Here is a 70097-nt window from a genome sequence, read left to right as displayed (position 1 = left end):
CCGATATACAAGGGATTTCTCCTTCCCTTTGTACTCATCACATTTATCTTGACGATAATGTGAAGCCATCGCGCCAACCACAACGACGGTTGAATCCTATTATGAAGGATGTAGTGCGTGCGGAGGTGTTGAAATTGTTGGATACGGGGATAATCTACCCAATTGCTGATTCTCAATGGGTGAGTCCTATCCAGGTGGTGCCTAAAAAGTCGGGGGTAACAGTTGTAAAGAATGACCAAGATGAGCTTGTTCCAACTCGGACCGTCACCGGGTGGCGTGTTTGCATTGATTACCGCAAGCTAAATGCGGTAACCCGTAAGGATCATTTCCCTCTCCCGTTCATTGATCAGATTTTGGAAAGGGTAGCTGGCCATGCCTTCTATTGCTTTCTAGACGGCTACTCAGGGTATAACCATATCGAGGTCGCCATGGCTGACCAAGAAAAGACTACGTTTACTTGCCCATTTGGGACCTTTGCTTATAGGCGCATGCCATTCGGCTTGTGCAATGCTCCCGGCACTTTTTCGAGGTGTATGATGGGTATTTTTAGTGACATGGTGGAGAAGATTGTTGAGGTCTTTATGGACGATTTCTCGGTATTCGGGGACTCTTTTGAGTCGTGTCTAGCCAATCTTGATAAGGTGTTGGAACGATGCGAGGAGAAGAACCTTGTTCTAAATTGGGAAAAATGCCATTTCATGGTAACGCAAGGCATCGTGTTGGGCCATATCGTGTCATCGAAGGGCATTGAGGTTGATAAGTCAAAAATTGATCTCATTGCCAACCTCCCTACTCCCAAGTGCATCAAGGATGTCCGTTCCTTCCTCGGGCATGCCGGTTTCTACCGGAGATTTATCAAGGATTTTAGTGCTATTTCTCGGCCATTATGCCATCTGCTTTCGAAAGACGTCCCTTTTGAGTGGACGAATGATTGTGAGGAAGCTTTTCGGAAGCTTAAGTCACGCCTTACTACTCCGCCTATTGTGCAAAGTCCCGATTGGAACCTCCCGTTCGAGCTTATGTGCGACGCGAGTGACTACGCTGTCGAGGCTGTTTTAGGCCAAAGGAGGGAGAAGCAGCCTTGCGTTATTTCCTACGCGAGCAAAACATTGAACGATGCTCAAATGAATTACTCCACCACTGAAAAGGAGCTGCTCGCGGTAGTTTTTGCCTTGGATAAATTCCGCTCCTACTTGATTGGTTCGCCTATTGTCGTCTACACGGATCATGCTGCCCTCAAGTACCTGCTCACCAAGCAGGACGCTAAGGCTCGGCTTATTCGATGGATTCTCTTGCTCCAAGAGTTTGATCTTACCATCAAGGACAAAAAGGGAGTGGAAAATGTGGTGGCCGACCACTTGTCACGATTGGAGTTTGAGGATCGTACATCTAAACTTCCAATCATCGATACTTTCCCGGATGAGCAACTTTTTGGTGTCTCAAGTACCCCGTGGTTCGCAGATATTGTCAACTATTTGGTAACGGGGTTACTTCCAGCACATTGGATTTCTCAAGAGCGGAAGCAGTTTCTTTCAAGGGTGAAAAGGTTTTCTTTTGATGATCCTTACTTGTTTAAGTACTGTCCAGATCAGATTATTCGGCGATGTGTTCCGGATTCTGAGCATCAGAGTATTATGAACTTTTGCCACAAGGAAGCTTGTGGTGGCCATTTCTCTTTCAAGAAAACCGCGGCTAAAATTTTGCAATGCGGTTTCTATTGGCCTTCTTTGTTCAAAGACACGTTCGAGTATACTAGGTCTTGTGACCGGTGTCAAGCTTTGGGCAAGATCACCCGACGCAACGAGATGCCCCAAAATCCCATCCTAATCATTGAAGTCTTTGACTGTTGGGGCATCGATTTTATGGGGCCTTTTCCTACATCATTCGGCTACCTCTACATTTTGCTTGCCGTCGACTATGTCAGCAAGTGGGTGGAGGCAATCCTTACTCGTACCAATGATGCTCAGGTTGTAGTCGAATTTCTCCGAGAGTACATTTTGGCACGGTTTGGGATGCCAAGAGCTATAATCAGTGACCAAGGCACGCATTTCTGTAATAGGTCGTTTGCGGCTTTGATGAGGAAATATGCCATTGTGCACAAGGTATCGACGGCTCATCATCCCCAAACTAATGGACAAGCTGAGCTAGCTAATCGGGAGATCAAGGGCATCCTTGAGAAAACGGTTAATCCAAACCGCAAAGATTGGTCACTTCGGCTGATCGACGCCTTGTGGGCTTATCGTACTGCTTACAAAACCGTGTTGGGAATGTCGCCGTATCGGCTCGTTTATGGAAAGCCTTGCCATCTTCCGGTGGAATTGGAGCACAAAGCTTATTGGGCGATCAAGAAAATGAATGCCTCCATGCCGCTTGCCGGTGCTAAGCGGAAGCTTCAACTCAATGAACTCGAGGAAATAAGGTCCGATGCTTATGATCGCTCTAGTTCTTATAAAACCAAAGTCAAAGCTATGCATGATAAAACAATTCTTAGAAAGGACTTTGAAATAGGCCAAAAAGTGCTTTTGTACAATTCTAAATTGCATCTGTTTCCGGGCAAGTTAAGGTCCCGTTGGGCTGGTCCTTATGTTGTTAAATCTGTCGCCCCTCACGGGGCCATAGAGATTGAGAATGAATCCAGTGGGAATGTTTTTAAGGTTAACGGCCAACGACTTAAGCCGTTTCTGGGTCATTTTGAAGTTGGCGAGCCTGATGAGGAATTGGGCGATCCCATTTATTCTGATGCTCTTGTTTCTTAGCTTGTTTTGAACTAACTTTGCACGGGGAGCGCAAGCGTAACCGCTGAACTTAACTGTTTGTCGGACCCGGCCCCCGGGTAGGGGGTACCCTCCATTGACTTGGGTATTTGTAGCTCCGCACGCCGCTACTAAAAAAAGGATCGTGTGCCCAGCTCCGGTTAGTAAGGGCAATGTTTCGTTTCTTGTACATATTTGCATGTTTGTTTAGTTTTGGGTTTTTCTCATTAAGAGATTTCATCAATGCATCATTGTATCGGGCTTTAATTAGTCCTTCTTTGCAGTAGTTTGCCGTTAACGATCCATGCTCACCAGATATGTCCCTATCGGGGGCAGTTTAGGTCTTTGGGTGAAACTTGATATTCCCGTGCTTTGGCGCTAGGCTCTGTCTTGTCTCACTTTGTTTCGATCATAGGGAACGCTGGGCTTAATTGCTTGGCGAGGTCAGGCGGTAAATTTTACTTCGGGCGTTGATGTAACAAATGTGACGGTCTAGTATAGCCACCCATGTCTTACCTCGCCGGTGAGACACGGGAAGAAAAGTATGACTCGTAAGATTGCGTGAAAATCGGGTGGTGTTTCTTAATTTTTCTTTTGTATATATGTTTGTTGGCGCCCGGATAACACGAGCCGGGCGGTTCTAATGTCAATTGTCTCTTAGTAGGTAGTTCGAGCTTAAGTCTTTTGCAGGGTGAACGTGCTACCATACCAGCCTTGGTGGATTGGGTCTAAAGTTGGAGTGAATGCGGCATTCAGGAGCCCTAAGCATGGGTGCGATTACGTGTCGCGGTTGTTAGTCCAATAAAGCTTTGACCATGACCCTGTGTGACTAGCTGTGGTTCCGTTGGAAGAGCCGAAAGAGTGAGCCTTGGAAGCTGTTCGTATGACAAAAGGAGACGATGACGCAAAAGCCTCCAACTTGGTCGAGGTATACGGGGGTTGACATTCCCTCGGAGGTATGATTTTTTTTGTTCTTTCTCTCTTAATACTGTTGTTCTCCATGCTATGAGGACATAGCTCATTTTAAGTTGGGGGGAGAGATATATTTATTCTATATATATGCTTTTATTATTTCGGTTAAAATTTTTCGTTTTTTTAGTGCAATCCTTCCGTGGTACATAATTTTTGGTATAACATAACTAGGCGCATGCTCATTGAGTTCTTAAATGGCAAGAGTTTGATGTGATCTTGAGTGTTTCTCTACATCTCAACTCGTTTGCATGATTAAAAGATGAGTGATCTAGGTGTTGAGTGTGTTTTTAAGTAAGTTTTACCCATATCCCATCATTTTTGGTCTTAAACTCTTAGTTAGGTTTATAATCTCATGTTCATGCCTAGTTGTGTTTGATATCTATGTTGAATCGGTTATGGAATCTCTGGCGTACTTTGGAAGTGATTCAAGGCATTCTTTGATTGATTAAACCACAAAAGTGTCCCCTCGTCCTATTTTGTATCCTAGTCCGTGTCCTACATTTTTCTCATTAACCTAGGGATCCGGATGTTCGGAGGGCGGTTCGGAAGGTGTGTTACTATGTTGCATATGGTTTGGAGGTGTTTCGGGTGAGTTACAAGGAGTCGGAGCATGAAATGGCCAAGGAAGTAGTTTCTGCAGAAAACCAGCAAAAGGTATTGGTACCTCAAAAACCTGGTATTGGTACCATTTCTATCCAGTGGAAGACAGTTGGTTAGGTATTGGTACCTTAATTTTGTGGTATTGGTACCAAAGGTTACTTGACAGTTCCAGGAGATCAAAAGGCCCGATCCTTCTTTTTCTTTTCTAAACCCACGGCTCCCTCTCTCTATACCTCCATAACCACCAAGAACTCCTAACCCTAACCTCAAAATACTTCCAAACACCACCAAATCTTCCATAAACACTCCCAGGTCTTGCATCTTCTCCATCAATTACCATGGTTCTTCAACAAATCACAAGGGTTTTCAAAGGTTCAAGCCCTAACCCATCAAAATCAAGGATAAGAAGGAGAGAATGCAGCTGGCTAGAGAGGTTGGGAAGCTTAGACACGAGCTAAATTGGCATACTCAACAATCAAATGATAAGGTGAATTACGAGGCACCACCGGATGAGGCGGTGGTTGATAGTAGTGTTGATGAGGAAGAAGAGAAGGATGAGACCGATGAGGATAGCGAAGAAGATGATGAGGAGGGAGATGGTGTTGACAGTGGTGAGGATGAGGACTAGTGTCGGTGGTTCTAGAGTTAGAAAATCCCTCTACTTGGTCGGGGTGTACGGTGGTTGACATCCCACCTCTTATCTTATTTTTTTTATTGTCTTTGTTTTAGTTGAACTTTATCTAGAAAGATATGCAAGTTTTTGTAAGGCCGGCGTGTAGCCTTTGACTTGGAAATTTTTGGTATCGGTGGCGGTTAAGGGTAGATAACCAAGCTAGATATGGCCGCCACCCATTTTGCTAACCGTTCTTTGTTAACCAAGGTCATTATATGCTAATGAAGTCCTCCGTTGATCCTTAGTACGCCTTGATTCCTTGTTGATTCAATATTTGATGTTTAGCATAGTTAGTTTGTGGCATGTTTCCTTTCATTAATATAGTTGTTAGTTGCTTATTTATCGCTTCTAATCAAAGTGCTCTCCACATATGAGGCATAGCATGTTTGTTCACTATCGCCTACTTTTCGAGCACTTTTTGTGGGATATGGCTGCTAGTGGGTGCGTGTGTTTGCAATATTGGCGTATCCTCTCTTTGGATGTAAATACAAGCCTTTTGTTACTTGCTTGGGACATGCTTTGTACTTAGTTATTCGTTTTGTATCTAGCTGCGAGTTGTGGTATAGATGAACTGTGATTTTTGAACTCTTGCTAGTTTGGATACGGTATGAGCATGTTCCTTAGTTGTGTTATCGGAAGGATTGTTAAGTTTTAAGTTTGTTAAGTTTTATATTATGTTTGCTAGGGACTAGCAAAGTTCAAGTTGGGGGGTGTGATTAGCACCCAAGATTGTATAATCTTGGGGCTTTAATCCTCTAATTTGTAGCTTTTATATGTTTAAGTAATCGTTTTTATGTGATAATGCACGTAAGGTATTTTTGTGTGTATTTCAGGAAAAACGTGCTAATAAGGCGATTTTGTACGCCAAGGGACGTTCCGGTATGTCACCAAGAGTTCAAGTGCCCGGCGGCATATGGTCATTGTCACCGGAGCCTAACGGTGCCACAAGAAACCTCGGAGATTGGCCGGAGGTCAAGGTTGGCGAGGAGTGAGCCAAAGTGTAACAAATGAGGCAAGCGCATCAATGATGGTTCCGAGGACATCCGTGGGACCAAGGCCACATTGCATACCTCCGCCAAGTCTCGTTGATCATGTAATGAAGCATTGGAAGGCCGTCGGGGCACGACAAGGCATGATGGCCCAAGCTGACCCTGTTCTGCTGTTTTCACACAGAGGTACCAATACCTCATTTTTTAGGTATTGGTACCATCATGCCGAATTAGAAGACAGTTGGATTGGTACCAATACCTCATTTTTTAGGTATTGGTACCAATGCCCTTCGGCCAGCAGCTTTTTGTGCTGAACATTTCAACCTTCTATTAATAGAAAGTTTCTACTTCTAGTATGTTTTTGGGATATTTTAGGGACCTTTTGGTCCATTGTATGGCTGATTTGTGTGGCCTTTAAATAGCTTTGTAAGCCATTATTGGCCATTATGTACTCTTTTACACTTTAAGTCTTTTATGTTCTAGAGCTCCTTAGTTATTGCCTTCAAGTTCTTGCATTCAATTCCTCAACAACTCAAGTAAGTAGTGGTTGGATGATTAATTCTCGTTTGTTAATGTTGTAGCCACTAGTGAGATCTCTATATAAATCAAGTTTGTTTTCAATTCTATCGGTTAATCATGTTTACCTTTCTTAGCATGCTTTCTAGTCTTTTTATTATGAGTGAGTAGTTAATCGGTTCAGTCATGGGGTGAGGTTCACCCTATGGATTAGTCCATTAAATGGTTTCTCTTAACTTTAGCTTAATCTCAAGGTTTTGAATGAATTAAACCCATGATTTCTAGCTTTGATCATGGGGTTGGTGGCTTCTTTGATCAATGAAGTTTATCGCCTTGTGCTACGAGCTTGATAATCCTACGCGTGCGAACGATCTTTTTTCGTCTCTCACTTGCGTTAAATGAGTTCAATTTGAATTAGAGCTTTGAATTAAGTTATAAGTAGTCTTCAGCTTTTAATTCTTCTAGTGGAATCCGGACGGTTTCGGTTCACTCATGAGTTAGATGAAGGAACCGTTTGATAGCTAAGTCGTGGGTAAATCAATCCCTTTGACTCGACCATTTCTAATCTAGTTTAATTTCAAGTTTAAATTTCGTTATTCAAATCAAACACCAAAGTTGGCCGCTTGAATGCCACAACTCTCTACGCAACATCTAATCCAAATTCGCTAAAGAAGATTTCTCTGTGGGAACGATTCCGGTCTTACCGGTTATTATGCTTTCAACGACCTAGCCCTACGCTTGGGGTGCAAACCTATTTCTGAGAGGTTAGGTTGCGACGAGAAGCACATATAGGCATAACATGTTACACTTCAGTCTCATTACACCCCTACACTATAGGGTCCTTAGGTCCCCATAAGTGGGCGAATATTATAGGGATATATAACATTGATTTTGCCAATTTGTTAACGCTTCTATCTACTTGTTTTTTAAATTTTAGCTTCAAATTTTGCTGCAAATTTCAAATTCCGAATTTTAATAGAGGTTGAGAAATCTGTTTTGTTACAACTACAAGATTATGAGAATTTCATTTTTTTTTTGAAAATTTGTTTTGCGAAATCCAAAAAGCTACTCAAACACAAATTTGAAATTTTGAGAAATTTCATTCTTTTTTTAGCTTTTTAGAATCTCTAGAATCTGCTTATCAGAGAATCCATAATCTAGAAATTTTGGTAAACATTCCAAAGTGATTTTGAAAAACTAAAATATAAAAATCTGAAGGAAAAAAATCTCGCAAACACGCACTCCAATAATCAATAACACGTGAGCTGCCGATAAATAAAATATAGTTAAATAACACGTGAGTCGTGACATAGCGCTCGTTGTCTTAAAATGATGTCTGCCCACTTCCAATTTATCAAAACAAAAAGGACATATTCTTGTTCTTGGTGAATAACCCCAACCTAAAGTCCAATACATAACATAACTGAAGAAGCAACCTCATACGAATTGTTGCTGTTTAAAAAGAAGAAAAAGAAAAACAATAACACGTGATTCTTGAGTGTGGTGAAACAGAGAGAGATGAGAGAGAAATTAAGGTCAAAGTTTAGGCGTGTAATTGAAGTTTTAACAAAATTTGGATGTCTATTAGAAATTAAGGTCAAAGTTTGTGGGGGTATTGTGAAAATTTTCCCTGTGATATCTATAAAGGTATTACATTTTGGTGGCTTGTTGAACATCACAGGTGCATGCATGGCACTTCTCAACTAAAGTGGTAAATTAAGGCATAGTACATAATACCAACTTTTTTCCTTTTCTTCTACGTTTCCTTGTTTCGTTTGGTGCTAGACATTACTAACTCTTCTGTTTCTCCAGTTCTATATTCCACTTTTTATGTCCGTAAATGTTTTGCCAGCAGTGCTACGCACACGACCACCGCTAAAAACTCCAACTCCAACTCTCTCACATATATGCGTGCCCCACACTGGCTGGGCCCTACACGCAAGTGAGTGGGTTGTGGTTGGTGGTTGTGTACCTATCGTTTCTCTGTATTTTGCGCCTGTATACGTCAATTTCATGGAGAAGCACAAAATTAGACTGCAGATCTGCCTGCACATAGCTTGTTTTGATTTCATACTTTTACAGGCCCTTAATTCTTTTTCAAGTAGTGCAAATAATTACTGATCTAAACAAACTGCCCATTTGAGTAGCTATTGGAGACTGGTTATGTTTTCTTGATTTTACATATCAGAAAATCAACTTGTATTAACCAAACAGATTTGTTAAATAAATAGCATTTATATGAATTCTAATACTCATCAACTCTATTTATTTCTTTTTCTTCTATGTCAATGTTCACGTGAAAAAAAGAAAACAAGACTCTTAAGCACTTACAATCACCTAAGCAGTTGTATGCATGGTAATGTTCATCAGCCAAAGCTTGATCAACCGAGCTCGAAGCCAACTGTTGATTCAGAAAAACAGAAGGGAGGCAATTACAAGGCAATCACGAGCCGATATCGCTCAACTCCTCATGTTTGGCCAACATGATGATGTTTTAGCCAGGGTAAAAGTTCTCACTTCAGCTACACATAGAAAAGTACTTCCATTTCATGCAATCTCTTGACATTCTAAAATCTTTTGTCTTAAAAATCTAGGTCGACCAACTGCATAATGACCAGTGTATTTTATCCGCATACAATCAAATCGATATCTACTATGAAACGTTCCATGCCAATCTCCGTAAAATTGGCAGCCGGAGGTATGCATTGTGGCATTCTGATTCATCGCGTTTTTTGAATTTGTGGTACTTAATGACTGTTCTTGTGTCTTGGTTGATGGCTGCAGTAAGTTGTCTCATGAAGTTGTTGAAGCAGTTTCGAGTTTGGTATTTGCTGCCTCAAGATGTGGCGAATTGCCAGAGTTGAACCGGATAAGATCTCTGTTCAGAAAACATTTCGGTAATGAGTTTGAGAGAGTCAATGTGGAATTACAACCTGGGAATTTTGTGAACTCCCAGATAAAATACAACCTAGGTTTTAATTCCGTATCTGATGATGTGAAGCTTCAAATGACCAGCGAAATAGCCAAAGAGTGCACTCTATGCCTGCAGCCTGATCAAATAAGTCAAGAGAACTTTGTGCCACAATATGAATCTTTGGATTCGAGAATCGGAGATGTTAGGGATAGCAACGGGAAGCATCAAAGGCAAGCTTCAAAAATCAAGGATATGGTGTGGAGAATTGGGTAGAAAATTTCCAAGTCGGGTTCCAGGAATTTGATTTCAAAACGGTGTGATCCTAATGATATTTCATCAGAAAGTTCACCTCCAATTCAAGACACGTCGACTGTCTACCTCGATGACCCTAAAGACGAGTCATCAAGGACTGAAGATGTCAATGGGAGGAATGTGGCTAAGGGTTTGGGTTCACAGAATAGGACTGTGAGCTCTAAGGGTAATAATAATGTGAAGAAGAATTTAGCCCAGAGACGCGGTGCTTCAATCAAAACAGACGCGGCGTATGGACAACACGATGGATCGCTTTACAAGAACCAAATGAGTGATCAAACCATGTTGATCAAAGAAGGCCTTTCAAGGAGCAAGACTTATAACGGAAGAAGACTCGAATGGAACGAAGACTCGAAGCCTCGGTTAAGCTACGTGCACCCGAAGCTTCCAGACTATGATGAGTTAGTGGCCACATTTACAGAATACAAGGAAGAGTACATGAAGAGCAATTCCAATGACAGAACTCTTTCTAAGTGGATGCGGTTGTTTTGACTGAAATGTATTGTGTTCTGTCAAGACTGTTTGATAACATTATAGATTAGCAAATGCCCGTGCCTAAAACACGCATCCACTCTGACTAACGAAGGATTCGGAGCTCCACCGAGACTTTTAATTTTATGACTGGACTTTTTTGCTGATAAAAACTGTTCGAATATAGTAATCATATAATATCATAATCATGTCCTGATAGGATTACGATATTATATGATTCCCTTGATTTTATTTTGATTGTAATTGATTACGATTTCATTATAATTAGAATGATTCTCTTACATAGTTAGACTCCCTCCCCTTGTATAAATAGAGGCTTGCATAGTTTTATCATGAAATTCAATAAAACATTTATTCTCTCATATTCAACATAATATCAGAGCTATAAGATCTAGGCACTGTGGATATTCGCTCCTGGCGGCCTAAGCCTCGTTGTCGTCCGCCGGGCACTTAGTTACTTTGTCAATCTTCTCCACGCTTTTCAGTTGCCTACACCCACCAACGCTCATGGCTTTTCGATTACTGGCTTATTTGTTTTTCGGTTTTTATTGATTTCTTATGGTTTTCTTCCTCGCTGTTCTCCTAGCTCTTGGCTTTCCTGATTGTTTCTCTCTCCTGGTTTCTCTTGGCTTGGCTTGGCTTGGTTGTTCTTGGTTTCTCTAGGGGGTTTTTTCAAACTCAAGTCGGTAAACCTACTTAAGTTTGAGGAGGATGTTAGGATAATGAAAATATTGTGATAGATTATAGTTGATAGAATCGATTGTAATTGATTAGAAGCAAGGGTTTGATTATTTTTCCATAGTATAGGATTTGATTTTGTTTCCATATTTTAGGATTCCACTCTTGTATAAATACAAGAGCCTATGTACATGTTAATATCGAATTCAATAAAATTTCTCTTCAAACAATTGTGAACTCCACTCAAATAGATTTTAAGTATTTTTGTTGGTCCATGAAAGGGACAATTCTTCTTAAACCCATATTAAGCAAGAATATTTGCTTTCTTGTTGTTTACATCCGTTTTTGACAAAGTCGTTGGGCTGTCATTTGGTAGTATGGCCCATTAGGTTAGCTTGTCAGAAGCAGACTCATTTGGGCCTCATTCTGGTTGGGCCAGGCGTGTTTTGGTTGATCGCGCAAGGCCGTTGATTGCAAGTTGATTGGGTCCCTGCCTAGTAGCATCATGTCCCTGGATTATCGGATACAGTTACACATGATTAGGGGCAGGTAGAGATGTCGAATGGGTCGTACCGTGCTGCCCAATCCATTTATTCCCGTACCGTGTGCTTTGTGTCGTGCTGTTGGTACGAGTTGGATCGTGGATCGCTATTACTAAAGCCTTATCTGCAGGCCAAAGCTCCGAGCCTCGATATTCAAATTTTAGTTAATTATCTTAGCTTCTCAGCTTTTACCACTTCAGTTTTTCACAACTTTGTTTTATTTCCTTTCATGAAAGGCTCTTAATTCCGATATAGAGAGCTCTAGTTTATTTTCTTTCTAGTTCATGTACTTTTGTCACTTTATCTACGGTAATACAAGTGGCATTAGATTTGTTTTTTGTTTAATTATTGTTATTCATTGAATTGTTAAGTCCTTCACGAGCAAAGCATCACTGAATCAAATTTTCACGACCTTTTCCAATGGATTGTGACGCAATTGTGTGCACGGAAGTCAAAAGTAGGGAACTACGGTCCTCTTTTTGTTTAGATTACGACACGGTCTTGGCACGCCCTTTCAACCATACTTGCTCAATGTTCCCTATCGTCAGGGTATACGTTGTTTGTTCCCTGAACGTTTTCGGTCGTAACACGTGTTAAGACAAATAAATCAAGGCAGAGAGACAGCGAGAAGATTTGGTCATGACAATTCCCTTTTTTTTAATATAAAAAAAAAACCTTGTAAAGAAAGCGTGTAAAAATGAGAGGAGATGAAGTCATAAAGATTTGTTATTTTGGACTCGTTTTCATTATTTTTATGATGATTTTTTTATCGTGCGGCTACAATCTCTATAGAAAATAGTAGTCGGACAAACGTAAAGGTGGTTCTCGTTTATATCGTTGAACATTTTAAAATTTCGATCTGTTCTAGTATTATGGAGATAATCGGTCTCTCAGGGAATTTTTACGCATGGACCAAATATGGTCGAGATTCAGCATATACCAAGACTTGTTCAACAAAAAAAACAGCATATACCTAGCTAGGAAAGATATGCGATACGTTGGATTGTTAATTTCAAGCCCTGTACAAATCAAATTGATACGTAGGAAAGATATGCGCGATACTTTGGAAGCTGATTTTCAGCTCTTTTTTATTGCAGCAAACAATTCTAGTTTTTACTACAGTTTAATCACAATCCTAGAGCTACCAAACTCCAATTCTTATATCCAAGTTAAATAAAGACATTTGGCCGGCAAGATTCGTTTTGATATTTTTTTTAAAAAAGAATCTACACAATCCCAAAAATCACGAGATACCAAACTCCAATTCCATGGTCTGATTGATAGACCATTTTGATTGCTACGAGTAGGGGTGTACACGGTCCGGATTGGTCCGGTTCTCTAGAAAATTAATAACCAGACCATTTCAAATGGCTTTAGAAATTTGGGAACCAAAACCTAACCAATATATGAGTGGAACCTAACCAGAACCAAACCGCAAAACCGGTCCAGTTTTGGTTCGGTTCCAGTTCCGATTCTATCCAATTAGCATCCAAATCTATCTTCGGTGTGTGAGAAAGAGAGACGTGAGATTGAAATTATAAAGACTAATCCATTAAATAAGGTTGCAAAGAATTGAAAGAATAGGAAGGTAATCTATTAGAATAAAAAAAAGAAGAAATAAAATAAAAACTTTCCTAACAAATGAGATTTCATCTCTAAATAAAGTAAGTTTAGAGAGAAAGAGATTAACCTACCAAATTATACACATATTTATTTTTATATAATTATATGTATGTGTGTGTATATATATATATTAGTTTTGAACAGTCCGGTCCGGTTCTAACCACAGTTCTTTAATTGAAAACCAGTAACTGAACCAAAATTAACAGTTCTTAATTTTTTGGAACCATAACCTGACCGTAGAACCATAGAACCAGACCTAATAGGACGATTCGGTCCGGATCGGACCGGTTTTACGGTTCGGATGGTTTTCTTGAACACCCCTAGCTACGAGGTAACCTGCACACTTTTCAAGTAAGGTTGGCTCCCAGTATCATACTTGTCTTTCTGTCATATCTTTTCTTATGTTATTGTTATTGTTATTGTGCCTAGACATCCGATAATGGATGTCTAGGCACAATCACGGGATACCAAACTCCAATTCCATGGTCTGATTGATCGACCATTTTGATTGCTACAAGAGAACCTGCACACTTTCTGGGTAAGGTCGGCTCCCAGTATTATACGTGTCTTTCTGTCATATCTACTCTTATAGTATTATGTTATTGTGCCTAGACATCCGATAATGGATGTTATCATATGTCCATTTTCAAGATTTCTTCCATGTTGGCCAAGTACTTTTAAGTTCACAACTTTTAAGTACTTTTAACTTTGACAATGATATGATGAGAAATCTTAAATTTATTAGGTTTTCTTTGCTCTGGAAAAGAGTTATTGATGATTTTTCTGATACTCCAATAGCACATAGAACCACGATGGACATTTAAAAAGTGACGGTAAGAGTATTTGACATTTAACCAGTATAATTCGTTTTGATTGTGGCATTTAAAATCCACACAATCCGAAAAATCGTTTGATATGTTGGCCAAAATAAACATTTTATATCACAAATTGATGATGACACATACAAGAAATCGTAATCGGTGTTGCCTTCGCTAATTGAATCATCTATATAATTTCGAAAAGGATAATTATGTTCTGGCAATTAAAACTGAATTTGAAGTATTAAATCTTGTTTCTAATCAGGGGACACGTACGGGTCACATGTTCTTAAGGCTCTTCTCACGCAAAGTAAGTGAGTGACCATGGGTTCATATTTAACTAGCATCTAAATTTCTAATAGTGTTGGGAAATTTCCGACCTCACCCGCAACGGAAGCATAACAAAAATATACACACGCAAAAGAGACACACAAGAATTACGTGGTTCGTCCCCATCGGCTAGTCCGAGAGAGAGAGAGAGTTTACTATTGAGCTCATGAGTCCTGATACCATGACTTTTCACAAGGATTTTTACTCACTCTCATACCTCCATTTTTCTCTCACATCTATTCAGGGGCAGATGCACGTTGAACCAGAAGGGTCAAGTGACCCCCTAAACTTTTCATTTTTTGTGATTTTACCCCAATTTTAGTATATAATATTATTTCATTGAACCCCTAAAAATTGTACTTGGTGCCCCATTAACATTTAGAAATTCTCAAAAATATGAAAATAATTCCTTAATCAATGTGTTTAACTTTCTCCATGAAAAATAACTCTTTGTCCCGATCATGCATCTACGGTCAATCATTCTATTGTCTGTGTTTATTTTTCAAAATCTATTAATTATATGTGTTTTGTGAGATTTACAACTTTGATTCCTATTTTAATTGCTAGGCATTTCATCTTATGTTTTAGATATCTTCAAATATATGTTGTTTGCATGTGAAGTGAATTTGTGATTTTGAATATAGTAAAAAAAAGGAAATGATATTGACACTTTAAAAATTGATGCAGGCACTCCAAAAAATAAAAGAAAGTGGCTTTGGAATTACACTAATTTTGGAGTGCCTGCATCAATTTTTGGAGTGCCAATATCATTTCCCTAAAAAAAAAAACACATCTCTACAACCCCTAAAACTTGGACTTAAAATAGTTTTGTGCTTGATTGGGAATTTTTTTTTTCAAACTTGTGATTCATATAGTGCCCCTCTTGTCTTCAATTCTTGGATCCGTCATTGCATCTATTCTCCTCTCACCTCACGACCAGTATACCCGGCAACTCTCGAAGGAGCTGCCCTCTCACACACACTATATATCTCTTCTTATTTGTGCTCTCGGTCTGCCAGAACCCATATGCAGAGATGAACAATATATAAAGCACAACGAGAAGGTTCTTGAAGGAGACCTTTGGAGCACCCAATGTAAAGTCACATACTGCCATTGACTAAACGCATCAAATGCTCTCCACTGTCCAAAGCTAATTAACTTTTTCTTTCCATTTTCCAAGTCCATTCAACGACGTGGGAAAACCCCAACACATAGCACGCCAACATTCATTATATTCTGTGTGCAAAAAAAAAAAAAAAATTTCCATTATTTTCACTATTAAATTATTTTCATATAAAAAGTTTCTAATCTAGCAAAATTAAGGGGAGGTGATGCACATTTTAAAATGCAAAAAGTACCCACATAAGCTAGAGCATGACTTTATCTCCTGGGTCAACCATTTTCCTCAAATTCCTTTATAATTGGCTTAATTGGCGCTCACATATTTTTCTTGAAAAAAAATATCATGTGTCGCAGATTTGGTGATGCATTCTCTATCTAGATTCATCACCTTTTAAATTAAATCTATACTAGCTAATTAAGTGGATACGTTGAAGGCTCGTGAAATGGGGTTGGGGTGAGTTCCTTGCCCTTGGAAGGGATTGAACCAACCAGAACCCACGACTTGGAGATCTGAAAAAGTGATAATGATAATGCCATGGGGCGCTTTCAGAAGTCTTCTCACAAATAGTCGTCCTCTAATACTATATAGTGATAGCGGATTTGGAGGGCCTGCTGTGAGGATCAGCTGTACCTTGAAATTAAGGGCACGGTCTCGAGGCCATATTCACTACCCCATCTTCCACCTCTAAGACCATGTTTGCTCGATTTAGGGGTTAGAAAAAAACCGTCAATCTGTAAATCTAGACCGAACTGGCGGTTTAATTGGTTCTGGTTTTTTTTTAGTAGCTTGGTTCGGGCACGATTTAGAAATATAGAAAACCGATTGAAGTTTTAACAAAATTTGGATGTCTATTAGACATTAAGGTCAAAGTTTGTGGGGGTATTGTGAAAATTTTCCCTGTGATATCTATAAAGGTATTACATTTTGGTGGCTTGTTGAACATCACATGTGCATCCATGGCACTTCTCAACTAAAGCGCCGAATCTTACAAACGATCAAGGAAAAGAAAAGATTGGAAACCAAAATGGAACTCAACAGAATGCATTCCCATCTCTGTTTTCTTCTCATTGTCTTTTCTTCTGTTCCTTTGCTCGTCGAGAGCTTCAACGAAGAAGCGGTGGTAGAAGACGTTAAAAGATCGAACTTCCCCGATGGTTTCTTCTTTGGAACATCCACATCTTCGTATCAAGTACGTCTTTTCTCCTTCCTTCATTTTCTCAGGATTTTCTGTCTTTCTTTTTGTGTTCGCCTTACAGTTTTTTCAAATCTCGGTCTCAGATTGAAGGAGCGTATCTTCAAGATGGTAAGAGTCTCAGCAACTGGGATGTTTTTACTCATACTCCAGGTAATGACGATTAATTTCAAATGCTAATACCAGTATCGCAGCAGTTTCACTTCATAAGTTAAAACTCAGAAACAAATAAACGAACGGGTCTAACGTTTATTAAAAATCCTCTAGGGGCTGAAATTGATGGAGCAAATGGAGATGTTGCCAACAATCATTACAATTACTACTTGGTATTACCTATACATATGATTTTCCCCGTTCTGTACTTTTAAATCACTTCTATTTTGAGCCAAAATTCGTATCATCATGTTCTGATTTTCTCAGGAAGACATTGAGACGATGAATTCTTTGGGGGTCAATGCGTACAGATTTTCAATCTCATGGGCCAGAGTTCTACCTAGTATGTTGCTAATACAATCCCCGTTGTTGTTAGCTAGTCACGATCTTCTTTGTTCATAACACTTGACTATCGATCTTGTTTGAGATGTATTAGGAGGAAGATTTGGTGAAGTAAACCCGAGAGGTGTCCTGTTCTATAACGATATCATGGACAATCTTTTGCTCAGAGGTACTCTTTTCGCAAACTTTTTTATCTATTCAGAACCTTAGAACTCACATCAGTGAATGCATACGGTCATTTGTCTCGACAAGGAGGTATCTGTCTCATACAGAATAAACTCAAATGCAGGAATTGAGCCATTTGTGACAATAAACCACAGCGACTTCCCACAAGAACTCGAGGAACGATATGGCTCTTGGCTCAGTCCTCTAATGCAGTATGCCAAATTCTTTTCTTTTTTACCGATTGATACAGGGTGGTCCTAGTTATTTATTTATTTTTTTATACCTCTTACTCGCAGATTCTTCCAGTAAGTGATTACCGTTGATATTCTTGTGATTTTGCAGGGAAGATTTTCTCCATTTTGCTGAAACTTGTTTTGAAAGTTTTGGGGATCGAGTGAAGTACTGGATCACAATCAACGAACCAAACTTATTTTTAGCAAGCGCTTACAAGGAAGGGACGTTTCCACCATGTCATTGTTCAGAGCCTTATGGCAACTGTTCCGTCGGCAATTCCATCAAAGAGCCACTTATTTCTATGCACAACATGTTATTGGCACATGCCAAGGCTGCCAAGCTCTATCGCGAGCATTTTCAGGTGATTAAACACTCATCAGAGATAGCAGCTTGCCGCTGGAGTTCTTTTGTACCCATGTTCCACCCGAATTTCTAGCAGTTAGATCATGATTTAAGATAACAATGGTTTGAGATTCCCTCATGATTAATTGATGTTGGTGCAGCCAAAACAGAGAGGATCCATTGGAATAACGGGAAGTGCATTCATGTATGAACCATTTACAGATGATGATCTTGATAGGGAAGCTGCAAGTAGGGCCTTGGCTTTTGATATAGCCTGGTAAGTGCTAGCATCCGGATCCTCTGCAGTCCATGTTTTGGACAGGAGAGGAGGAAACAGTCCTAATCATGACCGTTCATTTGCTGCAATCAATGGTTTGGATGTAACCGGCAAGCGTTTATGAGACAATCCGAACCATTGAATCTACCGAGGAACGGTCACGATCAAAATTGTCTTCTCCAGTCTAAAACATCTATGGACTGGAGAGGGAGCTGGATCCTAAGTGCTAAGGTTTAATTTCATATACAGAATTGTCACCAAAATTGATATATATAAAGATCGTAACAACTAAATCAAGCTCATTACAGAACTACCAAAATAAAAGCCTAGACGGGGTTAACTTATAAGTAATGAAGTCTTATTTTTAATAAGAAGATTTGACCTATCAACTTCTCAATAGAAAATGTAACTATGTAATTGGTATATTTATAAAGATTGATATACGAAAAATGACAATAAAAACCAAAAGGACCTTAGAAACTTAGGCCTTGTTTCCACTAAACTTTTTCTCTATAACACATTTTCTTTCCCTCCATTTTCCACTATATGATCTTCTACATATAGTTAAGCGGAAACAATTTGACAACAAATAGCAACAACAAGGTGTCCACAACTTGTAGCTTACCGAAAATGCCATAGGCCAAAAAAAAAAAAAAAGCCAATAGGCTTAAAAAATACAGCATTTGGTCGACAGTCCATTCTTATTTTTGTCCGGGCAAGCAATTTATTCTAGCTAATCTACTTCCTCCATTCTTTTTTTAACTATTGAAGTACTGGTAGTGATGATTGATGGTTGCTTAGATGGGCGACCTGACATTTTTGTTTTTTTCTTTGTGTCCTTTCTCAGTACAAAACCAAAAAAGAGAGTACGTGATAAGAAATTATAAAGTTCGGATCGTATGACGGCCGATAATGTTTTGGCCGGAGGATGAAGAAGAAGGGTGGATAGGTGGATGTGCTATAAGGAGGAATTGGTTACGGTTGAGGGATTCAATAAGAAAGAGGTTTGTTTGGAGAGGTTTGAGGGGCACCCGATAGTTTCGCATATTTTCATAACCAGACGCGTCACACTCCAACAATACACACGTCACACAACTACTCAAATGAAACAAGTTGGTTTTTATCCAACAACTTCTTCTCACTAATAATAGAACTCATTACCTATGCAACTTGCATCTAATTCCTCAAAACAAACAACCTCAGCCATTTTGCCATGAAGTTAGGGATAGTTCAACTTAGAGAGAATCAAATCACGAGTTTGTTCCTCAATTCTGCTAAATTAGTAGAGTAGTAACATATACCACTGCTGCACTGTTATTCAGGATTTTTGATCCCCTACTATTTGGAGATTACCCTCCAGAAATGCGGCGCTATCATGGGAACGAATTACCCAGCTTCTCTACGGAGGAAAGAAATTTCGTAAAAGGCAGCATCGACTTCATTGGCATTAACCATTACTCCACTCTATATGCCAAGGACTGCATCCGTTCCGTTTGCGATTTTCAAGGGAATGGTCATGTGATTGGATTTTCCTCAGTTATCGGTGAACGGAATGGCATTCCCATCGGAGAACCGGTATGGAAAAATTCGGAATACAAGTTCTCGCCTAGTCAGGAACGAACACAGGATTTCAATGCAACATAATTGGGTGGACAGGCTAGGCATTAAACTTTCATTTAATGCTCTATCTGAAAATTTACAATTGACTAATTAAATTCTATACGTATATTCTTTGACAGACTGCGATGGCAGGATTTTACGTAGTCCCAAGGGGCATGGAAGAAATTATCGACTATCTCAAGGAAAGATACCCTAACAAGCCTATATTTGTGCTTGAAAATGGTGAGTTAATCTTTTATGTTAGAGTTACATATATATTCCACAACGCTCACTCACACAAATTCAAGTTTGGATAACATACTCCATGTATTGTCAATTAATTTTATGTTGAACCCACGAAGTCTCGATTGATCACATGGTATCCGAGTTAAGTTTTACGTAGTCCTTGCCTCATTCGGTCACATCCCCACCCGAGTCAATTTTATCACCTCCTCAGTCCATAGACATACCTTCACGCCCTACCAGCTGCAGTAATTAAGGGGAATTGTTAGGCTTATCATATCGTACGTTTACCAAAGCCATCGAAGCTTGTTTAATATAATCTATACGAGAGAGGCTAGTTGTTTCACATATAGCGAATTAGTAGAGGAATTGTTAGGCTTATCATGTCAATTACGTACCAAAGCGATCGAAGCACGTTTGATATATTCTAGAGAGTCTGTTCCATGTATAGCCAACTAGTTTTAGGTTGGTTCCCTCCAACTAATTCTAGTTATGGAAGATATCCTAATATCCTAAAACTATCGAAACTGCCCTTGTTAAAAATTAACGCCAAAACCAATGCAGATCTAGCCGTTCAAAATTTTTAGGTACCCACCGTGGCCGTACCCACATGGTGCCCGAGCATCCCATTTAAGCCGTCCAAAAGTGTGTTGGACGGCCCAGATTGAAACCCTCTCTCCTCTTTCTCTCTCCTTTTTCTCTCTCCAAATCCACGCTATCCAAAACCAAAATGGATTGCCCGGATGCGCCGAGTGGGCAACACGTGGTCCCCACCCGGCACCCAAAAATTTCTCGCCAGAAATTTTTATGTTTCAGGATCTGCCACTGCATTTGGACTCCATCACCTTAACAGGTGTTTGGCTAGCTTCCCTTTGAATTTTGACTTGAAATCACCAGAAAGTACTCTTGAACAAACTTATACATTTTCAACAAAACTTTCATTTGATTCCTGCAGGGTATGCTGAATTAAGACAAGATATACAAGAGCAAGACTCACTGGTTGATGTCAAGCGAGTTGAATTTCACAAGGCATACCTTGCTTCATTGGCCAGAGCAATCAGGTGATCATTTCTGTTCATCACTTTCTTTAATTTTTACAAAGCCATAGAATTATTATCCAAAAACCTTCTTATATTATAAGTACTTATTTTGGAACTTCTCACAGAAAAATAAGATGGGTTGTTCCACAAAACCCAAATAAGTACGTAAATCACATTTTCAAACTCAAAAATAATGCAAATGAAAAAAAAAATTTAATTTTTTTTGCACCATATTAAAGATATCAATGAAATCTATCAAACAAGATATATATTGATTGAAAAATTATTTGCGTAAGCACTTGATTTTTGAGCTTGAAATTGTCTTCTTAAAAAATAAGTACTTATTTTCCTTTTGTGGAACATGCTTTATTATTAGACAAAAAATAAGTACTTATATACGTTCTAGAACGGGGCCTTCACATTCATGTATTTGAGCTTTTTAACCTTTGATTAATTAGCTACTCTATTTTTATTATTTCACTCAAATTTGCAATTCTATTTACCCATGAATTGGATTTCTCTCTTTGAAAAAGGTATTGAAAATTTTCTTCCAGATGCTGACTGGTCCGGTGGTAGTTTCGTACTTTCGCTTGTGGAGTTGGGTACTTACAAAACTAGCAACTGAATAAAAGTATCTTGTATCAACACAATCACTTAGAAATAATTGCAAAACCGTAAATCTTGATGAACTGATGATTCCAGAGTCCTTACCAGCTGTTTGGGGTATTGTTATACGGAGTATCATTTTTCATTTAGCTGGGAAAATTAATATGTTGTGGAATGGGTAATTTTGGTTATAGGAATGGCGCCAACGTGCGTGGCTACTTCATATGGACATTGATGGATGATTTCGAATGGCTACACGGTTACAACCTTGGATTCGGACTTTACTACATCGATCGGAAAACGCTGCAACGGATGCCTAAACTTTCTGCAAAGTGGTATACGGATTTCCTGACCAACAGTACCAGCCTCGACGATGAGGAAGTGATGAGTAGGAGGAGTTCATTGATCAGAAGCAGAAAGGTCAAATTTTCAGGATTAAAAATCAAACAAGCAGAAATGTAATTAGTTCTCAAGAATCTCTATTGTTCCTTTCTGAAGGTATGCTTATGTCCACTTCAAGAGATTTTTGGAGGGGATTCTGAAATTGAAGGTTTGACCTTTGGTTGGATGCTTTAGGGTAAAATGTGGCAGTTTTTTTGGGCTTGTTGCCTGTTCCTGCAAAACGTTTTGTACCTCTCCTTGTCGATGTACCCTTATCTATTTTTGTAAAAATAAACGGTATCAGATCATACGACTACCCATATCCCATCAATCTGACTTTTTGCATAAATGATCTACTCAATATTTTTGACAAAATAAACGATTCAGGTCACAAACTTAGACTTTAGAGGGCTCACAATTGAGGGCACTATGAGGATGTAATGCTTTGGGACTCTACGGGAACCCAATATCCCGATTCTTAATGCATGTATCTTCTTTTGCTGATTAAAAAAAAATTCCTTATGTCCATTGTTGCCTTCAAAGTTCTATCATTTCCGTCCTTTTAGATCTTTGTCACTGGTTTTGATTGTCAACAAAGTTAGCCCTTTTTTATTTTTTTATTTTTTTTGGTAATAGCCATTTTTTTTTTATTTTTTTTTGTCAAACGGAAATTATTTTATTTTATTTGATTACTCGTAAAAGTGAATTGTATGTATCTATCTAATTAATGAATATTTGGTGTGTTTACTTTTACATATATTTTGCTAATGCTAGGTTTGAAAATATTATAGATCGAAACCACTGTTGCCAATCTCGTATCGTACTTGTAGTAAAACAATACACGTAGCTTGGTGATCTGTACCGGCCACAATATTGGCCTGTACCGGTCAATATATATTGGATGTCCCAGCTTGTACCTAACATGTTTCGAAATCTCGGGCCGTAATATGTTAATCATGTGAATTTGTTATTAGCACTAATGTTAAGATATATCGAAGTGTAAGAAATTCCTTATTTCACCATAGAAAAAAGAAGTTGTTTTGTGTTATACTCCCTCTGTCCCATAATATTTGTCCGATCCGCAAAACGAGGACTATAAAATAATGTATTTTTTTCAAGAAAAAATTCAAATTTTTTTCATAAGTTAAAAAAACTCGTCAAGATCTAGTAAATTGTTGAATTTTTTTTCAACTTTTCTTACAAAAATTGTATTATTTTTACGTCTCAGTTTTGCAGACCGAACAAATATTATGGAACGAAGGGAGTACTGAAAAGAAAAATGCAAAAAAACAGCCCATTGGGTTGTTGTTAAACTTGAAAAGGTCTATTGAAATGTGTAAGAAACGTAAAAAAGTGTGTGAAAGTGTATTGAAACGAGTAAAAAGTGTCTTGAGATATTTCATATGTGTTCTCTTGGATGTATTTTGTTAGAGTGATGAATGTTTTTAATTAGCTGCGAAGTGCATGTGTAACCAAACTACCAACAAGTTTGGCTTAAAGAACCTTCGCCATCACAATATTTAAGCTGGCATTAAATCTAATCATACACAGGATTTGTTATTTTTTTTTTCGAACAAGATCAACCCAGTTATATTAATACAAAAATAAAGTACAACAAAAACAATGAAACAAAATACTACAACAACAAAACACTGGACTTGTTATTGAATGGTAAGCAATTTAGATTACAACTGAACGAAGAAATTAATCAACAAAAAATTATTATAAGGGGAACAATTAACAAAAAAAAAAAAGACAAATGGCTAGCTAGCAATTTATGTCAGTCCCACCCTCTGTATTTCCAATATTAATCTACCAGTGATATAGCAAATCATCTGGATATAAAACAATCGTAAGTGATTATTATTATTATTACAATTATATTACTCTTTAAATTATTAGCAAGGATGAGTTCCTGATTAATTCTCTCTTCATTATTTCTAGAGCCTGTTAATTAATGTTTTGGGAAATAAATCCCAGAATAAATTTGGCGCTGGAGTTGCTTTTCCTCCAACTCTCTCAAGCTATCCATGACAATGTCAGCTGCATTTGTCACCACATCCGACCAATTCCTGCAAAATATAAAGTACAAAAAAGAATTAGGTGCTTTAATTATGATGGTTAAATTAAACAAGAAATCCAAACGCATTTCGCTTCATTGATTCATGTTTTTGGTGAGATTTTTTCTGCTGATCGATCTTTGCCCATATTCACGGAAAAAAAATTCTCCGTGCAAATTCGTATGTTCTTTCCTTATTGTATGACTTCCTTGTTTTTCTATTCTTGATCATTTCTGGCTCTGTCATTGCAAATTAAAACTGCCGCAAAATAAAACATACTTTGATCAGGTGGTTTCAAAAATTTCATGCATGGTATCAAAAATTAATTTGCACAGTGGGAAGTCATGAAACCCTAATTTAAATACTCCAATGAAACGGAGTATCAATATGATGACAGGATTGGAGAATCAACTAAAGAAAAAAAATATTATTTTAATCTTTGGGACAGGTTACAATGATTATTAGTATTGGAGAAACAAAGGCATCACGACACGAGAAAGTATTATAACCGAGTTGGCAACGTAAAATCACGACAATCTAGCCGAGTTTCTCAAAAGTGATAAAAGTACTTTCATATGCTTCTTCAAATTCTTAGCAATAAATCGCAGTAACATATAATCAAGACAATTAAGAGCCAAATCATCTATAAAAAAAAAAATTCAAATGATTAGTTTTTAATCTCACCCTTTGAGGGAGTCGAACGTGAGACCTACAGTGTACTTAGCCTCCTCAAGAGCCAAGTTGAACCTCTGAATGTCATTTTTCGGAACACTACCATCGTCCACAACTTTAAGCTCGGACGGCTTCACATCGCAAAAAATCGGTATAACCTTCTTCTTCATCTCCATGATCATAGCCAATTCATGAAGGCAAAAGTAGGACGCACAGTAATTAGGCGAAAAAACCGCGACACCAATCTTGCACTCCTTGATTGCGGCATTAATTTTGTCAAACAACTTGTCGCCCGGCTTCATGTTTTTGCTGTCCAGAAAAGGACAGAGGTTGAGCCGAACTAGGTGGTCGTAGAGCAACGAAGCCACAGTTCGCTTCGTATCAATGCCTCTATGGTTGATGAAAACATCGCACGATCGAGAAACTCTGTTGGCCAATATTGGCAGTCGGCGTTGCTGGCTGTGTATCTGGCGATGTAGTTGGTTCATTAATACTGGCGATCGATACATGACTTTTACTCTTTGAGTGCTGTGGGAATAAAATCGCTAAATGGGTTCGATCCAAAAACAAATGTTATCAACTCTGAAGGTTACAAACACAAGGATTTTATGTGGTGAAGGGTATGGTTGTGATGCGGTGGTGATTTTGTGGCGGCGTAGTTGTTGGGCGTTGGCTATTATATTATATATATAGGGAGTTGGTATATATTGGTGTGTGTAGTGTGAATTGAGAAATTTTCTTGTTTACTAGAAATGCAAAATCTTTTAGGGTTGATTTTGAAAGTTTTAGTAAATAGACAATTCTTGTGCGAGAAATTGATGGGTACTAAAATAAGCAAAGATCTTTGACGTTTTGACCGCCTATTAGTAGTTCGATCTCCTGGAATGTTTTAATTCTTTCCTAGTCCACCCCCTTTGGAAGTTCTATTGACCCCTTCAAACACGCTAGCTCTCTCTCTCTCTCTCTCTCTCTCTCTCTCTCTGAAATCAGAGATGTAACTGGCCTCCTTTCCATTTCCAACTAAATTCCGGAGAGCTGAGTACTTCAGTTTACTTTTTCAACACAAATTAATACGCTCAAAGCTTAAAATACTACTTGTAGCTAGCCTTCTTTTCCATGCGCATGCAGATGAATAACAAAAACAAAAGCTTCTTTTCCAAGCAACGTCGACGTTGATTCGCTTTGCATGCATGGTTGCTGGATTCTAAAGTTGGTAGAGCTTTCGGTTAAGGAATATTCTTCTGATACTGATTTTGATCCGGCCGGCCGGATAATGATTTTTATCCTTCTCTCCTTCAAAAAAAAAAAAAACTCGGGCCATGGAAGAAATCGGATTGGTGTTTCATTAGTCTTGGGGTCTTCAGTAATTTATTAATTTGCATATTGTCATTGATCCAACCAACCCCTTGAATCCGCTGAGTCCTAAAGACCTAAACTATATATTAATATATATATTATTGCTTTTTTACTCTTTAGATTACAAACTTTGAATGCGTTTTAATCAATTCCAAATCTAACCACCGTCATTAGACAACGAAGATGGATCCCCGGCTTGTTGTTTGTGCGCACGCCTGTGTGTGAGCTGGAGAGAAGCATATATATATATATATATGATGCAACAGGCCCAGTGATCGTCGTTCAATGCTTCTAAGTCATTAATTACTACTGTACTACGTACCTTTTGGTGGCCCATAGCCCTAACAAAATGAATTTTATGCAAAACTCATGACTAGCTTCTACGCTGATGTGTTTTTAGAGGCGACAATACATCACATTTACTCCAGGAATGCTCAATAATTAATTTGATCTACACTAAAATTAATGCTAATTTCTTGCTATCTTTTAGAACGTAAATCCAAAATATTGATCATATGAGGGTCCTTGAAACAGGCCACCCAAGCACTAAGACTTGTGCCTAAAGGCCTCCATATTTGAGAGGCTTCACTTTTATAGACGTGTGTGTATGTTTGCTATAAGTCTTGACTTTTCAAAATTTATTTCAATTGATGAAAAAGCTTCATTTAGATAAAATGCCTCCTACATAAGATCTGTTTGTCAGGATTGATCATTTTTAAAAATTAAACTCTTTTGTATATTATATTTATAAAATTAAACTCTCCTCTATATCTTATATAACTTATATTTGTGCAAATACCATAACCGTAGACGCTAGATACTAAGTATTTCAAAAATGCTACAGGGACCGAATTGGGGGACCGAATTCGGACCGACGGCCGCCGGCGGGCCGCCGCCGGCGGGCCGTCTCCGGCCACCGGACGGCCGATCCGAGCCGTCCAAAAATTCTAAAAAAAAAAACCGAGGGGCCCCACGCGGGAATCAACGTCATCCGAGGTGTGTAGGGTGCTTGATCGGAGCACCCCTTTTCGTGTGTATATGTTCGGCCGTCCGGTGGCCGGAGACAGCCCGCCGGCGGCCGTCGGTCCGAATTCGGTCCCCCCAATTCGGTCCCTGTAGCAACACTCTAAGTATTTCTAGAGAAGTAACATTGCATCTCAAAAAATAATTTTTGAATAAAAAACAGAAAGATGTATTAGATTGAAATGTTTAACATCAATACATCAACTCTTAAAGGCCTCACACTCATATTTCATTTTAGTCCTCCAATGAGGTTGGACAGCCGCTGCCTCGAAGGCACCAATTCATGTATCTCTAAGACTGTCTAACTATTAGCTCGGACCAGATCAGGTCATAATTAGACTTCATCAATCCTACTCCCTCCGTCCCTTTATTATAGTCCAGTATTTCATTTTGGGCTGTCCCTTAATAAGTGTCCATTTGGTAAAGTTAGTGGGTAAAAGTTGGTATATTGTCTATTTTGTCCCTAAAAGTTGATTCCATTTTGAAAAGTTAGTGAGTAAAAAGTGTAATGATGATGGGTAAGTAGGGAAAGTGGAGGAAAAAGTTGATGTGAAAGATATAATGATGATGTTTTTTTAATAAGTTGGAGTTACGAAATAGGACATTTAAAAATGGACGGAGGGAGTAATATAGAATGGTGTGATTCTTCCATTTCAATTGAGACCTTGAACACACTGCGACATACGGAGTATGTTAAACAATAGTAGTAGTATGTTGATCACATTTTTATACTCTATGTTTTACATGATCTGATGTGCTTTAATGTTGATCTGGACTATGAATGAAGGAAGCATGGTAATGTGCACAAAAATTTATTTGGGTCTCTAGGCCTATCTTCTCTGATACCTTTCGGCTTTGATTTGGGGGCATGGTTCTGCAGCAAAACATCTTATTTGCTCCTCAGTTCTTGGAGGTATTGTTAACCAATTTTTCCATTGTCTGGAGCGAATCGACGGAGAATGAAAACAAAAGCACAAGAGGGATCCATGGTTCCACGCCGTGTTTCAGGACTTCACCGGAGAGAAATGGCAGTCAAGTCAAATGCGAGATTAGTGATGAATCGACTCGTAAAAGAATACCGTCATCCGCCAATCTTCAAGAATGGAATCGACCCATCGATTGGGCGGAGTGGATTTGATGGTTTAGTGAAGTGGGGTGGAGCGGAAGAAAAATAACAAATGGACTTTGTTATTTTTTCAAGATAGAATTACAATCAAGAAAGATGGATCCTCATTGAAAGTAACAAAATTAAGTTAATCCTACTCCTAGGAAGACAAAAATTAAGAACAAAGCTAAGACTTTGATTTGTTGAAGAGATTACAATGAAGCCAAAAGAGGTTATTTATAGGAAACAACAAATGTGTAAGAAATAACTTCCTAACTTTTCACTACTCTTCATTCTTTTAATTTGCTTCCAAGCGTCCAAATAACTTCTCTTCAACTTCAAAGTGTGTAGGACAATGACAAATGTCTTTTTAATTTTCAAATGTGTAAGAGCATATCAAGTGTCCTACACTTTATTAAAATACAAACAAATAAACGAAATAAAAACTAGTTATATTATTAATACGAAATAATAAAATAGGAAGCATTCTCATAATTGCCACCTTTCGGTCGATCATCGACAGATGGTAAATATATAGTACAAACAGGTATATGGGGCCACTATTTCACTAATAAATTTAAGAGCAGCCACTTTGTGCTATATTGTCAAAGCTTGGGTATGTCTCTAATTTTCTCTCGCCCATACTTCCAATTATTGGGGACTAGATGAGTTCTATTGTTGTTGTTTATTTTGGACATTATCTAATACGTCTCCAAAGCATCATAGAGAGATGAATTCAATCTGTCACGTTTATCGCCAATGCATTAGCGACAAAACGTATTGAACCATAAAGTGTTAAAACATATGTGCTCCCACAAGTGACAGAGCGGTGGAATTGGACCCCCTAAGATTATTAGTCAAAATGTACGTAAGTTGTCCCGGACACGTGAGTTATAAAAAAATAGAATAAATTCTTTACACTACCGGTGTAAACATTTGTTTCCTCTAAATCAATTACATTGCGACACGTGTCAAAACAGTGGTCCTGATTAATAAAACATGGCGACGTGGCGCAATATAATTGATTTGGAGAAAACAAATGTTTACACCGGCGGTGTAAAGAATTTATTCTCATAAAAAAAATGCTAGTATGGCATTACAGATTTTTGTATTCAAGGGAGAAGGAAGGAGCTTTGCGTGTTCTCAATTCTTTTCCTCCACCATTTCATAAGGAAAATGTAGGGGAAGACTGAAGAAAGAGCAAGTGATTCCCACAAGAGGTTTCTCTACACTATGGTGAATTTAGACCAGGTGGATTTAGACTAAGTGGTTTATTTTATTTGCATTTGATGCTTGACTGTTGGAATTTTGTTTACCACCCCAGAAATTTCTTAGGAGTTATGACCCATGACTGTTGTCTCGGCCAGCCGGGGAAACCAAACGACACTTCAACGTCTGGATAGGCCCATGAAATAATATATGGCTCAGCCTTTACAATTCAAACAACTCCAAAGATCATAGGGTGGTTTTTTTAAACTCAAATCCTAGGAAAAATTATTACACAAAATTTAAGAATGGGTAAACTGAAAAAACAGACTGAACAAGTCATTTGTGGAGCTACCCAAGAAGGTATAAAAGGGTTTGGGTGCTTAATTTGATAGGAATTTAAAACGGTGCCTCTTGGATATCCAGATTGACAAATAAGTAAGGGCAAGTCCAATTGTCTCAAAATGGCTAGCGCATTGCCAAAACAAACAAACAAAACTGCAAAAATCGATGCCTCAATGGTGTACTTGTGATGTCGTTTTTTGGTTTTGGCTATTTATCTTGCCATTTTCCCATGAAAATGGCTTTGCTGTTTGTGCCACATCGAACCAAAGCCGATTCCCAATTGAGGAATTGTAAGACAGTGGGGGTTGGGGTAATTTATTCCCAACCCATGGACTCCTTTTTTGGAATTAATAAGTCATGGAAAGGAAAATATTAATTCCCAAGTCATGGAATTCCTATTTTTGGTAGACTAATATACCCTTTTAATTTTTGAAACAGAGAGCAACACACGGTGATAGAAGGAGCAACTTAAATCACACAAAGAGTAACATATATTTATACAATGAGCAACTTAGATAAGTGTTACTTCGAAAAATATAAGGAGCGACAAGGTGCAATAAATTTTAATAAAAAGAGCAACATATATTGATACAATGAGCAACTTAGATAAATGCTACTTCGAAAAAATAAGGAGCAACAAGATGCAATAAATTTTAATAAAAATTGCAACATATATTGATACAAGGAGCAAAAGTATATGGAAAAAAAAAAAAACATCTCTGTATTTTCTTCTCCAACTCCATCTTGAGTTGCAGAATTTCTTGCTAGAAATGATGCACAAACCCACTTCTCCGGTACCGTCACCGTCACCCCCAATCTCCATAGCAACTACCACCATGCCTTTGATTTGATTTGCAGAGAGAGAGATGAAAAATGGAGTCCTTTACACAAACAGAGATGAAATCCATGCCACGTCGCGCCCCTTTGACAACGACGACGACGACTACACCATATAGAGAGGAGGGGTGGGAAGTGGACGGAGAGTGGGGGGAGGAGGAAAGAAGGAAGAATGTGGAGAGAGAGAGAGAGAGAGAGAGAGAGAGAGAGAGAGAGAGAGAGAGAGAGATATGTGGCTGTGTACATGGGTTTGTCCACTTGACTAGATTTGGGGTTGGAGATGCGGCAATAAGGAGGAAGTGATTTGGGGTTGGGAATTTAGGGTTTCACTTGAGGGGGTGTATTTGTCTTTTTAATTGTCTTTTTCATGTTTGAGAAATTATTTTCTTCCATTTCATATTCAGATGAATTCCATAAAAAGTAGTCCATGGGTTGGGAATAAATTGCCCCAACCCCCACTGTCCTTCAATTCCCCCCATTCCAATTAGCATCGTACTGTTGCACCATTAATGATGAATGAAAGTTAGTTGAAAATGGATAACGAAGGAAATTTGCCGGGGGTTGAAAATGGATAACGAAGGAAATTTGCCGGGGGGGGGGGGAAGGATATTGTACAATTACACCGTTGCACCAACAACAATGCCATTTTTTTTAGCAAAAATGCATGTCACTATATATTCAGTATCCACAAAATGGCAATGGTTGAAGGCATTTTGCAAAAACCAATATTGGACTTGCTCTAACTAAGCCTTGATCGAGCGGAATGGTCAAACCAGAGTCCATTGAATAGATAGTTTGACTTGGTCCTGGTTTGGCATGCACGAGAACAGTGCATACTCATTGAAGGGGAAAAGGCTCCAGAAACTTTTGATTTTTTGAATCAATCTTAATCAGGCAACTTCTGCGATTTGAGAAAACTTCGAGTTCCGCTTTGACTGATGTTTAAGCTACTTTTTGGATGAAATGTGTACATTTATGATTTGGGTATATAAGAATTATACAATTGTTTGCTATTAGCGGGTGGAATTTTTTATTTTGTGCCTTGGTCCTATCCAAATCTAAATCTTAGCTCCGTCTCCCCATGAGAATATCATTTCAATTCATAACGTCTTTTTCATTTGGTTTTTTCCAATTTTTTTTTTTTTGGGAGCTTCAGTCAATATCTTCTAGTATTTCTCCCAAAAAAAAGTTAGCTTTCTCTCGACATCCAACAATACTCCGTACATTCTCATCGATCACTCTCCCCGACCACATTCTCTCGCCTATGTGAGAGAGCTGTGATCGTTAGGAGTTTTCCTAGAGTTCTTATCGAATTCCTTAACATATGCCAATTCTAATGGATTAAAATAGAATCGAAACTAGAGTAAAGTTGTGGGAATCTGAAAGGGTATATACCTATGGATAATCATGCCCACATGGACAGCTTTGTTGACATTTAAAACAAATTTAACTCAACTCCATTATGAATTTTCGTCAACACGCTAATCCATCACATTTTTTTAATTAGGTCTCATTCCATTCCTGGAGGTGTATAGTATTTAGGTGTATGTGGGGCCCATTATGTCAACGGTTGATATATGACGTTCACGTTACACGAAGAACGTAAATTATCAAAGAAATTATACTCCCTCCGTCCCTAATTAACTGTCCACGTTACTATTCCGGACATTTTAAAAAATCATTTATATCTTCCAAAGTATAATATTTTTTATATGCAATATGGATCTTGTTTGATAGATCTCGATTGATTCTATTAAACAAAATTTTGAAAATTATGAAAAATAGTATAAATTAAAAGATATAACTCATTTTAAAAAATTTGAAAAAAGTGAAAGTGGACAGTTAATTAGGGACGGAGGGAGTAGTAATCAACCTTGCGTTTCTTTAATTATCATACACAAATCCTTAGCTCTTCTTTTTTTTTTTTATAACCGGATGTCCGGACCGGCTTGAGAGCACCTCGACTAATTCCAGGGCTCTGAAGGTAACTACCGAGCATAACCTTAGTGGCCTCAAGGTTTGAAATATTTGACCTCCGTGAGAATGGAACTTGTGACCTTATGGAGGAGCACTTATCCTGAGCTTTTACTTGAGCATCTCTGATCTTTGCTTCAAATTTGGAGATGTCAACATTTTAAAAATGCTAAAGTGGCAATTTGACACACATAACATTGTTCCTCCAACCATGGTTTCAAATTTGCCCTGAAGACCTAAAAAAAATTCCAAATGTTTTCTTTTTTTGGTAATTCAATAGGCCACTTTTACATTTGACACTCGATGCCCATGTCGAAGCAAATTGGATGTCTTCAAAATTCAAATACATGAAGGATTTGACTTCCATTTGAAGGTAAGATTGGAGAGAAATTTTGACAAGTGAAGTTCCACATATATATATATACCATTGAAAATATTCAAGTACTATCTTTCATCTTCCAACTTCTTGGAGAATTAATCCATTTGCTAATTAACGGATAGGATTAATTGAGAAATAAGCACTGCATTAATTATGACAAGAAAAACGTCGACATTAATCTATGTGGAAGTGGTTGCAGTTACAAATTAGCAGTCGTGATTGAAATCATTTGAGAAATTTAAGCTGAAATTAATTAAAGATATGTGGACCCCATTAATTAAGTACGATCCCATTAATTCTCAGATGGGTGGTTAGTCATTTTCATGATAGAATAAGAGTCATACCAAATCCAGCTAAGATATAGTAAGGTAGAGTGTTTTCTCTCATAGGCTAGCTAATCATATGCCCCCACAAGATGTTACGCGTCGCCGCCATACAATTGACTTGCCTTTTGTCAAAATTCAAGACATTTAATTTCCTAAAACCTTTTTGTATCTATTTGTATCTATTGTGTTTATAAATCGGAAATGGAGTGGGTGTTGTGCAGGGAATGCAGTGCACCATCCGAACTCAACTGTGTCTAATACAGCAAAACAGAGTTGTGAAAGCTACCAGCAATCCAAACTCTGCTGTGATTGCAACTTCTCAACCTGCTAGTATTTTGCACAAGAGGAACACATACACACATGGATGGCTGAAGAACCATCACAACCAAGGCATTATAGCACAATATTTTTCTTCCTATTGGTTTTTCCCTTTTCTATCTTGATACAATGGATCATCTTTAGTAATTGTTTCCCACGAAAAATCTTTTCGGTCATATACTCGCTATGTGGTGCTCCCATAATAGCGGTCATTTTCTGGTACAAACGGTAATTTAATCTAATTTGTTCTGCAAATAAATTAGACACAAAAGAAAAGACCCACAAAATATTAAACTGCTTGAATTTGAGTTGGACCTGTACATGGTGGTGGACCATGAGAATAGAGTGCATGGTACTGCAGACAATCAAGGTACTTCTTTAATTTATTTTTATTTATGGGTAAAAAGAGGCCATAGGGAAATGCCATGTTGCAATCAGATGGGCATAGATGCTTAGAGTACAAGTGTCTAAAAGACCAAAAATGATTGGCTACACATTATTCGAAAGTACACTGCGAAAATGAACTCAACCCCCAAATTTCCAGGGAAGGTTCTAGTTTACGGTTGTCTATTACTTGTAGGAATTTTGAGAATTTGGTTTTTACGGATTTGACTTCTTTGTGGTTAGCGTTTTAATCGCAGATTGTTAAAAGACTCCGATATATAATATTTAGAGTTTGTTTCATCGGTCAATGTCCTTAACAAATTCAGGCTATTAATTATCGAGACAAATTATATGCGACTAGCTACTTCTTACCGTCTAAGTTTGGACGGTAAATAAGCCGGACCGGACCCAATACTATTCACTCATCAACAGTGACGGCCAAGCAAACAGTGTCATGAGCATTAGAGAGAGAGAGAGAGAGAGCACGCTCTCCGTTCACTTCAACAACAAGATTGAAAAAAGAAAAGAAACGACCGCTCAACTAACCATTTCAACTCCTCTCTCTCTCTCTCTCTCTCTCTCTCTCTCTCTCTCTCTCTCTCTCTCATCCTGGGATTCATCCCACTCTCTCCCCACATAGAGAGAAGAGAGGGAGAGAGGTGGCGGCATTTCCTTGGGTACCCACATTTGAATCCTCAAATCCTCCCCACTGTCACCCCCTCCACAATCACTTCCTCTGCTTCACCAAATCCTTCCCAATGTGAAGAGGTGAAACGAAGGCTCAAACCTTTCAGTCCTCAGAATGGATCCAAGAACCCGTCTCGATAACGCCCTGTTTCAACTCACACCAACCAGAACCAGGTAATGCGCTGTTCCTCTTACTACGAAGCAAATAGTCTACAATTTACAAGGCTTTTAGTTTAGTCTCTGTTTTCTTTTTTGTTTCTCTTCTTACAATTGCACGTGAAAAAAGATGCGATCTGGTGATTTTTGCCGGCGGTTCGAGCGAGAAACTTGCCTCTGGATTGCTTGAGCCGTTCCTTTCGCATCTGAATTACGCTAGAGATCAGATTCGGAAAGGCGGCTATTCAGTTACTCTTCAGCCGCCATTGGCCTATTGCCCTTGGTTCACCAAAGCCACTTTACAAAGGTAACAATTACCCACTTTTTGCTGTTTAGATTTTGGTGACTTTCGGTGGTATTATTTACTTTTAGAGAGTTTAACTTTTTGTCAAATTTTTTGGTCAATCATTCGTCTCGACAAGATGTAAAAAGTATGAGAATACAATATGAGGTTGAAAAAAGTTCAATAAAAGGACAATTAAGATAGCTGTTTCGAACATTTTTTTTTTGTTTTTAGCAACATTTTTTTTGGTTTTTTCATAGAGTAATTTTTTACTTTTTAGACTCCTTCCATCGAGATGAATGATTATTGCAAACAAAAATTCAAAACAAAGTACGAACAAAGTACCAAAACAAAAATTTAGAAAGGAATGTGTGCCTATGTTGTGTTGCTAATTCACTTTAACGACCTTCAGCTCTGTAGTTTTTTCGTTTATTCAGCATTGTTTCATTAGAACTTGAGATGGTGTGTTTTTTACATTGAGGTCCAGTTGCTATGCCATTGAGCTCAATGAAATTATTGCAATAATAGCTATTGTTAATTTGGCTGCTAATCGTATTTGTCTTTTTTCATTGCGCTATGGCACTCAGATTTGTGAGGTTTGTTAATTCCCCCGAGGTTCTTGAGAGGTTTGTTACGATAGAGAGGGAGATTTCTCAGATTGAGAGTTCGATTCAATCTAATGAACGCGCAGCTGTCACATCAGAGACAGAAGGTATAGATGAAGATGATTTTTCGAAGTGATGTCTTTATACAAGGATTCTTTACTTTACAATTGGGAGAATGCTTGTGTTCATTTGTAATCGGAGATCTTCGTTATCATAAATTGCAAGCATTTGGTTCTTTATTGCTCTAGATTGATGCCCCGCATTGTTTGTTAGTAATCACAAATTTTGAATTAGCAGGAAACGTCTCGGTAGTGGATGATTACACAAAGAAATCAACTGCTTCCTCTAAGGTATGCATTAATTTGTACAAATGTCAAATGGAATATTATCGCTTTTTGAAGTTTATTCACGAAGTTTAACTTTATCTGTAATGCTGGATTTAAGTCGAAAGTTGAAGCCAATGGAGGCAGTGATGCTTTACAGGAAGAAAGTTCCAAGTAAGAAGTCATCTTGTGCTTGGTCATGTCTATTGAGTTCATAGATGAATTGACTAACGATGCCTCTATCTTGACCTGAAATATTTCTGTGTGGCTTGTGATGAGCAGGGTTCGTCTTCAACGTGTTCTGGAAACTCGGAGGGTGGTTCTCGGGAAAGAGCAGGCTATGGCCTATGCCCGTGCTTTAGTTGCAGGGTTTGAGGTGGACTGCATAAACGATCTCATATCTTTTGCTGATGCTTTTGGAGCTTCACGTTTAAGGTATGATAACGGTGATGACTATGTTATTAGCACGCTAGCAAATAGACCGACTTTTGAAATCATCATGTTCATCGTGCTCCTTAGCTGATTTTTGGTTTCTATTTAATTTTCTTGGATTTGTTGTACCCATATTTCATCTTTTGGCCTGGATTTTCTTAATGTCTATTTCCTGTTTATTTAGGGAAGCCTGCATAAAGTTCATGGAATTATGCAAGAAAAAGAACGATGACAGGCTGTGGATGGATGAACTAGCAGCAATGCAGGCATACTCTCACTCTGAGTTCCCATACTTGGCAAACTCCGGAATCGTTCTTGCTGGTGAAGATAATGACCATAGTCAAGGAATCGTGATGAATGTCAATAACATTGGGCTTTCTTCTGACTCAACCTTGAGTCATGAAAGTTTAGACACTCACCAAGGTATTTCGAATAGTTCTCCTTCCGGCCTATCTAATTTCTTGGCTTTGTGATCTCTGTCGCATGAATTCTTCTATATCAAGTCAATTAGCTTTGCCAGTGATGTTGGAGATTCTGTTTGACAGTAGATTTTTCTCTCAACCATTCAAGATTCACTTTTTCCATAGTGCACTTCCAGAGTAGCTGGTGTGAAATGCTGGAGTTGATTTCATGTGAAAAGGAAGAGCTCCATTTGCAAAAATGCATGCGAGATCTGGCATATGACACCACCAGTACTTTATTTGAAATAGAGATAACTACTGCTTTTATGAAACTGCACCGATATCTTGTAAGGTGTAACCTGTATCATAGGTTTAAAGTCATCCAATAAGATACAAATGGGAAGAGTGAACTCAGGTTCTGAAAGAAAATGATTGTAAGACTTCCCTAAATAAAGTTGTGTGGAGTGTCTGTTCGTTAATTGTTTGGTTTCTCATGTTCATAAATATGTTGGGCAGATAAGAGCTTGCCAAGATCAGCTCCGGTACAATCGACAGATGGGAAGCCGCAAGTACCAATGTCATGGCTAAACCATGTTCCTCCATACATGCACAATTTTCCGGGTCATCTGTTTCAACAGATGACCCCGTATCAAGGGTACCCATTTCCTGGTATGCAAGTACCCCCTCCATATTATCCAGGAAATATGCAATGGCCACCAAATATGGAAGGTTCCAGCTTGGGTCTTGATCAGGAACCACGTGATCACCGGCATCGCCAATCATATTCGAGGAAGAAAGAAAAATCTTCACATGTAAAGCGATCACAAAATACAGAACAAGATGATAACACTGAGCCCAGTGATTCCAATTCTGTGAGTGATTCTTCCGTTGAGCAGATAGATAGGAAAAGGCATGCGAAAAGGTCATCAAGAAAAGTTGTTATTCGAAACATTAATTACATCACTTCAAAGGGAGATGGAGGAAAGGGCAGTGCCTCCGAAGATAATTCATTTGATGAAAATGAACTCAAGGAAGAAGATTCTTTTAAGCATCAGGTAGAGGAGGCTGTTGGTTCTTTGGAGAGACAACGTAAATCAAACTCGCATAGTAAAAAGAAACGAAATGGGATCAGACACCATAGTATTGTGAATGGATCAAATAATGCTGGCGAACAAGATAATGAGAATTTGAATGCTAATGTTTCTAAAGGAGATAAGAGAACTGAGAATTGGGATATTTTCCAGAATCTCCTTATGAGGGAAACAGATTCGAGATCTAATGATACAATTGAGAGCTCCAGGGAAGGAATAGCATTTGAACTTAACGTGGACTCTGAGAAAGTGACGAAACCTCATGCTTCAACTGATTCCTTTATTGTTACTGACATGGGTAGAAGTAACGAGCGTAAAATCCATGCGGAGAGCTTTGAAGTCAGTGATACCGTTCGGCCAATTAGCAAGACAAGAAACAGCACATATGAGGAGGAGTTGTTATATTCACAGGGAACTGAAAAATCAAAAAGCCACTCTCGGGCTATTTTATCTGATTTTGGAACTGAATCTTCTGTCATCAAGAGCCAAAAAGGAGAAGATTGGTTCCCTGGTAACCAACCGGATAACTCAGCAACTTTGTATCAAGGTGCACACCAAAATAAATTTGATGGAGATTACATTAACCTACGTGTGGTTGATCAGTCTCAGATTGAGAAGAATAAGAAAGACGTTCTTGTCGATGATTCCTTCATGGTTCAAGCTCGTCCTATGGACAATGACCAATTGGACTCTCAACCGAAGATGGACTTATATTTGGTCTCAGACATTGCTGGAGCTACCCAACAAAGTATAAGCTTTCCAAATAATTCACAAGAGAAGGTTGAAACTGCTGGTATCTCTGAACCAGATGACCTATGCATGGTACTTGGACGGAATTCAGACGGGCAGCAAGTTGTGGTGTCTTGGAATCCCGAAATAGATTATGGAAACATCAATTCATTGGCAGAATCTGTTGAAAGACTGCCCAAGGGGGAACCAGCCAATGGTGTTGATGTCGCTAAGGAGTCCTCTTCTAGTAAAGGAACCAAAAGTAAAGCTAATAGAGCACCTGGAGGAAAAGCTTCGAGTAAGGAAGCAACGGCTAAAACCTCAGTTGGGTCTCTTGGAAGGAGCAGATCGGAGATCATATCAAGGAGTACAAAACAAACATCTTCTGGAAGCAGAACTGTGAGTCAGAAGAGCAAATCTGAGAAGGTATTAAAAGAACATATAGTGAGTGACTGATCATCCAATATTATTACCTTCATTCCACTGCATTTCCGGAACTTTCAAAAAAGTCTATCATACGCATATTTTGGGGCTTACATGAAATGGTGTACAAACTTTTAGTAAGTGTGATGGCATCATTTTATCCAATGCATCCAGGCATTGGATTGCATGACTTGTGTCTTGAAGTTCTATTGGAATAATTCAATGTCTTTGGATGCATGAATCTCCTAAGTTGCATGTCTTTATGATATTATTCATTTGTGCATGTTTATTATCCCTTGATTACTTTCGTGCGTGCAGGAAGAAGAAAAAAGGAAGATAATGGAGGAATTACGAATTGAACGTCAAAAGAGAATTGCTGAAAGAAGTGCTGCAAGTGGTCACAATCCAGCGACAACTAAGAGGACCTCCAAAGGGAATAAGACAGAAGTAATTTCCATGAAGAATGAGAAGCCGAAACTTCAGTCCCCAGAGAAGGAGATGGAGAAGTTACAAAAGCCCGTTCTGAAGACTTCCACCATAGACCGTCTAGCATCGGCAAAGGTGACTCACAAGTTGCCATCAACTGAACTCAAATCCAGCCAACCTAGAAAAGCAATCTCTAAGGCTTATGGCACTGAGAACAAGAAACTGGGTACTGAGAAGGTCAAACATTTGGATAAAAAAGAAAGCCCCAGTAAATCAAATGGATCACTATCTGCTGCCTCTGTTGCCCATAGTAAAACGGATGGTGATAATCTCATACTAGCATTACCGGCCACTGAACTTGCAACTCAACCTTCTGATGCCATTGATGGCTCTAAAAACATTGAACAGGTACGTAGAATGTCCTCAATTGAAGAAAATGGAGACAAGGATCTGCCCAGTGAGTCTTTGGAGGATAAGATCTATAGAACGAATTCACCTAAGGGGAACTTTTCCATGCCTATTCAAGATCATTCTGCACAACTGGATTATGTGAAAGGTGATAATCACTCAACAGCTTCTAATGGCCGTGCTCAATTTTCCCCTGAAGTCACTGTACATTTCTTTCCATCGTCACCTAAGAAAGCTTTGAGCACTGCTACCTTGCCCATTGGTAAGAATAATGTGGCAAAGGAACAATTTGATATCTCACCTGGACTAACTGTCATACAAGTGGCAACACCACCACCAGAAGATGAAATGACCACACTTAACCACTCCCGGAAAAAGTGGAACAGTGGTGAGCACTCTCCTAAAGCTATGAAAGGGTTCAAAAAACTTCTCTTTTTTGGTAGGAAAAACTTCTCCTAAAGCGATGTTGATACTTGCTTGATGCTCATGTTTACACACCGCTTCATTATTCCCCCAGCTTCAAGAAATGGAGGAAGAGCAAAAGTCACCTCTGAAATTGATGGATTGTCAAGCCAATGCATATCTTTTGGCTGCCACGGACAATAAGGCATTGAGTGTTGCTGCCATTGAGTTTTCGTAGTTAGTGAGCTTGCAAGCATTTTTTGTTGAGTATGTTGAATTCCGAATGGATATCCCCTGAGAATCTATTTGTATTATATGTTAAATCATGTAATTCTTATCTTTGTTTCTGTGAAACCCCTGTAATGTCCATTATGTACAGTAGAAACTTCATTCTTCCTTTGTGTATTATTTGGTTCTGTGCAGCTATTTTGAAACAATTTTTTACCTCCTGGTTGGTTTGTGTACTGAATCTTGAGAATTTGCAATTTGGACGTCCCTTTAATCCTATTTGTCCCTTATCTTTCCTTGGTATATGCTGCTTTATTGAACAGTCTTGTTATGTCCTGAATCAGGAGGAATGGCAATGTTTGATGTGTGGAGATTCCTTAAACGAATCGTGCCAACAAATTCAAAGCCATATTTGTGGCTCGTTGGTTTCCTTACTGGCAGTGGAGTGATAACATCTGCTGCAATATCCAAATAGAATTTTCTCAACAATAGTCCATGTATTAAATCTCCTGAGAAACTGATTATCTACAATGCTATCAAACATTGCTGAAAGAACAATTACAGCGTCAAATTTATGGCACAATCTAGCGACAGAAAAACAAATCAAAACCACCGCATCCACTTACGAGGAGTTCTGTCATTGGGATTGCTCTTCTTATGCTCTTCCTTGTATTCGGTGAATGTGGCCACTAATTCATCATAGTCTGGAAGCTTTGGGTGTACATTGGTCGAATGAGAACTCAAAGAGTCATTTCGTAAAAGTCTTCTTCCACTATGAGTCCTGCGCAATGAAACGCCTAATTTCTTCAATATGGTTTGATTTTTCATTTTGTTCTTATGACTTGGCCCATCTAGTTTTCCATACGTCCCATCTGTTTTGACTGAAGCATCGTGTCTCTGTGATGATGTGTTCTTCCCATTACACTTATAAATCAAACTCCCAGGACTGAACATAGAAAATTTCGACCCAATTTTCCACAATGTAGCCTTGACTTTTGAAGCTTCCCTTTGATCTTTCCCCTTGGAATTCAAGGATTCACGTCGTGGCACAGGTTTTTTCTCACCCTTGGAATTCACGGATTCACGTTGTGGCACAGGTTTTTTCTCACGCATTTGATCAGGCCTCATGGGGATATTGTACTCTCTAGCTATTTCCATAGTCATTTCAATCTTCACATCGTTTGATAGTGATTTACTTCCAAGGTTGTACTTCATTTGGGTGTTCACGAAATTCCCAGGTTGTAATTTCACATTTGTTCTCTCAAAATCAGCACCAAAATGCTTTTTGAACAGCATTCTTATCTGGTGTAGCTGCGGTAATTCGCCACATCTTGAGGCAGCATATACCAAACTTGAAACTGCTTCAACAACTTCATAAGACAACCTACTCCAACCATCAGTGATCAGACAGAACATAAAAAACAGTCATTAAAAAACAGAAATTCCACGTTTGTGATGAATCAGGAATGCATACCTCTTGCGGCTGCTAATTTCACCGAGATTGGTATGGACAGTGTGACTAAATTGGCCAATTTGACCATACGCAGACAATACACACTCGTTATTATGCAGCTTATTAACCTATATTTCGGGACAAAATATTTTGGGATGTCAACAGATTGCATGAAATGGAAGAACAATTTATGTGTGTAGCTCAAGTGAGAACTGGTACCCTGGCTATAGCATCATCATATTGGCCAGACATGAGTAGTTGAGCAATATCAGCTCGTGATTGCCTTATAATTGCCGCTCTCCTATTCTTCTGAATATACAGTTGAGTTCGAGCTTCGTTGATCAAGTTTTCACTGAACAATACAATAGATGCAACTGGTGAATACCTTTTAGGTGCGTATATAAGAATCTTGTTTATTTTAAGGAAACAATTTAACAGTTGAAATCAATAAAGTGGTAAACCTTGGTTAACAAGTCAAAGACTTAGAACAATAACAGCTTATAGTTTATACTACTCAAAACAATCAATCATCTAAAAGTATCAAATCAAATCAAGTTATTTGGCTCTACATGTGTCGAAAAAATATTTCGACTTGCCGAGAGGCCTTCGGCTCAACGGCGTCAAGGGTGCACTTGAGTGCTCGGAGGAGGAGGTCAGGAGTTCAACTCCTCCTCCAAAGCGTTAATCTAACTTTTCTAACAATACTAACTTTCACTGATCCAAAAATAGTATTGAGACATAATGGATTTACAGACATATCAAGAGGAGAAATTTATGGAGAAACACAGAAGTCTAGCACCAAAAGAAACAAGGAAAGGTAAAACTAGCATTATGTGTGTTTTTATTTTTGTACCAATTTTTCCTCCATCTTGAATCTTTGATCTTTCCAAACACATCTATTACCAGTGTTTCCTTCTTTATCATCATCACAGTTGCCCTTGGGAATCCAAAGAAGAAGAAGGAGATGGAAAGCAGATAACACAAAACCAAAAAGACTATGACAGGTCAGACTGGAGGAGATAACAAGGTCTCATAAGTCTACCCACAAATGTGACACACACGCGTATATATAGATGTATATTGAACCTTAATACTTGGTCACAATTTCATTTTTATTAACACAGAAAGGAATATACTATAGTGATACTAGGATTATAATAGTACATTAACAATGGCCCTGGAGAACTGTAAAAGCTCCAAATGTAAATCGTTACGGATACTATATGGTAATACCAAAAGATATGGATCTGGATGAAACAAGTGTCCCTTAATTATTTACACTATCTGATTTAAACCTATTTAATTAATCTAATGATATATTGCTTTTAAAAATAAATGATTTTTGAGTAATACTTTTTATTGCTTCCATATGGTATGAGTTAGTTTTGATTTTTCCCCTATTCTTTCCCATTCATTTTTTAAGTTGTTATAAGCATTACATATGTTTACAAGTCAACCCTGACCAAATCAACAACAACCTTAAAAAAAAAGAAAAAGAATGATTTTGTTGCATCAAGAACATGTCTACGCCGTGCATACTATATAATAACGCAAAATTCATGAGTAGTGCTTTGGACGCGACAATTGACACTTAATTCCTCGTAGTTGTTGAAAAAAAAATCAGTTTTCTTTAAAGGTGACTTGAGTAATGTTGATATATATAATTCACATGAACTCTTTCGAAAACATCTCTTTCGCCAGTCCAGTGCATTCGGTGTAAACATTTTTGGGGGCTTCCATGGAATGGTGTGCAGACTTTTAAGGCCTAGTAAGTGTGATGTCATCGTTTTATCCAACGAATCCAGCTGCTGGATTGTCTCTTTGGATGCATAAATATCCTAAGTTGCATGTCTTTATGATGTCACTCATTGATGACTCTGAAAATATTTAGCAAGAGTTCCATAGAATGTTCTCAATTGAGAAAAAATGGAGATAAGGATCTGCCAGGAGAGTCTTTGGAGGATAACTGTTAGAACTTTGGTTCACAAATATCATTTTATAACAAGAATCATTGGACTACATGATCGCAAAGACACAAATAAGAAAAACATGAGAGTACGAAAATAGTGAAAGTAGGAAAGATGTTGCCTGTGAGATTGAGAGTCGTGTAGTCACTGTCTTAAGGCTAATATTCCTCCCCTCGTGAAGGTTCCACCGGAGTGTACTAGCCCCAAGATTAAACCCAAGCGCTCACAAGCATTCCTCATCCGATGTTCACGACCACCGAGAGGTTTGAACGAGTCACGAACCGAGTTGCCCAATCAACATAGAAAATATAGAAAATAGAATGTGAACTTTCACACAAACATATTTGTATCTCTCTTTTTGTACATCTCTAAGAACATGAGTTTTTGTCTTTTCTATTTTTTTCTCTTAATTCCCTTATATGAGATACACATATATATAGGAGTAATAACCATTAATATAGAGATAATGATAGAGCATAAATACTCTTTATTTTGTAATCAATATTTCAATACTACATTAATATTGTAACGGTAAAACACTAAAGGTGAGGAGTTAATACTAATATTTATTTTATTAAAAATATTCCAACAATAACATCTGTGGTAGGAATCCCCTAAGGGGAACTTTTCCATGCCTATTCAAGATCGTTCTGCACAACTGGATTATGTGAAAGGTGATAACGAGTTGACAGCTTCTAATAGCCGTGCTCAATTTTTTCCTGAAGTTACTACATTTCTTTCCATCATCACCGAAGAACTTGCACACTGATAAGGCTATGGGGCGAAGGAACCATTTGATATTCTGCCTGGACTATCTGTCGTACAAGTGGAAACACCACCAACAGTCACAAGAGGATGAAATAATGACACCTAACCACTCACGGAAAAAGTGGAACAGCGGTGAACACTCTTCTAAAGCTACAAAAGGATTCAAAAAGCTTCTCTTTTTTGGTCGGAAAAGCAGGAAGTAGCCAACTAGTTCAAGGTACGGATCAATGTTGATGCTGGCTCGAATGCTTATGTTTACACTTTACACACCACTTCATTATTCCCCTGCTTCAAATTGCAGAAGAAAAGGAAAACCTACCCACAGAAATTGATAGATTGTCAAGCCAATGCATATGTCTTTTGGTTGCCATGCACAATAAGGCATCGAGTGTTGCTGCCATGAGTTGTCGTAACCATTTCTGAGTGTGAAAGTTAGTGAATTTGTAAGCACTTTTTGTTGAGTACATTGAAATCCGAATGGATATCCCCTGAGAATTTGTTTGTATTATATGTAAATCATAATTCTTATCTTTGTTTTTGTATTTGTATGCCCCTGTAATGTCCATTGGTACAACACAAGCTTTTTTCCTCCTTTGCTTATTATTTGGTTCTGTTCAGGAACTTGTCTTATGACTATTTTTAGCCCTGTGCAGCTATATCCGAATAATTTGTTCCTCCTGGTTTGTGTACTGAATCTTAAGAATTCGCAATTTGGACATGCCCTTAATCTCATATACTCTTACTTCCTTGGTATATGCTGCTATATTGAACAGCCTTGTTATGTGCTGATCATCAGGAACGGTAATGTTTGATCTGCGGAGATTGTTTAAATGAATCTTGGCAATAAATTCAAAGCCGTATATGCGGATCATTGGTTTCCTAACTTACTGGTAAAGGAGTTATAACATCTGCTGGAAGTATCTACTGAAAAGAATCCATTTTTACAATTTCCCAAGAAACAAATTACAGATAATGTTATCGACAATGGTTGAAAGAAAAATTATAGCATCCAATCGGTGGCACAATCTAGTAACAGAAAAACGACTCAAAACCGCCCCTTCTCCTTACGAGTAGTTCTGTCATTGGTATTGCTTTCCTTGTACTCTGAAAATGTGGCCACTAGCACATCATAGTCTGGAAGCTTTGAGTGTGCATTGTTTGACTGAGACTCCGAGTCTTCATTTCGTAAAAGTCCTCTTCGACTATGAGTCTTGGGCCTTGAGAGGCCTAGTTTCATCAACATGGTTTGATCATTCATTTTGTTCTTACGACCTGATCCATCAAGTTGCGCATATGCCCCATCTGTTTTTATCGAAGCATCATGTCCCTGTGGTAAATCATTATTCCCTGTACACATACGCATCAAACTCCCAGGATCGAACACAGAAAATTTCAACCCAATTTTCGAGAACTTAGCCTTGGTTTTTGAAGGCTGCCTTTGATCTTCCCCATTGGTATTTGGTATCCAAAGATTCATACTGTGGCACAGGTTTTTCCACAACAATTTGATCAAGCTTCAGGGGGATGTTGCACTGTCTGGCTATTTCGGTTATGATTTCAACCTTCTCATCATCTGATAGTGATTTGTTTCCAAGGTTGTACTTTAATTTGGTGTTCACAAAATTCCCATGTTGTAATTTTACACTTGTTTTCTCAAAATCGGCACCAAAATGCTTTTTGACCAGGATTCTTATCTGGTGTAGCTCCGGCAATTCGCCACACTTTGAGGCAGCAAATACCAAACTTGAAACTGCTTCAACAACTTCATAAGTCAACCTACACACGAACCATCAACCAAAACATATAAAACAGTCATTAAACATCAAAAACTCAACAAATGTTATGATCAATCAGCAACGCATACCTCCTCCGGCTGCTAATTTCATTGACATTGGTAAGGAAAGTGTCACAGAATTTCTCAATTTGACCGTATGCAGACAATAGACACTCGTTCTGATGATGTTGGTCAACCTATATTTTGTGACAAAAAAATGTTAAAATGTCAATAGATCGCACGAAATGGAAGTACTATTTACATGTAGCTCAAGTGAGAACTCTTACCCTGGCTATAGCACCATCATATTCGCCAGACATCAGTAGTTGAGCAATGTCGGCTGTCGATTGCTTTGTGATTGCCTCCCTCCGAACCTTCTGAGTGTACAGTTGACTTCGAGCTTGTTTGATCAAGTTTTCGCTGAACATCACAAAGGATACAACAGGTGAATATTTTGTAGGTGCACATATAAGAATCTTGTTTGTTTTATGGAAAAGAACATTATAAGTATTGAAAGTCAAATCAATCAAATGGACTGGACTTAGACCAACAACCGTTTGTTCACTCCCAGAACCTTCCCCCCCTCTCAGCACGGTTTCTTACAAGTTCTCTCTCTACTTACTACCCCAGAAACCTCCCTCAAAACTTTTACCGAACAAGTCATTTTACAGACATGTTAAGGAAATATAGAAATAGAGAAGCAGAAGCCTAGCTAGCACCAACAGCAACAAGGAAACGTAAAAGTTGGTGTTATGGGTGTGTTTTGTACCACTTGTTCCTCCATCTTGAATCTCTTATCCGTCCGAACACATCTATTACCAGTGTTTCCTTCTTTATTATCACCATAGTTGCCATTGGGAATCCTGAGAAGAAGGGGGAGGAGGTGGTGGAGGTGGAAGTGGAGGAGGAGATGGAAAGCAAATAAGACAAAATGGCTATGGAGGCTGAGACTGGAGGAGATAGTAAGGTCTAAGACTACCAAAAGTGTAGCACGTATATATATTGAACCTAAATATTCGGTCTTGACTTAGTATATTAACAAAAATACGATTATTTTGTTATTTTTAAGACAAACGACTAATTCTATGCTGATATTAAACTTACATTAGAGCATCTCGTAGAGAGGTAGTAAAACCTGAACGGGGACTACATTTAAAAAAACCATGTCAACAAAACGTGCTCCAAGGGAGGTAGCGCTTGCTACACCCTATACCCCTCTTTCTCTGTCTCTCAAAGTTTGAAGACTTGGAAGGGGCTCTTTCAAACTGTCATCTCATCAAATCTATTACTAATTAAGATTGGTGAACTAATTAATTTCTTTAGCAAAGTGGATCCTTTAAAATTAAACAAGTAATAAAAAGAACTGCCTTGTTCAGTTTGGTTTTTGGAAAAAAATTTCCAACTCATTACCCTACTTTCAATCATTACTCTTCATCTATTATCCCTATCTTCAATCATTATTCTCATTTATCTCTCTATCTCTCTCTCCACTCATTACCTCTACTTTCAATCATTATTCTATTTCTCTCTTCACTCATTACCCCAAAAAATTCCTCAAAAACTCATTCAAACACAGCATAATGTTTGAAGAGCCCCGTAGGGTGGACTTGTTGCAAGCGACTCTTCAACTTGCCACATGTGTATAGAACCAATATATGGTGTAAAATTGTACTACCTCCCTTGAAGATGCTCGTTGTAACTGAGAGTGGCCTGTAAAAGCTCCAAGTGTAAATAACTACTGGTGTTAAATTAAAAAAGATATGGATCTGGATGCAACAAGTATCTCTTAATTTTTTATAATTTCATAAACTCCAAATAAAAGTTCCTAATGACATGTCTCTGATCGTCATGTAAGATGCCTTCGGCCAACTGAAAAAGTCAAACCCACAGATGTTGACTCCCACCTCGATGTTGGCCCAACGGAAGGAGTGAATAAATGGAAGGAGTCAACATGGAGGTGGGCAGTGAAGCTATGGAAGTGGAAAAAGGAGATGAAATCATGGATGAGGTGGTGGAGGCTTTGAAACAATCCATCTTAATCAGTTTTTAGTTTTTCTAAATCATGCCCGAACCAAGCTACTAAAAAAACCGGAACCAATTAAACCGCCAGTTCGGTCTGGATATACAGATCGACGGTTTTTTTTCTAACCGCTAAATCGAGCAAATAGAATTGGCTACTGTTTTGATGTCTCCCGTCTTCTTTTACTGCTTGATTTTATGAAGCTGAAGCAAATAAAGTTTCAGCCCCGGAGTTTGGTTTCCTCTTGTCCAGTGAAACCATTGTTGTCGGCATGAGTAATAACTTCCCGAACATGGTCTTAGAGGTGGAAGATGGGGTAGTGAATATGGCCTCGAGACCGTGCCCTTTCAAGGTACAGCTGATCCTCAGAGTAGGCCCTCCAAGTCCGCTATCACAATATGGTATTAGAGCATCCATAATGAAATAATCAAAACCATAGGGTTGCTAAAATTAGCAATATTTCTTCAAAAAAGTGCTCGTAGTGGCATAATCAAACTTAATAACCTTTTAGCAACTTATTAAATTTTGGCTATTGGATAATCAAAACTAGCAACCTTTTGCCAATAACCAAATTTAGTAGTTTCCACATTTTCTCAATCAAGTAGACTCATAACCTTCTCTCTCTCTCTCTCTCTCTCTCTCTCTCTCTCTCTCTCTCTCTCTCTCTCTCATATTTTTAAAAAAAGTTTTTTTTTTTGCAAAAACAGTAAAACCATCTTTTTTTTCAAAAATTGTTATTTCAAAAAAATATATCTTAACTGTTTTTTAAAACTTTTTCCAAAAAGTGTTTTTTTCAAAATAAAAGTTTTCAAAAAAAATATTTTTATTTCTAATAACCTATTTTTATTAGTTTGAAAACTATTTTTAAAAAATTATTTTATATGGTGACAATTTTTAGAGGTTGAAAATGTGATGTGACAAGTTTTGATTATTTAATTTTGATTATGTCATTGTGGAAATCTACATTGCTAACCTTAGCAATCTCTTAAATGAAAAATCAAAATATGATGTGGCAACTTTTGATTATTCCACTGTGGATGCGCCCCATGCCATTATCATTATATTTTTTCAGATCTCCAAGTTGTGGGTTCTGGTTGGTTCAATCCCTTCCAAGGGCAAGGAACTCACCCCAACCCCATTTCACGAGCCTTCAACGCATCCATTTAATTAGTATGGATTTGTACATATGTGAACGTGCGTGTTACAGAGAAGAGATCCCTTCCCCTGCTTAATTTAAAAAGTGATGAATCTAGATAGAGAATGCATCACCAAATTTGCGACACACTATTTTTTTTTTCAAGAAAAATATGTGAGCGCCAATAAGCCAATTAATTATAAAGGAATTTGAGGGAAATAGTTGACCCAGGAGATAAAGTCATGCTCTGGCTTATGTGGGTAATTTTTGCATTTTAAAATGTGCATCACCTCCCCTTAATTTTGGTAGAGTAGAAACTTTTTATATGAAAATAATTTAAGAGTGAAAATAATGGATTTTTTTTTTCTTTTTGGACACAGAATATAATGAATGTTGGCGAGCTATGTGTTGGGGTTTTCCCACGTCGTTGAATGGACTTGGAAAATGGAAAGAAAAAGTTAGTAATTAGCTTGGGACAGTGGAGAGCATTTGATGCGTTTAGTCAATGGCAGTATGTGACTTTACATTGGGTGCTCCAAAGGTCTCCTTCAAAAACCTTCTCGTTGTTCTTTATATATTGTTCATTTCTGCATATATATGGATTCAGGCAGACCGAGAGCACAAAGAAAAAGAGATATATAGTGTGCGAAAGGGCAGCTCCTTCGAGATTTGCCGGGTATACTGGTCGTGAGGTGAGAACAGATTAGATGCATTGGCGGATCCAAGAATTGAATCAAAAGTTTGAAAAATCACAAATTTGATAAAAACAATTCCCAATCAAGCACAAAACTATTTTAAGTCCAAGTTTTAGGGGTTGTAGAGATGCGTTTTTTTACTATATTCAAAAATCACAAATTCACTTCACATGCAAACAACATAAATTTGAAGATATCTAAGCCATAAGATGAAATGACTAGCAATTAAAATAGGAATCAAAGTTGTAAATCTCACAAAACACACATAATTAATGGGCTTTGAAAAATAAATACGAACAATAGAACGATTGACCGTAGATCCATGATCGGGACAAAGAGTTATTTTGATAGATAAAGTTAAGCACATTGATTAAGAAATTATTTTCATACTTTTTGAGAATTTTTAAATGTCAATGGGACACGAAGTGCAATTTTTAGGGTTAAATGGACATCCGATAACATCTATTATTGGATGTCTAGGCACGATAACAATAACATAATACTGTACAAGGATAGATGTGACAGAAAGACACGTATGATACTAGGAGCCGACCTTACCCGGAAAGTGTGCAGGTTCCCTCGTAGCAATCAAAATGGTCGATCAATCCAGACCATGGCTTGGGATTGTATAGATTCTTTTTTTTTTTTAAATTATCAAAACGAATCCTGCCGGCCAAATGTCTTTTTTTAACTTGGATATAAGAATATTTACTACTCCCTCTATTCTAAATTGCATGTCAATTTTTGATATCTGTGCCAATTTCGATTTCTTATATCTTCCAATATGGATTTCAAAAAATATGTAATATTGATCTTGTTTGATAGTTCTCGATTAGTGCTATTATACAAAATTTTCAAACTCATAAAAAACATTATACTGGATTGAAATATATAAGCGATGAAAAATGACACGAGTTTCAAAAATTGTCATCCTTTTTGAAACGGAGGGAGTACTTGTATTGCATCGCTAATGTGTAACATTAATAGTATTACACAGTGTAAAAGTCCTATTGAAATCTTATGATCATATTACAGCATGGACTTGGGGATCCTGCTGGACGTTAGGGTCAGCTCTGGGCAAAAACCACGCCTTTTTGTGCTTGGGAAAGGTCCCCTTTTATGCTTGTTTGTTCCTCGTTTGATACCCATCCGCAAGATATTAATGGTTTTTTGATTATTTTTGGGGCCATTTTTATTTCAGGTCCCATAAAGATGCTTTAAACTGCTAATTCTTTTATAATATTTCTATGGACTCCTGGAAAAAAAAACTAGCTGAATCCATTATCAATAAGAGCTGTTTCAGAATTCGTAGAAATTCTGAAATTCTGAAACAGCCCTTACTGATATTAGATTTTAAGAATAATATTTGTGAAACCCAAAAAAAAAAATCAATAATTTTAAGAATAATATTTGTGGAATCCAAAAAAAAATCAATAAATCATTAATCAGAAACGGAAATAAAGGGATGGCCAACTGGAGACCTATACCAAGCACAAAACTGGGTCGTTTTTGCCGGGACAACACTCCTAATGACCCCTATGGCCAAAAGGGTCTCAAAATCCATTACAGTATATAGCTTTGGGATTGTAATTAAACTGTAGTAAAAACTAAAACTGTTTGCTGCAATAAAAAAGAGCTGAAAATCAGCTTCCAAAGTATCGCGCATATCTTTCCTAGGTATCAATTTGATTTGTACATGGCTTGAAATTAACAATCCAACGTATCGCATATCTTTCCTAGCTAGGTATATCCTGTTTTTTTGTTGAAAACAAGTCTTGGTATATGCTGAATCTAGCTCAGACCATAATTGGTCCATGCGTAAAAATTTCCTGAGAGACCGATTACCTCCATAATATTAGAACAGAGCGAAATTTTAAAATGTTCAACGATATAAATGAGAACCACCTTTACGTTTGTCCGACTACTAGTTTCTATAGAGATTGTAGCCGCACGATCAAAAAATCATCATAAAAATAATGAAAACGAGTCCAAAAGAACAAATCTTTAAGACTTCATCTCCTCTCACTTTCACACGCTTTTTTTACGGGGTTTTTTTTTATATTAAAAAAAAGGGAATTGTCATGACCAAATCTTCTCGCTGTCTCTCTGCCTTGATTTATTTGTCTTAACACGTGTTACGATCGAAAACGTTCAAGAAACAAACAACGTATACCCTGACGATAGGGAACATTGAGCAAGTATGGTTGAAAGGGCGTTTCAAGACCGTGTTATGATCTAAACGAAAAGAGAACCGTAGTTCCCTGCTTTTGACTTCCATGCACACAACTGCATCACAATCCTTTGGAAAAGGTCTGGAAAATTTGATTCATTGATGCTTTGCTCGTGAAGGACTTAACAATTCAATGAATAACAACAATTAAACAAAAAAAAAAACCGAATACCACTTGTATTACCGTGAATAAAGTGACAAAAGTACATGAACTAGAAAGAAAATAAACTAGAGCTCTCTAATATCGGAATTAGGAGCCTTTGATGAAAGGAAATAAAACAAAGTTGTGAAAAACTGAAGTGGTAAAAGCTGAGAAGCTAAGATAATTAACTAAAATTTGAATATCGAGGCGCGGAGCCCTTGGCCTACCCTGTCTTCTCATATTTATGGCAGTGAATATCCTGAAAAACTTCCGATAAGATAAGGCTCTAGTAATAGCAATCCATAATCCAACTCATACCAACAGCACGACACAAAGCACACTAGGCATGGGAATAAATGGGTTGGGCCGGCACGGCACGACCCATTCGACACCTCTACCTGCCCCTAATCATGTGTAACCGTATCCAATAATCCAGGGACATGATGCTACTAGGCAGGAACCCAATCAACTTGCAATCAACGGCCTTGAGCGATCAACCAAACCACGCCTGGCCCAACCAGAATGAGGCCCAAATGAGTCTGCATTTGACAAGCTAACCTAATGGGCCATACTACCACATGACCCACCCCTCAGAGCCCAACGACTTTGACAAAAACGGGTGTAAACAACAAGAAAGCAAATATGCTTACTTAATATGGGTTTAAGAAGAATTGTCCCTTTCATGGACCAACAAAAATACTTTAAAATCTATTTGAGTGGAGTTCACAATTGTTTGAAGAGAAGTTTTATTGAATTCGATATTAATATGTACATAGGCTCTTGTATTTATACAAGAGTGGAATCCTAAAATATGGAAACAAAATCAAATCTTATACTATGGAAAAATAATCAAATTCTTGATTCTAATCAATTACAATCGATTCTATCAACTATAATCTATCACAATATTTTCATTATCTTAACATCCCCCTCAAACTCAAGTAGGTTTACCAACTTGAGTTTGAAAAAACCCCCTAGAGAAACCAAGAACAACCAAGCCAAGCCAAGAGAAGCCAGGAGAGAGAAATGATCAGGAGAGCCAAAAGCCAGGAGAACAGCCAAGAAGAAAACCAGGAGAAACCAAGAAAAACAGAAAAACGAAGAAGCCAGTAATCGAAAAGCCATGAGCGTTGGTGGGTGTAGGCAACCGAAAAGCATGGAGAAGATTGACAAAGTAAGTAAGTGCCCGGCGGACGACAACGAGGCTTAGGCCGCCCGCCAGGAGCAAATATCCACAGGACCTAGATCTTATATCTCTGATATCGTGCAAAATATGAGAGAAGAAATGTTTTATTGAATTTAATGATAAAACTATACAATGAGGTCTCTATTTATACAAGGGGAAGGAGTAACTATGTAAGGGAATCATTCTAATTATAATGAAATCGTAATCAATTACAATCAAAATAAAATCAGGGGAATCATATAATATCGTAATCCTATCAGGACAGGATTATGATATTATATGATTACTATATTATAACAGTTTTTATCAGAAAAAAGTCCAGTCATAAAATTAAAAGTCTCGATGGAACTCCGAATCCTTCGTTAGTCAGAGTGGATGCGTGTTTTAGGCACAGACATTTGCTAATCTATAATGTTATCAAACAGTCTTGACAGAGCACAATACATTTCAGTCAAAACAACCGCATCCACTTAGAAAGAGTTCTGTCATTGGAATTGCTCTTCATGTACTCTTCCTTGTATTCTGTAAATGTGGCCACTAACTCATCATAGTCTGGAAGCTTCGGGTGCACGTAGCTTAACCGAGGCTTCGAGTCTTCGTTCCGTTCGAGTCTTCTTCCATTATAAGTCTTGCTCCTTGAAAGGCCTTCTTTGATCAACATGGTTTGATCACTCATTTGGTTCTTGTAAAGCGATCCATAGTGTTGTCCATACGCCGCGTCTGTTTTGATTGAAGCACCGCATCTCTGGGCTAAATTCTTCTTCACATTATTATTACCCTTAGAGCTCACAGTCCTATTCTGTGAACCCAAACCCTTAGCCACATTCCTCCCATTGACATCTTCAGTCCTTGATGACTCGTCTTTAGGGTCATCGAGGTAGACAGTCGACGTGTCTTGAATTGGAGGTGAACTTTCTGATGAAATATCATTAGGATCACACCGTTTTGAAATCAAATTCCTGGAACCCGACTTGGAAATTTTCGACCCAATTCTCCACACCATATCGTTGATTTTTGAAGCTTGCCTTTGATGCTTCCCGTTGCTATCCCTAACATCTCCGATTCTCGAATCCAAAGATTCATATTGTGGCACAAAGTTCTCTTGACTTATTTGATCAGGCTGCAGGCATAGAGTGCACTCTCTGGCTATTTCGTTGGTCATTTGAAGCTTCACATCATCCGATACGGAATTAAAACCTAGGTTGTATTTTATCTGGGAGTCCACAAAATTCCCAGGTTGTAATTCCACATTGACTCTCTCAAACTCATTACCGAAATGTTTTCTGAACAGAGATCTTATCCTGTTCAACTCTGGCAATTCGCCACATCTTGAGGCAGCAAATACCAAACTCGAAACTGCTTCAACAACTTCATGAGACAACTTACTGCAGCCATCAACCAAGACACAAGAACAGTCATTAAGTACCACAAATTCAAAAAACGCGATGAATCAGAATGCCACAATGCATACCTCCGGCTGCCAATTTCACGGAGATTGGCATGGACCGTTTCATAGTAGATATCGATTTGATTGTATGCGGATAAAATACACTGGTCATTATGCAGTTGGTCGACCTAGATTTTTAAGACAAAAGATTTTAGAATGTCAAGAGATTGCATGAAATGGAAGTACTTTTCTATGTGTAGCTGAAGTGAGAACTTTTACCCTGGCTAAAGCATCATCATGTTGGCCATACATGAGGAGTTGAGCGATATCGGCTCGTGATTGCCTTGTAATTGCCTCCCTTCTGTTTTTCTGAATCAACAGTTGGCTTCGAGCTCGGTTGATCAAGCTTTTGCTGATGAACATTACCATGCATACAACTGCTTAGGTGATTGTAAGTGCATAAGAGTCTTGTTTTCTTTTTTTCACGTGAACATTGACATAGAAGAAATAAATAGAGTTGATGAGTATTAGAATTCATATAAATGCTATTTATTTAACAAATCTGTTTGGTTAATACAAGTTGATTTTCTGATATGTAAAATCAAGAAAACATAACCAGTCCCCAATAGCTACTCAAATGGGCAGTTTGTTTAGATCAGTAATTATTTGCACTGCTTGAAAAAGAATTAAGGGCCTGTAAAAGTATGAAATCAAAACAAGCTATGTGCAGGCAGATCTGCAGTCTAATTTTGTGCTTCTCCATAAAATTGACGTATACAGGCGCAAAATACAGAGAAACGATAGGTACACAACCACCAACCACAACCCACTCACTTGCTTGTAGGGCCTAGCCAGTGTGGGGCACGCATATATGTGAGAGAGTTGGAGTTGGAGTTTTTAGCGGTGGTCGTGTGCGTAGCACAGCTGGCAAAACATTTACAGACATAAAAAGTGGAATATAGAAGTGGAGAAACAGAAGAGTTAGTAATGTCTAGCACCAAACGAAACAAGGAAACGTAGAAGAAAAGGAAAAAAGTTGGTGTTATGTACTATGCCTTAATTTACCACTTTTTTCTCCATCTTGAATCTTTCATCCATCCAAACACAGTGTTAAACACGTCAATTCCCTTCATTTCCCTCCTTTCTCTCTCTTTGTATTTGATCATCCTGTTCGCCATTGCGAATCCGAAAAAGAAGGAGATAGAAAGCAGATTATACAAAAGAGAAATGGTTGGAGGTTTAGGCTAGAGGAGATAATAAGGTTAGGTATCTTAAGTCTCCCCACAAATGTAACATAAATGGATGGAAATGGAACCTTAATACTTGATCTTGGCTTACTTTGTTAAGAAAAATACGATTTTATTATTTGTAAGACGTAAAGGGACTACATTTTGTTTTGGGTTCTTCTGTTTCATTTCAAAGATTTTCTTTCCAAACCAAAAATGGTATTAACAAAAAAGCATAAGTTGTATTTTTAAGCAAAAAGAAAAAAACTATGGGTACATCATTTGGTGTACATATACACCGGATTGTATATGACCAAACAAATTATCGGTGCCGTTTAATTTGTTTAAAACATATTTTTAAGATCTCCCTGTTATAAATCAGCTCATTCAAATACAATATCGAATGTTCATGGAGTTCCCCCTCGTAAAGGTTCTGCTCTGAAAAGGGAAAAAAAAGAAAAAGAAAAGGAAAGTACCATGTTGATGAGTTTTAACCGTTTGATTATCATGCTTCAATATAGTAATTGTAAGCGTTAAGTCTTTCTCCTTGCAAAATCAAGTGGCTAAACCCTAAGGTGCACATTTAATGTCAGGTTGGTTTTAGGTAGGATTGAAAAAGATTGGGAGTTATCTGTATTAGGCTAGGGTGAGATACAAACAAAATAAAGAATGATGATTATTGTTTATTGTTAGATTAGAAGGGAGATTACGTGTCCCTCTCCTTCCCATGGAATGGTGTGCAGACTTTTAAGGCCTAGTAAGTGTGATGTCATCGTTTTATCCAATGAATCCAGCTGCTGGATTGTCTCTTTGGATGCATAAATATCCTAAGTTGCATGTCTTTATGATGTCACTCATTGATGACTCTGAAAATATTTAGCAAGAGTTCCATAGAATGTTCTCAATTGAGAAAAAATGGAGATAAGGATCTGCCGGGAGAGTCTTTGGAGGGTAACATCTGTGGTAGGAATCCCCTAAGGGGAACTTTTCCATGCCTATTCAAGATCGTTCTGCACAACTGGATTATGTGAAAGGTGATAACGAGTTGACAGCTTCTAATAGCCGTGCTCAATTTTTTCCTGAAGTTACTACATTTCTTTCCATCATCACCGAAGAACTTGCACACTGATAAGGCTATGGGGCGAAGGAACCATTTGATATTCTGCCTGGACTATCTGTCGTCCAAGTGGAAACACCACCAACAGTCACAAGAGGATGAAATAATGACACCTAACCACTCACGGAAAAAGTGGAACAGCGGTGAACACTCTTCTAAAGCTACAAAAGGATTCAAAAAGCTTCTCTTTTTTGGTCGGAAAAGCAGGAAGTAGCCAACAAGTTCAAGGTATGGATCAATGTTGATGCTGGCTCGAATGCTTATGTTTACACTTTACACGCCACTTCATTATTCCCCTGCTTCAAATTGCAGAAGAAAAGGAAAACCTACCCACGGAAATCGATAGATTGTCAAGCCAATGCATAGGTCTTTCGGTTGCCACGCACAATAAGGCATCGAGTGTTGCTGCCATGAGTTGTCGTAACCATTTCTGAGTGTGAAAGTTAGTGAGTTTGTAAGCACTTTTTGTTGAGTATGTTGAAATCCGAATGGATATCCCCTGAGAATTTGTTTGTATCATACGTAAATCATAATTGCTATCTTTGTTTTTGTATTTGTGAAACCCCTGTAATGTCCCTCGGTACAACACAAGCTTCTTTCTTCCTTTGCTTATTATTTGGTTCTGTTCAGAAACTTGTCTTATGACTATTTTTAGCCCTGTGCAGCTATATCCGAACAATTTGTTCCTCCTGGTTTGTGTACTGAATCTTAAGAATTTGAAATTTGGACATGCCTTTGATCTCATATACGCATACTTCCTTGGTATATGCTGCTTTATTGAACAGCATTGTTATGTGCTGATCATCAGGAACGGTAATGTTTGATCTGTGGAGATTGTTTAAATGAATCTTGGCAATAAATTCAAAGCCGTATATGCGGATCATTGGTTTCCTAACTTACTGGTAAAGGAGTTGTAACATCTGCTGGAAGTATCTACCGAAAAGAATCCATTTTTACAATTTCCCGAGAAACAAATTACAGATAATGTTATCGACAATGGTTGAAAGAAAAATTACAGCATCCAATCTGTGGCACAATCTAGTAACAGAAAAACGAATCAAAACCGCCCCTTCTCCTTACGAGTAGTTCTGTCATTGGCATTGCTTTCCTTGTACTCTGAGAATGTGGCCACTAGCACATCATAGTCTGGAACCTTTGGGTGTGCATTGTTTGACTGAGGATCCGAGTCTTCATTCCGTAAAAGTCCCCTTCGACTATGAGTCTTGGGCCTTGAGAGGCCTAGTTTCATCAACATGGTTTGATCATTCATTTTGTTCTCACGACCTGATCCATCAAGTTGCGCATACGCCCCGTCTGTTTTTGTCGAAGCATCACGTCCCTGTGGTAAATCATTATTCCTTGCACACATACGCATCAAACTCCCAGGATCGAACACAGAAAATTTCAACCCAATTTTCGAGAACTTAGCCTTGGTTTTTGAAGGCTGCCTTTGATCTTCCCCATTGGTATCCAAAGATTCATACTGTGGCACAGGTTTTTCCACAACAATTTGATCAGGCTTCAGGGGGATCTTGCACTGTCTAGCTATTTCGCTTATGATTTCAACCTTCTCATCATCTGATAGTGATTTGTTTCCAAGGTTGTACTTTATTTTGGTGTTCACAAAATTCCCATGTTGTAATTTTACACTTGTTTTCTCAAAATCGGCACCAAAATGCTTTTTGACCAGGATTCTTATCTGGTGTAGCTCCGGCAATTCGCCACACTTTGAGGCAGCAAATACCAAACTTGAAACTGCTTCAACAACTTCATAAGTCAACCTACACCCGAACCATCAACCAAAACATAGAAAACAGTCATTAAACATCACAAACTCAACATATGTTATGATCAATCAGCAACGCATACCTCCTCCGGCTGCTAATTTCATTGATATTGGTATGGACAGTGTCACAGAATTTCTCAATTTGACCGTATGCAGACAATAGACACTCGTTCTGATGATGTTGGTCAACCTATATTTTGTGACAAAAAAATGTTAAAATGTCAATAGATCGCATGAAATGGAAGTACTATTTACATGTAGCTCAAGTGAGAACTCTTACCCTGGCTATAGCGCCATCATATTCGCCAGACATGAGTAGTTGAGCGATGTCGGCTGTCGATTGCCTTGTGATTGCCTCCCTCCGAACCTTCTGAGTGTACAATTGACTTCGAGCTTGTTTGATCAAGTTTTTGCTGAACATCACAAAGGATACAACAGGTGAATATTTTGTAGGTGCACATATAAGAATCTTGTTTGTTTTATGGAAAAAAAACATTATAAGTATTGAAAGTCAAATCAATCAAATGGACTCGAATAGACCAACAACCGTTTGTTCACTCCCAGAACCTTCCCCCCCTCTCAACACGGTTTCTTACAAGTTCTCTCTCTACTTACTACCCCAGAAACCTCCCTCAAAACTTTTACCGAACAAGTCATTTTACAGACATGTTAAGGAAACATAGAAATAGAGAAGCAGAAGCAGAAGCCTAGCTAGCACCACCAGAAACAAGGAAACGTAAAAGTTGGTATTATGGGTGTGTTTTGTACCACTTGTTCCTCCATCTTGAATCTCTTATCCGTCCGAACACATCTATTACCAGTGTTTCCTTCTTTATTATCACCATAGTTGCCATTGGGAATCCTGAGAAGAAGGAGGAGGAGGAGGTGGTGGTGGAGGTGGAGGAGGAGATGGAAAGCAAATAAGACAATGGCTATGGAGGCTGAGACTGGAGGAGATAGTAAGGTCTAAGACTACCAAAAGTGTAGCACATATATATATTGAAGCTAAATATTCGGTCTTGACTTAGTATATTAACAAAAATACAATTATTTTATTATTTTTAAGACAGAAACGACTAATTCTATGCTGATATTAAACTTTTTTTTGGTAAGTATGCTGATATTAAACTTACATTAGAGCATCTCGAAGAGAGGTAGTAAAACCCGAACGGAGACTACAGTTAAGAAAACCATGTCAACAAAACGTGCTCCAAGGGAGGTAGCGCTTGCTACGCCTACACCTACATCCCTCTTTCTCTGTCTCTCAAAGTTTGAAGACTTGGAAGGGGCTCTTTCAAACTGTCGTCTCATCAAATCTATAACTAATTATGATTGGTGAACTAATTAATTTCTTCAGCAAAATGGGTCCTTTAAAATTAAACAAGTAATTAAAAAAAAAAAAAAACTTAATGGTGGACCTATTGCAAGTCGCTCTTCAACTTGCCACATGTATACGAAACCCATATATGGTGTAAAATTGTACTACCTCCCTTGAAGATGCTCGCACTTATTAATAACTGAGAGTGGCCTTAGAGGGCTGAAAAATCTCCAAGTACTGTAAATCATAACTGATGTTAATTTAAAAAGATATGGATGTGGATGCAACAAGTGGAGTATCTCTTACTAATTGATTTAGGGTGTGTTTCACAAACTATAATAAGTAGTTAAATATTTTGAATTAAAGGTGATGTATTATTGTGAGAGAATGACGTTTCTCGTAAAGTTGAAAATAAGTACTTAAAAAAATCTTAGCGGAACGGAGTCACACTATCTAAGTTTATTCTAATTTTATAAACTCCAAATAAAAGTTCCTAAATGACATCTCTCTGATCGTCAAGATGCCTTCGGCCAACTGAAGGTGTCAAACCCACAGATGTTGACTCCCACCTCGATGTTGGCCCAACGGAAGGAGTGTATAACTAGAAGGAGTCAACATTGAGGAGGGCAGTGAAGCTGTGGAAGTGGGAAAAGGAGAAGAAATCATGGATGAGGTGGTGGAGGCTTTGAAACAATCCATCTTAATCGGTTTTCTATATTTCTAAATCGTGCCCGAACCAAGCTACTAAAAAAAAAACCAGAACCAATTAAACCACCAGTTCGGTCTAGATTTACAGATTGACGGTTTTTTTCTAACCCCTAAATCGAGCAAACATGGTCTTAGAGGTGGAAGTTGGGGTAGTGAATATGGCCTCGAGACCGTGCCCTTAATTTCAAGGTACAGCTGATCCTCACAGCAGGCCCTCCAAATCCGCTATCACTATATACTGGTATTAGAGGACGACTATTTGTGAGAAGACTTCTGAAAGCACCCCATGGCATTATCATTATCACTTTTTCGGATCTCCAAGTCGTGGGTTCTGGTTGGTTCAATCCCTTCCAAGGGCAAGGAACTCACCCCAACCCCATTTCACGAGCCTTCAACGTATCCACTTAATTAGCTAGTATGGATTTAATTTAAAAGGTGATGAATCTAGATAGAGAATGCATCTAGATTCATCACCAAATCTGCAACACATGATGTTTTTTTTCAAGAAAAATATGTGAGCGCCAATTAAGCCAATTATAAAGGAATTTGAGGAAAATAGTTGACCCCGGAGATAAAGTCATGCTCTAGCTTACGTGGGTACTTTTTGCATTTTAAAATGTGCATCACCTCCCCTTAATTTTGCTAGAGTAGAAACTTTTTATATGAAAATAATTTAATAGTGAAAATAATGGATTTTTTTTTTTTTTTTTTTGCACACAGAATATAATGAATGTTGGCGTGCTATGTGTTGGGGTTTTCCCACGTCGTTGAATGGACTTGGAAAATGGAAAGAAAAAGTTAATTAGCTTTGGACAGTGGAGAGCATTTGATGCGTTTAGTCAATGGCAGTATGTGACTTTACATTGGGTGCTCCAAAGGTCTCCTTCAAGAACCTTCTCGTTGTGCTTTATATATTGTTCATCTCTGCATATGGGTTCTGGCAGACCGAGAGCACAAATAAGAAGAGATATATAGTGTGTGTGAGAGGGCAGCTCCTTCGAGAGTTGCCGGGTATACTGGTCGTGAGGTGAGAGGAGAATAGATGCAATGACGGATCCAAGAATTGAAGACAAGAGGGGCACTATATGAATCACAAGTTTGAAAAAAAAAATTCCCAATCAAGCACAAAACTATTTTAAGTCCAAGTTTTAGGGGTTGTAGAGATGTGTTTTTTTTTTTAGGGAAATGATATTGGCACTCCAAAAATTGATGCAGACACTCCAAAATTAGTGTAATTCCAAAGCCACTTTTCTTTATTTTTTGGAGTGCCTGCATCAATTTTTAAAGTGTCAATATCATTTCCCTTTTTTTACTATATTCAAAATCACAAATTCACTTCACATGCAAACAACATAAATTTGAAGATATCTAAACCATAAGATGAAATGCCTAGCAATTAAGATAGGAATCAAAGTTGTAAATCTCACAAAACACATATAATTAATAGATTTTGAAAAATAAACACAGACAATAGAATGATTGACCGTAGATGCATGATCGGGACAAAGAGTTATTTTTTATGGAGAAAGTTAAGCACATTGATTAAGGAATTATTTCCATACTTTTTGAGAATTTCTAAATGTTAATGGGGCACCAAGTGCAATTTTTAGGGGTTAAATGAAATAATATTATATACTAATTGGGGTAAAATCACAAAAAATGAAAAGTTTAGGGGGTCACTTGACCCTTCTGGTTCAACGTGCATCTGCCCCTGAATAGATGTGAGAGAAAAATGGAGGTATGAGAGTGAGTAAAAATCATTGTGAAAAGTCATGGTATCAGGACTCATGAGCTCAATAGTAAACTCTCTCTCTCTCTCTCTCGGAGTAGCCGATGGGGACGAACCACGTAATTCTTGTGTGTCTCTTTTGCGTGTGTATATTTTTGTTATGCTTCCGTTGCGGGGTGAGGTCGGAAATTTCCCAACACTATTAGAAATTTAGATGCTAGTTAAATAGGAACCCATGGTCACTCACTTACTTTGCGTGAGAAGAGCCTTAAGAACATGTGACCCGTACGTGTCCCCTGATTAGAAACAAGATTTAATACTTCAAATTCAGTTTTAATTGCCAGAACACAATTATCCTTTTCGAAATTATATAGATGATTCAATTAGCGAAGGCAACACCGATTACGATTTCTTGTATGTGTCATCATCAATTTGTGATATAAAATGTTTATTTTGGCCAACATATCAAACGATTTTTCGGATTGTGTGGATTTTAAATGCCACAATCAAAACGAATTATACTGGTTAAATGTCAAATACTCTTACCGTCACTTTTTAAATGTCCATTGCGGTTCTATGTGCTATTGGAGTATCAGAAAAATCATCAATAACTCTTTTCCAGAGCAAAGAAAACCTAATAAATTTAAGGTTTCTCATCATATCATTGTCAAAGTTAAAAGTACTTAAAAGTTGTGAACTTAAAAGTACTTGGCCAACATGGAAGAAATCTTGAAAATGGATATATGATAACATCCATTATCGGATGTCTAGGCACAATAACATAATACTATAAGAGTAGATATGACAGAAAATACTATAAGAGTAGATATGACAGAAAGACACGTATAATACTGAGAGCCGACCTTACCCAGAAAGTGTGCAGGTTCTCTTGTAGCAATCAAAATGGTCGATCAATCAGACCATGGAATTGGAGTTTGGTATCCCGTGATTGTGCCTAGACATCCATTATTGGATGTCTAGGCACAATAACATAATAAAAGATATGACAGAAAGACAAGTATGATACTGGGAGCCGACCTTACCCGAAAAGTGTGCAGATTACCTCATAGCAATCAAAATGGTCTATCAATCAGACCATGGAATTGGAGTTTGGTATCTCGTGATTTTTGGGATTGTGTAGATTCTTTTTTTAAAAAAATATCAAAACGAATCTTGCCGGCCAAATGTCTTTATTTAACTTGGATATAAGAATTGGAGTTTGGTAGCTCTAGGATTGTGATTAAACTGTAGTAAAAACTAGAATTGTTTGCTGCAATAAAAAAGAGCTGAAAATCAGCTTCCAAAGTATCGCGCATATCTTTCCTAGGTATCAATTTGATTTGTACAGGGCTTGAAATTAACAATCCAACGTATCGCAGATCTTTCCTAGCTAGGTATATGCTGTTTTTTTTGTTGAACAAGTCTTGGTATATGCTGAATCTCGACCATATTTGGTCCATGCGTAAAAATTCCCTGAGAAACCGATTATCTCCATAATACTAGAACAGATCGAAATTTTAAAATGTTCAATGATATAAATTAACAAGAACAACCTTTACGTTTGTCCGACTACTAGTTTCTATAGAGATTGTAGCCGCACGATAAAAAAATCATCATAAAAATAATGAAAATGAGTCCAAAATAACAAATCTTTAAGACTTCATCTCCTTTCACTTTCACACGCTTTCTTTATGGTGTTTTTTTGTATATTAAAAAAAGGAAATTGTCATGACCAAATCTTCTCGCTGTCTCTCTGCCTTGATTTATTTGTCTTAACGCGTGTTACGACCGAAATGTTCAGGGAACAAACAACGTATACCCTGACGATAGGGAACATTGAGCAAGTATGGTTGAAAGGGCGTTCCAAGACTGTGTTATGATCTAAACGAAAAGAGAACCGTAGTTCCCTGCTTTTGACTTCCATGCACACGACTGCATCACAATCCTTTGGAAAAGGTCCGGAAAATTTGATTCATTGATGCTTTGCTCGTGAAGGACTTAACAATTCAATGAATAACAACAATTAAACAAAAAAAAAAAACCGAATGCCACTTGTATTACCGTGAATAAACTAACAAAAGTACATGAACTAGAAAGAAAATAAACTAGAGCTCTCTAATATCGGAATTAGGAGCCTTTGATGAAAGGAAATAAAACAAAGTTGTGAAAAACTAAAGTGGTAAAAGCTGAGAAGCTAAGATAATTAACTAAAATTTGAATATTGAGGCGCGGAGCCCTTGGCCTACCCTGTCTTCTCATATTTATGGCAGTGAATATCCTGAAAAACTTCCAATAAGGCTCTAGTAATAGCAATCCACAATCCAACTCATACCAGCAGCACGACACAAAGCACACTAAGCATGGGAATAAATGGGTTGGGCCGGCACGGCACGACCCATTCGACACCTCTACCTGCCCCTAATCATGTGTAACCGTATCCGATAATCCAGGGACATGATGCTACTAGGCAGGGACCCAATCAACTTGCAATCAACGGCTTTGAGCGATCAACCAAACCACGCCTGGCCCAACCAGAATGAGGCCCAAATGAGTCTGCATTTGACAAGCTAACCTAATGGGCCATACTACCACATGACCCACCCCTCAGAGCCCAACGACTTTGACAAAAACGGGTGTAAACAACAAGAAAGCAAATATGCTTACTTAATATGGGTTTAAGAAGAATTGTCCCTTTCATGGACCAACAAAAATACTTAAAAATCTATTTGAGTGGAGTTCACAATTGTTTGAAGAGAAGTTTTATTGAATTCGATATTAATATGTACATAGGCTCTTGTATTTATACAAGAGTGGAATCCTAAAATATGGAAACAAAATCAAATCTTATACTATGGAAAAATAATCAAATTCTTGATTCTAATCAATTACAATCGATTCTATCAACTATAATCTATCACAATATTTTCATTATCTTAACATCCCCCTCAAACTCAAGTAGGTTTACCAACTTGAGTTTGAAAAAACCCCCTAGAGAAACCAAGAACAACCAAGCCAATCCAAGAGAAGCCAGGAGAGAGAAATGATCAGGAGAGCCAAGAGCCAGGAGAACAGCCAAGAAGAAAACCAGGAGAAACCAAGAAAAACAGAAAAACGAAGAAGCCAGTATTCGAAAAGCCATGAGCGTTGGTGGGTGTAGGCAACCGAAAAGCGTGGAGAAGATTGACAAAGGAAGTAAGTGCCCGGCGGACGACAACGAGGCTTAGGCCGCCCGCCAAGAGCAAATATCCACATGACCTAGATCTTATAGCTCTGATATCGTGTAAAATATGAGAGAAGAAATGTTTTATTGAATTTAATGATAAAACTATACAATAAGGCCTCTATTTATACAAGGGGAAGGAGTCTAACTATGTAAAGGAATCATTCTAATTATAATGAAATCGTAATCAATTACAATCAAAATAAAATCAGGGGAATCGTATAATATCGTAATCCTATCAGGACAGGATTATGATATTATATGATTACTATATTATAACAGTTTTCATCAGAAAAAAGTCCAGTCATAAAATTAAAAGTCTCGATGGAGCTCCGAATCCTTCGTTAGTCAGAGTGGATGCGTGTTTTAGGCACGGACATTTGCTAATCTATAATGTTATCAAACAGTCTTGACAGAGCACAATACATTTCAGTCAAAACAACCGCATCCACTTAGAAAGAGTTCTGTCATTGGAATTGCTCTTCATGTACTCTTCCTTGTATTCTGTAAATGTGGCCACTAACTCATCATAGTCTGGAAGCTTCGGGTGCACGTAGCTTAACCGAGGCTTCGAGTCTTCGTTCCGTTCGAGTTTTCTTCCATTATAAGTCTTGCTCCTTGAAAGGCGTTCTTTGATCAACATGGTTTGATCACTCATTTGGTTCTTGTAAAGCGATCCATCGTGTTGTCCATACGCCGCGTCTGTTTTGATTAAAGCACCGCGTCTCTGGGCTAAATTCTTCTTCACATTATTATTACCCTTGGAGCTCACAGTCCTATTCTGTGAACCCAAACCCTTAGCCACATTCCTCCCATTGACATCTTCAGTCCTTGATGACTCGTCTTTAAGGTCATCGAGGTAGACAGTCAACGTGTCTTGAATTGGAGGTGAACTTTCTGATGAAATATCATTAGGATCACACCGTTTTGAAATCAAATTCCTGGAACCCGACTTGGAAATTTTCGACCCAATTCTCCACACCATATCCTTGATTTTTGAAGCTTGCCTTCGATGCTTCCCGTTGCTATCCCTAACATCTCCGATTCTCGAATCCAAAGATTCATAATGTGGCACACAGTTCTCTTGACTTATTTGATCAGGCTGCAGGCATCGAGTGCACTCTCTGGCTATTTCGCTGGTCATTTGAAGCTTCACATCATCCGATATGGAATTATTTCCTAGGTTGTATTTTATCTGGGAGTTCACAAAATTCCCAGGTTGTAATTCCACATTGACTCTCTCAAACTCATTACCGAAATGTTTTCTGAACAGAGATCTTATCCGATTCAACTCTGGCAATTCGCCACATCTTGAGGCAGCAAATACCAAACTCGAAACTGCTTCAACAACTTCATGGGACAACTTACTGCAGCCATCAACCAAGACACAAGAACAGTCATTAAGTACCACAAATTCAAAAAACGCGATGAATCAGAATGCCACAATGCATACCTCCGGCTGCCAATTTCACGGAGATTGGCATGGACCGTTTCATAGTAGATATCGATTTGATTGTATGCGGATAAAATACACTGGTCATTATGCAGTTGGTCGACCTAGATTTTTAAGACAAAAGATTATAGAATGTCAAGAGATTGCATGAAATGGAAGTACTTTTCTATGTGTAGCTGAAGTGAGAACTTTTACCCTGGCTAAAGCATCATCATGTTGGCCATACATGAGGAGTTGAGCGATATCGGCTCGTGATTGCCTTGTAATTGCCTCCCTTCTGTTTTTCTGAATCAACAGTTGGCTTCGAGCTCGGTTGATCAAGCTTTTGCTGATGAACATTACCATGCATACAACTGCTTAGGTGATTGTAAGTGCATAAGAGTCTTGTTTTCTTTTTTTCACATGAACATTGACATAGAAGAAATAAATAGAGTTGATGAGTATTAGAATTCATATAAATGCTATTTATTTAACAAATCTGTTTGGTTAATACAAGTTGATTTTCTGATATGTAAAATCAAGAAAACATAACCAGTCCCCAATAGCTACTCAAATGGGCAGTTTGTTTAGATCAGTAATTATTTGCACTACTTGAAAAAGAATTAAGGGCCTGTAAAAGTATGAAATCAAAACAAGCTATGTGCAGGCAGATCTGCAGTCTAATTTTGTGCTTCTCCCTGAAATTGACGTATACAGGCACAAAATACAGAGAAACGATAGGTACACAACCACCAACCACAACCCACTCACTTGCATGTAGGGCCCAGCCAGTGTGGGGCACGCATATATGTGAGAGAGTTGGAGTTGGAGTTTTTAGCGGTGGTCGTGTGCGTAGCACTGCTGGCAAAACATTTACAGACATAAAAAGTGGAATATAGAACTGGAGAAACAGAAGAGTTAGTAATGTCTAGCACCAAACGAAACAAGGAAACGTAGAAGAAAAGGAAAAAAGTTGGTATTATGTACTATGCCTTAATTTACCACTTTTTTCTCCTTCTTGAATCTTTCATCCATCCAAACACAGTGTTAAACACGTCAATTCCCTTCATTTCCCTCCTTTCTCTCTCTTTGTATTTGATCATCCTGTTCGCCATTGCGAATCCGAAAAAGAAGGAGATAGAAAGCAGATTATACAAAAGAGAAATGGTTGGAGGTTTAGGCTAGAGGAGATAATAAGGTTAGGTATCTTAAGTCTCCCCACAAATGTAACATAAATGGAACCTTAATACTTGATCTTGGCTTACTTTGTTAAGAAAAATACGATTTTATTATTTGTAAGACGTAAAGGGACTACATTCTGTTTTGGGTTCTTCTGTTTTCATTTCAAAGATTTTCTTTCCAAACCAAAAATGGTATTAACAAAAAAGCATAAGTTGTATTTTTAAGCAAAAAGAAAAAAACTATGGGTACATCATTTGGTGTACATATACACCGGATTGTATATGACCAAACAAATTATCGGTGCCGTTTAATTTGTTTGAAACATATTTTTAAGATCTCCCTGTTATAAATCAGCTCATTCAAATACAATATCGAATGTTCATGGAGTTCCCCCTCGTAAAGGTCCTGCTCTGAAAAGGGAAAAAAAAAAAAAGAAAAAGAAAAGGAAAGTACCATGTTGATGAGTTTTAACCGTTTGATTATCATGCTTCAATATAGTAATTGTAAGCGTTAAGTCTTTCTCCTTGCAAAATCAAGTGGCTAAACCCTAAGGTACACATTTAATGTCAGGTTGGTTTTAGGTAGGATTGAAAAAGATTGGGAGTTATCTGTGTTAGGCTAGGGTGAGATACAAACAAAATAAAGAATGATGATTATTGTTTATTGTTAGATTAGAAGGGAGATTACGTGTCCCTCTCCTTCCCATGGTGTTTTTTTTGTTTTCCCAAACGATATAAGAGATCATTTTAAATCAAATATAAAGTATATAGTACAAATCTCTGAATCCTACATCAATTGTGAGAATTCACGAAATAACCAAGCCCAACAACTCAACCAATACAAGAAATAAGCCCATTATATATAGGATAGAAACAAAAAAAGAAAAGAAAAGCCCTCAAACGGAAGAACACCCACACACAAGTGGGGAGACTCGAACTCCTGACCTCCCAATGAAAAGTTAATCCCACTTATGGGTATTAGCTATTAGCTCCCACTATGGGATACTATTAAAAAGGCAAATAATCCCCCATAATTCAGTTGAAGATTCTTGATCCTCGTCTTAATTACTCCAGTTAAATAGACATGCATGCACACTTCAGTTTCTGGGATGAAGGATTTCCAGGGTACTTTGGT

General features: G+C 38.1%; 8 protein-coding genes and 1 non-coding gene across 12 annotated transcripts; 3 read left to right on the top strand and 6 right to left on the bottom strand.

Annotated features, from left to right (window-relative positions):
* Positions 1-16219: 16219 nt before the first annotated feature.
* On the top strand, positions 16220-22111 carry LOC131329245 (beta-glucosidase 18-like). The gene is made up of 12 exons (XM_058362341.1): positions 16220-16524; positions 16614-16680; positions 16795-16853; positions 16948-17023; positions 17117-17191; positions 17312-17399; positions 17530-17782; positions 17925-18040; positions 19363-19615; positions 19780-19882; positions 20838-20943; positions 21723-22111. Exons 1-12 carry the CDS (start codon positions 16282-16284, stop codon positions 21988-21990), a joined length of 1707 nt encoding a protein of 568 aa, XP_058218324.1. The 5' UTR covers positions 16220-16281; the 3' UTR covers positions 21991-22111.
* Positions 22112-23863: 1752 nt separating this feature from the next.
* Positions 23864-25129, bottom strand: LOC131328722 (probable 2' cyclic ADP-D-ribose synthase BdTIR). Its single transcript, XM_058361628.1, has 2 exons — positions 24654-25129; positions 23864-23981 (listed from the first exon to the last, which is right to left on the bottom strand). The coding sequence occupies exons 1-2, from the start codon at positions 25127-25129 to the stop codon at positions 23864-23866; spliced, it is 594 nt and encodes a 197-aa protein (XP_058217611.1).
* A 2670-nt stretch (positions 25130-27799) lies between these two features.
* On the top strand, positions 27800-27907 carry LOC131331623 (small nucleolar RNA snoR100). The gene has a single exon (XR_009201433.1). It is a non-coding gene; the product is annotated as a small nucleolar RNA snoR100 (small nucleolar RNA).
* A 6425-nt stretch (positions 27908-34332) lies between these two features.
* On the top strand, positions 34333-40709 carry LOC131329244 (COP1-interacting protein 7). Of its 4 annotated transcripts, none has more exons than XM_058362340.1 (9): positions 34333-34755; positions 34868-35044; positions 35608-35732; positions 35923-35975; positions 36109-36122; positions 36231-36383; positions 36565-36803; positions 37298-39027; positions 39343-40709. In XM_058362340.1, exons 1-9 carry the CDS (start codon positions 34697-34699, stop codon positions 40315-40317), a joined length of 3525 nt encoding a protein of 1174 aa, XP_058218323.1. In that variant the 5' UTR covers positions 34333-34696; the 3' UTR covers positions 40318-40709. The 4 variants fall into 4 exon arrangements, with proteins under 4 accessions (XP_058218323.1, XP_058218322.1, XP_058218320.1 ...); XM_058362339.1 differs by having other exon boundaries at positions 35920-35975; XM_058362337.1 differs by having other exon boundaries at positions 35920-35975; positions 36070-36122.
* A 382-nt stretch (positions 40710-41091) lies between these two features.
* On the bottom strand, positions 41092-43681 carry LOC131328721 (uncharacterized). The gene is made up of 4 exons (XM_058361627.1): positions 43611-43681; positions 42161-42293; positions 41963-42069; positions 41092-41872 (listed from the first exon to the last, which is right to left on the bottom strand). Exons 1-4 carry the CDS (start codon positions 43679-43681, stop codon positions 41092-41094), a joined length of 1092 nt encoding a protein of 363 aa, XP_058217610.1.
* Positions 43682-45619: 1938 nt separating this feature from the next.
* LOC131329243 (uncharacterized) lies at positions 45620-47414 on the bottom strand. Its single transcript, XM_058362336.1, has 3 exons — positions 47220-47414; positions 46738-46870; positions 45620-46647 (listed from the first exon to the last, which is right to left on the bottom strand). Exons 1-3 carry the CDS (start codon positions 47303-47305, stop codon positions 46507-46509), a joined length of 360 nt encoding a protein of 119 aa, XP_058218319.1. The 5' UTR covers positions 47306-47414; the 3' UTR covers positions 45620-46506.
* Positions 47415-54309: 6895 nt separating this feature from the next.
* Positions 54310-56423, bottom strand: LOC131328720 (uncharacterized). Its single transcript, XM_058361626.1, has 5 exons — positions 56311-56423; positions 56080-56169; positions 55525-55657; positions 55330-55433; positions 54310-55243 (listed from the first exon to the last, which is right to left on the bottom strand). The coding sequence occupies exons 1-5, from the start codon at positions 56421-56423 to the stop codon at positions 54310-54312; spliced, it is 1374 nt and encodes a 457-aa protein (XP_058217609.1).
* Positions 56424-58522: 2099 nt separating this feature from the next.
* LOC131329242 (uncharacterized) lies at positions 58523-60231 on the bottom strand. Its single transcript, XM_058362334.1, has 4 exons — positions 60143-60231; positions 59655-59787; positions 59458-59564; positions 58523-59369 (listed from the first exon to the last, which is right to left on the bottom strand). Exons 1-4 carry the CDS (start codon positions 60226-60228, stop codon positions 58646-58648), a joined length of 1050 nt encoding a protein of 349 aa, XP_058218317.1. The 5' UTR covers positions 60229-60231; the 3' UTR covers positions 58523-58645.
* Positions 60232-66782: 6551 nt separating this feature from the next.
* LOC131328719 (uncharacterized) lies at positions 66783-67781 on the bottom strand (the record flags this gene model as incomplete). The annotated part of the gene is made up of 1 exon (XM_058361625.1): positions 66783-67781. A coding segment is annotated over one exon (999 nt), but the record flags the coding sequence as incomplete, so codon positions are not given.
* Positions 67782-70097: the final 2316 nt, after the last annotated feature.

Source organism: Rhododendron vialii, chromosome 6a, assembly GCF_030253575.1.
Source record: "Rhododendron vialii isolate Sample 1 chromosome 6a, ASM3025357v1".
Lineage (NCBI taxonomy): Eukaryota > Viridiplantae > Streptophyta > Magnoliopsida > Ericales > Ericaceae > Rhododendron > Rhododendron vialii.
This window is presented reverse-complemented; position numbering and strand designations above follow the sequence as displayed.

Bases quoted from the DNA above. Each gene is read 5' to 3' on its own strand.
- LOC131329245 (XM_058362341.1), top strand. From the start codon at position 16,282: ATGTGCATCCATGGCACTTCTCAACTAAAGCGCCGAATCTTACAAACG. The intron at 17,783-17,924 runs GTGATTAAACAC...ATGTTGGTGCAG, and splicing joins TCTATCGCGAGCATTTTCAG to CCAAAACAGAGAGGATCCAT. The intron at 20,944-21,722 runs GTGATCATTTCT...TTTTGGTTATAG, and splicing joins TCATTGGCCAGAGCAATCAG to GAATGGCGCCAACGTGCGTG.
- LOC131328722 (XM_058361628.1), bottom strand. From the start codon at position 25,129: ATGAACCAACTACATCGCCAGATACACAGCCAGCAACGCCGACTGCCA. The intron at 23,982-24,653 runs GTGAGATTAAAA...TATATTTTGCAG, and splicing joins ACGTTCGACTCCCTCAAAGG to GAATTGGTCGGATGTGGTGA.
- LOC131329244 (XM_058362337.1), top strand. From the start codon at position 34,697: ATGGATCCAAGAACCCGTCTCGATAACGCCCTGTTTCAACTCACACCA. The intron at 35,733-35,919 runs GTATAGATGAAG...ATTTTGAATTAG, and splicing joins TGTCACATCAGAGACAGAAG to CAGGAAACGTCTCGGTAGTG. The intron at 39,028-39,342 runs GTATTAAAAGAA...TCGTGCGTGCAG, and splicing joins AGAAGAGCAAATCTGAGAAG to GAAGAAGAAAAAAGGAAGAT.
- LOC131328721 (XM_058361627.1), bottom strand. From the start codon at position 43,681: ATGGAAGCCCCCAAAAATGTTTACACCGAATGCACTGGACTGGCGAAA. The intron at 42,294-43,610 runs GTGAATTATATA...TGTATTGTTCAG, and splicing joins ATGTTTTCGAAAGAGTTCAT to TGAAAACTTGATCAACGAAG. The intron at 41,873-41,962 runs GTATGCATTCCT...TGGTTGGAGTAG, and splicing joins GAAATTAGCAGCCGCAAGAG to GTTGTCTTATGAAGTTGTTG.
- LOC131329243 (XM_058362336.1), bottom strand. From the start codon at position 47,305: ATGGCAACTATGGTGATAATAAAGAAGGAAACACTGGTAATAGATGTG. The intron at 46,871-47,219 runs GTACAAAACACA...TGTGATGTTCAG, and splicing joins TCAAGATGGAGGAACAAGTG to CGAAAACTTGATCAAACAAG. The intron at 46,648-46,737 runs GTAAGAGTTCTC...CACAAAATATAG, and splicing joins ATGATGGTGCTATAGCCAGG to GTTGACCAACATCATCAGAA.
- LOC131328720 (XM_058361626.1), bottom strand. From the start codon at position 56,423: ATGGCGAACAGGATGATCAAATACAAAGAGAGAGAAAGGAGGGAAATG. The intron at 55,658-56,079 runs GTGAGTGGGTTG...AATGTTCATCAG, and splicing joins TGGCTAGGCCCTACAAGCAA to CAAAAGCTTGATCAACCGAG. The intron at 55,244-55,329 runs GTATGCATTGTG...TGATGGCTGCAG, and splicing joins CGTGAAATTGGCAGCCGGAG to TAAGTTGTCTCATGAAGTTG.
- LOC131329242 (XM_058362334.1), bottom strand. From the start codon at position 60,228: ATGGCAACTATGGTGATAATAAAGAAGGAAACACTGGTAATAGATGTG. The intron at 59,565-59,654 runs GTAAGAGTTCTC...CACAAAATATAG, and splicing joins ATGATGGCGCTATAGCCAGG to GTTGACCAACATCATCAGAA. The intron at 59,370-59,457 runs GTATGCGTTGCT...GTTCGGGTGTAG, and splicing joins GAAATTAGCAGCCGGAGGAG to GTTGACTTATGAAGTTGTTG.